The 72089-nt window shown below is 34.9% G+C and overlaps 4 protein-coding genes and 1 long non-coding RNA gene across 11 annotated transcripts in view; 2 read left to right on the top strand and 3 right to left on the bottom strand.

Moving 5' to 3' along the window:
• Nucleotides 1-201: 201 nt before the first annotated feature.
• LOC113283187 (nucleotide pyrophosphatase/phosphodiesterase-like) lies at nucleotides 202-3937 on the bottom strand. The gene is made up of 11 exons (XM_026532362.1): nucleotides 3558-3937; nucleotides 2973-3064; nucleotides 2776-2848; nucleotides 2525-2647; nucleotides 2327-2419; nucleotides 2111-2240; nucleotides 1930-2011; nucleotides 1487-1825; nucleotides 1266-1391; nucleotides 876-1185; nucleotides 202-784 (listed from the first exon to the last, which is right to left on the bottom strand). The coding sequence occupies exons 1-11, from the start codon at nucleotides 3771-3773 to the stop codon at nucleotides 479-481; spliced, it is 1890 nt and encodes a 629-aa protein (XP_026388147.1). The 5' UTR covers nucleotides 3774-3937; the 3' UTR covers nucleotides 202-478.
• A 16052-nt stretch (nucleotides 3938-19989) lies between these two features.
• Nucleotides 19990-23032, bottom strand: LOC113277969. Of its 6 annotated transcripts, none has more exons than XR_003325249.1 (9): nucleotides 22814-23032; nucleotides 22618-22705; nucleotides 22070-22182; nucleotides 21746-21892; nucleotides 21544-21633; nucleotides 21111-21460; nucleotides 20612-20919; nucleotides 20402-20486; nucleotides 19990-20314 (listed from the first exon to the last, which is right to left on the bottom strand). It is a non-coding gene; the product is annotated as an uncharacterized LOC113277969 (long non-coding RNA). The 6 variants fall into 6 exon arrangements; XR_003325250.1 differs by having other exon boundaries at nucleotides 21343-21460; XR_003325248.1 differs by having other exon boundaries at nucleotides 20612-21460; nucleotides 21988-22182.
• Nucleotides 23033-33809: 10777 nt separating this feature from the next.
• LOC113279857 lies at nucleotides 33810-34801 on the top strand. Its single transcript, XM_026528509.1, has 2 exons — nucleotides 33810-33969; nucleotides 34095-34801. The coding sequence occupies exons 1-2, from the start codon at nucleotides 33810-33812 to the stop codon at nucleotides 34799-34801; spliced, it is 867 nt and encodes a 288-aa protein (XP_026384294.1).
• Nucleotides 34802-37022: 2221 nt separating this feature from the next.
• LOC113277968 (factor of DNA methylation 3-like) lies at nucleotides 37023-38937 on the bottom strand. The gene is made up of 6 exons (XM_026526923.1): nucleotides 38648-38937; nucleotides 38453-38554; nucleotides 38269-38367; nucleotides 37945-38178; nucleotides 37579-37803; nucleotides 37023-37421 (listed from the first exon to the last, which is right to left on the bottom strand). Exons 1-6 carry the CDS (start codon nucleotides 38678-38680, stop codon nucleotides 37149-37151), a joined length of 966 nt encoding a protein of 321 aa, XP_026382708.1. The 5' UTR covers nucleotides 38681-38937; the 3' UTR covers nucleotides 37023-37148.
• A 27928-nt stretch (nucleotides 38938-66865) lies between these two features.
• The window catches only part of LOC113283184, a 6866-nt gene continuing 1642 nt past the window's right edge, over nucleotides 66866-72089 (top strand). The window contains exons 1-4 of one of the 2 annotated variants that reach the window (XM_026532360.1): nucleotides 66866-67009; nucleotides 67243-67329; nucleotides 69968-70039; nucleotides 71276-72089. The exon at nucleotides 71276-72089 is cut by the window's right edge and continues 1642 nt beyond it. In XM_026532360.1, the coding sequence (XP_026388145.1) occupies nucleotides 67320-67329; nucleotides 69968-70039; nucleotides 71276-72089 (896 nt within the window). In that variant the 5' untranslated portion in view covers nucleotides 66866-67009; nucleotides 67243-67319. Of the gene's footprint in view, nucleotides 67010-67050; nucleotides 67330-69967; nucleotides 70040-71275 lie in introns of those variants that run through there. The other variant, XM_026532359.1, reaches the window with a different exon arrangement.

The raw sequence follows: 72089 nt of genomic DNA, 5'->3' as shown, positions 1-72089 counted from the left end.
TTATTTATATACAACTTGATATCTACTGCAACTACTGGCTCTTGTTGAGTATTGGCTCTTGTTGAGTGTTAGCTCTTGTAGCTTTTATTTCTTCTTTACTAAAGACTGTTGGCTCTTGTTGAGCATTTGTTGTTTCTTTCAACTGTTACTTGTCTGCCTGTGACACTTGAGAGGGGTGTATTAGGATATTATGGTCAAGTCTTATGATCAAGTCTTGTTGACTTTGACTATTGTCTGTCATTACATCTTTGTATAAATGCCTCTCACCTGTGTTTGTACAAGTTATCGAAAAATACTCAATTATAATAATACATCCTGTAATATCATTATCACATTTTCACTTGTACCTGTATCATTGGGAAGGAAAATAGCTTCAATGACTTGCTTTGAGTTGTGTGTTTGTAATTTAGGGTCATCTCCAGTTAATCAACTTTTTAATCTTTGACCCCTTTCATAGTCACTCCTCTTTGGTTGGCAATTACGTAGCTAAAGTAATAGGTGCACAACTGCCAATGGTACAACCAAGAACGTCCATATATTCTCTTGTAATTGTGAATGAGTCGTAGACGTTCCCATCGCTGCTCTTCTTGTATTCAAAAAGGAGAGATGTGTGGTTGAATGCAGTCATTTTAACGAACCCAAAATCCAAATCTTTGAATAAACTCCATGTCGTCTTGAGGCTTGTGAATTTTGATAGATGGCTTCCACCTCCTCCTACAACTACGTGAATGGTTCCATTCCACAGCCCTGAGAAGTGCGATGTAGCTGAGCTCATACAAATATTCTGCATTACCACACAATGGAAAAGATTCTTATCAGTTCAAACAAGATGTCTATGCCTATGATGAGGTTATAGATGAAAATTGGAGGCCTACCTCGTACATTAGGCAAGTCCTCTCATAACTGTGAACATGGCCATAGTAAGCAATATCGACTCTATATTTCTGCCATAGTTTCTGTAGACTACTTCTTCCCATGGGTTCTTCGAATGAACCTTGTTGAGCATACCATTCATTAGATGAATAGCCAAGAACTCGATGAGTAGCAAAAATAAGCCATGGTTGTTTTTGCCTGTCTGTTGTTGCAAAACATTTCTCGATGAATTGGTACTGCTCAGTCCCCTCTCTCCAGTCATGCTCAGAGTCACCAATGCAAAAGCGGAACATACCATAGTCGACAGAGTACCTAAGATATATATATATATATAAGCATTTTCAGCAAGCACCGTCTAAAATATAAACTTTATTAAGAGAAGGAAAAATTACCAGTAATTTGCACGATTTTCTGCTGGTACATAGAACATTGTTTCAGCAGGTACACCACATTCCCCACCAGAATCTGGTGTGTTATAAAAAGATCCCGAGTTTGGCCAATCTCGCTCGTGGTTTCCACTAAAACATAAATTTTTAGAAACAAAAAGAACAAATTAAGCCCCAGTAATCAAAAGACAGGCCATACGTAGTTGTGCATTTGGACAATTAGATACCTAGCAACCATGTAAGGTACAGCAGAGGCAATGGGCTCAACCATTTCAGTGAATTGATCCCATTGAGAGAGGAAACCGTTTGCGTAAGGCAAGTCACCTATGTGAAAGACTACATCATAGTTTCCCAAATCCTTGATAAGTGTATCTGTTGTATTAAGAGATCCTGGCTGGTAATTTTGATACTCATTTGAACCATCTCGTTCTGCCTTTCCAGTGTCCCCAAAGATAATAACACGTTGTAGAGAATTCTGTCCAGGATATGGTTGTGCAGTGAATGAGTAGCGTTTACTCCAAACATAAGTACCATCCGTCAATTTATGCCCCAACTTGTATGTATATCTGTGACACGGGCATTAGTTTGAATTACATATCTGAAACATTATCGATCCCTTAGCATTGGCAGCAAACAATATGAGCTCTCAATGATTGATGAACCAACTTACTTCTGATTTGGCCACAAGTTCTTTAAGAAACTTGTGTGGAAGAAGCCAGGTTCTCTCCAGCCAACAGTTCTTGCAGGTGGACCTGATCCAAAACGACAAACAATGTTACACAAAGCATATTCCAATAGGCCGACATTTGTGTAAGCAAACGATGCAGGAAAAGGAAACGCAATGTTCATACCACACATGCTGGTTTGAGTGAACGTTAATGTCCCAGCCGGAGAACGGGTCTGCGTTTCACCAGCGAGGCCCCATTTTACGAAAGGAATTGCCTCGTTTATGTCATAATCACTTGTCCAAGTTACAGTCATCTATATCAAACATTACCAACATATACATTACCATGCAAGTCATATGTTCTTCAGAACAAAAATTGAAAATGAAAATGTAAACTTACTTCATCCCATGATTTTCCTAGTGCAAGACGAGGATAAAGAGGTGCCTTTGGGTTTGCAAAAGAGATTTTGTTTGAAGTAGCTATCAGCTTCGGCTACAATAGTAAAACAAACTGAGAACAAGCAACTATAATACGATTTAAAGTATTAAACAGATTCAAAATTCTATTCAACCGTACTGTCTGGATTCAGAATTTTACCTTGGCAAGTCCACCGGAAAATAATCCAAATGCAAAATCATATCTCTGATTGATTAGGCGAAATTTCAACGATCCCAGTCCCGTTTTAACGTAATCAGAGTTCGACTCATTTGCAAATTTGTACTGAGTAAATCATTTAAGTAAAATAGATTAGTTAAAAACTAATTCACATACAAAATATACAACTCCACCAACAATATATTGGCTCATCGGCTCATCAAAGTAAAGTGATCAAGGTGGAAAATAGGAACCTTAATCGGGGCCGAAATCAATAATGGTGTCAGGTACTTCGGGTTGCCAATCGTAGGCTCGTATGTTGAAGCACTGCACATATCAACTTAGCATTAGATAATTTTCAAGAAAATATGTAGACAATGGCATGCACTATCAACAAAAGCATTAGATGAAAGTATGGCAATGCAACACTATTAGCACATAAAAATCTTACTTGAATGTCGCAGGAGAGAAAACTGCGACCCAATCATTTGCAGTGGGATTGGGGTGTTTAACCGTCACAGTTATCCATTCGCTACTTTGTTTCTGTCAATTAAACAAGTTATTCGGAGGCATTAAGCGGCATTCTTTTTTCCATGCCAATTATCTACGGGACTGAAAAATTGAAAAGAAAAAAAATCCTAGCTAGTTTAAAGTCCATGAACGCACCACGTTTATTACATAGACCGGGAAACGATCCAGAAAAAATATCATAGTGTGCTCATCAGATGATTTTACATGTTTAAATTTTTGAAAATGATTTAGACTAGTTGGACCACAAGAACCACTCAAATTAATGGTGCCAGAATAATTCAAGTCGTACACGAAAATGACACATCAACAAACAAGCAGCAAATGTGTGGTCAGCTAGAAATCAAACCTTGGAGAAGAGAAGAGGTTCTCAGTCTAGATTCTAGAGAGGGAGAGAAGAAGAAGATGCAGAACATAGGTAGGAGAAAAAAAAATGATGAACCAGCCAACTAATCTGGCTGGGTTCAAGCTGAACTAATTAGTTTCCGGCGGTTTTCCGTTTACGTACCTTTAGGCCGAGAAGATTAGGATTAGCTGTTATGGAGGCTTCTGGATGGATTCCTAGTTCAAGTTCATGCATAAAAATCTTCGATAAAGGTTGCACCCCCATCATTTCTTGATGATTAGTGTAGAAATCGCCATGAACATTGTTGCTCTCAACAACTATAGACAACATACAACATATTAAGGCAGAAACTATCACTAGCTTAAGTTTCATCTCCATGCGGATGAATTGTTGAATTGAAAACTCTAGCAGTGGTATTGTAGTGGTTTGATCTGAAATCTTGACTCAAATATAAAGTTCTATAAATAGTGTTTGATCGAAATTTGGGCATTACTTGTATGGGATTGACATAACCAAGGACTAGGGTAGTCGTGGACTACTTTACCAAAATAATGTGCAATTATTTTTAAGTACTCACCCAGTCGTACGTGGCATGTCACATGCCGGTAAAGTTCATACAAGCTGGTTTTCATGGAAACTAGGTAGTTGGGTTTATGGTTATAAAGCAATTGAATTGTGATATAGGCAGGGTACACACATTTTCGTGGTAGGATGTTTCACTTTATAAAAAGTTAACTTTTTGACTTCCATAAATTGTTCTGATTTTAAAGTTAACTTCTGATTTTAAAGTTATTTCTGGTGTGCTATCTAAATAGGTTATTAATGTACTATAGCGTAAGGGTACACTATAGAATAGTAGAACCGAAAGAAATTCAAACAATACGGAAAGAAGTAGAACCACACAAATGCCATGGAATTGGATCCAGTCATGGATTAGGAAAGGGCTAAAATATCTACCCTAACCAAACACTCCAAGGAACTAATAAAGTCCCATGTTGACGTATACAGTAAAACTTCAATAAATAAATTGATAATGTTGGGACTGATAAATTCTATCAATTTAACGAAGTATTAATTTATCGATAAATTAATAAGTTATTAAATTATCGAAACATTCTAAATTTAAGTTTCAAAAGTAAAATAAGAGAAAATATTTAAGTTGTCAATATCGTGCTAACAAAAAAGTATGGATGACTGGGGCTTTGTTTGAGGAATATGTTCGGTGGTTTGATGGTAAATTGCAAGGTTGTAAGGTTCTTTTGATTGTAGGTAACTTCCCTGCTCATCCTAAGACACTGGAGGGGTTGCAAAATACTGGGGAAAAAAATTGCCGCCAAAAACAACATCAAAAATTCAACTATGTGATGCAGGGATCATAAGAACATTTAAAATGCATTATCGTCGTCGTTTTTATAATCTTGTTTTAGAAGGTTATGAAACGGGAAAATTAAGTCCAGAAAAAATCAATGTCCTTGAGGCAATTAATATTGTAGTTTCATCATGGACAGCGAATGTTCAACAAAAGTCAATTGCAAATTGTTTCCAACAATGTAAACTTCGGTCATAAGAAAATGAAGATGTACAAGTCGTCGAAGATGAAGGTATTAATGAACTTGGAATGATAATCAATGATTTGAATTACCGTAATCAAATAAACGTCGAAATTTTCCTAGACTATCCAGGTGAAAGTGATGACCGTACGGAAATTTGGACTGACGAAGAAATTATTGGGAGTGTTATATCAAATCCCCGAGAAGAGGAACTAGAGGATGATAGTTGGGTTGTGGAGCTAGTTTCTCGTAAAGAAGCGATATTATTAATAGTAAAGCTAAATGATTTCCTTTTACAATTTGAAAAGGCACTCCTGAACTCCTCAAGGAACTACAAAAAATCAGAGATGAAGTCCAGTGTTGCATAAATGTGAACAAGAAACAAACAACTTTAGAATCTTATTTTAGTAAGGCACCACAAATGTAATGTTATTATAATGACTAGGATATGACATGTGCCATTCTATGTGTTGTTTTTGTATTAGTTGTATATTTTGTTTCTTGCGAGACTACCATGAGCTGAGCATGGGAAACTCGGGGAATGTTAATCTTTCTTAAACTGAATTCGAAGCGTTGATCGATATTGTTAACGTCAATGTGATCGTTTTCTAGTTAGATGGTGATTAGGATGTCCATATATGCATGTACACAAACATATATACACCAGAGAGTAATTTTTTTGGTGGTAAAGATATCCAATGTAAGTGTGTATACTGGAATTTGCACCTAGTTTCGTTTATGCTTATTGAGATAACTATCCGGTCACAGTTGTTGCAAACAATACCAACAAACTTGAAAACTTAAAATTCTTAAACGGGAACTCGTAGAAATTACTTGTTTGAATATTAACTTTGTGCGAGTATCAATGTATAATTGGCATGGTTACACATTAGTAATACTCGAACTCATGGTAAAAAAAATTAATTGGCTAGATTAATATAATGTACGGCTATTAAACATGTCATTTGTATATATATACATCCATCATTCCCTACAGTGTTATAGGTTTGAGAGACATTACACTGTACTGTGAAGCCTCTTGAAAAAGAATGATAACTAAACATTTATGTTTAAACTAACACATGAAAAACGCCCAGCTTACAACGTCACAAAAACAAATAAAAGTAAAACATTAACTCCTACAGCTTCCCTTGGATATTGGTGATATGAAGCGTCCTTGAATCTTTCTTTGCAGTGAAAAATGATGCGCCTGATGAAATTGCATACATCATATGCCAAGTATGCTTTTCTTTGCAATTGATAATACAATCTTGTTGTCTTACTAAATAGTGAAATACTCGCATTAAATAAATTACAGATCCAAATAAAAGAAATTTCCCCCACTAATACATGAATCGATAAATTATACGTGTATAAGAGAGTTTTTCTTTGTTTGCATATGCGTTTGAGGCCTAGAAGAAAATAAGAGACCCAGTCTAAATACCAATGGTATGAAAACTTGCAGATTGAACTGATATTATACCTTGACCTGATTGTACATAAGAGATTTAAAAAAACCAAAATCTTACAATTTGCTAGCACAAAATGAATATGACATTACAACTGAATATCAAAATATTTCTTAAATCAACTTCTACAAAGTGTAATATATTTATACATAGTTTGGTTTGTTGGTATCTTAAATGAAATAAAAGAAGCTTAGGTTTTAGATGATATCCATGGAGTAAAAGACAGGTGATGGATCAAGTATTAGTCATGGTATCTTTACATGCAAGATCTAATGTGTTCCTATGCACTAAGCTCTCTTGATCCAAGATAATCTTTAGAAAACTCGACATTTTAGTCATGGAAATCACATATGTGCAAATGAACCACATATTCTAGCAAAAATTAAACTTGTACCTTTCTGGAATACTAAAACTTCTTCATCTTCGTCAATGATAAAATGTATGGAATGGAAATTTGTTTAGTCCCGACATATATAGGTATAGTGACGCAACACAAAAAAAATGCATCATTATATTGTTCCCTAAACTTATTCATTGCTTAAAATGAATCTCCTGATATCAGAAAATGAAAGATTATAGGTGAGCTTCAATAATCCAGTTCCGTGTTGCTTATTTTAAGCCTTCCTAAATTTCAGTATTAGCAAGATGGTATCTTTACATGCAAGATCTAGATGTGTTCCTATGCACTAAGCTCTCTTGATCCAAGATAATCTTTAGAAAACTGGACATTTTAGTCATGGAAATCACATATGTGCAAATGAACCACATATTCTAGCAAAAATTATACTTGTACCTTTCTGGAATACCAAAACTTCTTCATCTTGGTCAATGATAAAATGTATTGAATGGAAATTTGTTTAGTCTCGACATATATAAGTATAGTGACACACCACATAAAAAAATGCATCACTATATTGTTCCCTAAACCTATTCATTGCTTAAAAAGAATCTACCGATATCAGAAAATGAAAGATTATAGGTGAGCTTCAATAATCCAGTTCCGTGTTGCTTATTTTGAGGCTTCCTAAATTTCAGTATTAGCAAGATGGTTGACTATGTATAGATAATTTAGTAATCCAGTTACTCAACAAAATCGAGATAACAAAATTCAATATTAATGAAAAGAATCAAAGAGAAATTAAACTGTATAAATGTCACAAAAATTAGGTTGATATTGTATTATTATGTCAATATTAAACAGTACTAAGAAAATGATTCACATCCATTAATAACAATTATCTAAATCAACTAAAACAACAGTGAATCGTATCTTGGGAATAGAGTTGCGCAAAAAATGAACCTTGGGAAAGAAATTTGATTATAAAAGGATTAAGTTAAGAGTAAAGTTAATGGGCGTTTAATTTAGAATAAAAAAAAGAAACGGTTTAACCTTAAATGAGAGGAATAACTCCCAAATAAATGATATTAAATTAATGGGCAATCAATTTAAATTCATTATCTTAAGTAAAATTAATATGTGAATTAATCTGGACCCTTCTTTATATGCCTAAATTATAGATTGAAAATCTTAAATATGTAGCTCAATCTGGACCATTCTTTATATGCCGGAAATGTAACTGAATAAGTTAAATAGGTGCCTTAATCTGGGCCGTTCTTTATGTGTCTAAACTGTAGATCTCCGTCCAAATAGAAAAACACCATTGTCCCTTATAATATAGATTATTAATTTATATTTCAGTTGGGTCCTATTGGATACTTAAAATTTTTATTATCTTATAAATTTAGCGAGGTTATTAATTTAATACACTGGCCCAAATGTGGACTGACAAAAAATATTAATTTAGCGAAGTTATTAATTTATCGCGTATTAATTAACCGAAGTTCTACCGTAAATTTAGTCGGAGGAGCATCATTTACGGAGGCTTCTTGAATTTCCAGTTCAATTACATGCATAGAGGTTTCAATCAAAACCTAAAGGAAGTTGTGCCCAACACGATATGGATTCCATTTTTGTAACTACCCTCATATTAACTTTATGAATCGCCAGCTTTTCCTCGTTCTTGAAAACAAAAAGGTGAAAATGAAAGTGTAACACAAACACACTAACACCCATGGGAGAATTAAATGAAGGCTTGGGTCCATCGGGTAATTCTTTGAAAAGGAAAGGTCACAAGCAAGTGATATAAATAATTTTGCGAGACAAATGCACCACCTGCCAAAACCAATTAGCTAGGAAGATTAAAAGCATGGGCAACAGAAGACAATGTGAAGCTAGTGGTCAACAAATGTAGTTTTTTTGTTGCGCAAATCATATAATCAGAACATTAATGCATTCAATCTCATCCATACGCTGCCAGGACTTTAAAGGAACGCGCAACTGGCGGATAGTAAAAGTAATTGGGGATATAAATTACTATCTACATTTAATAGTGTTTGTTAAGGAGTGTTTTTTTTGGGAAATATTAATACCCTTTGGGTTAATTAAAAACGTTATGAAAAGACTATAATATCCTTTCCTCAAAATGAAAACTTCAAACTAAAAATCAAAATACCAAAATCAGTATCCCTCATTCAGTTTTGGCACTCTTGAAAAAAAAAATCCTTCATCGTTCTTCATCGTCGATTCAAAAATATCTCCGCTGATTATCCGAATCAATAACCATGCCTCCACGAAAGAAACCCAATCTCAATCTGTAATCAAAATCAAAATTTGTAGCTCAACAAAAACAAGAAGAAAGGATCAATCAGATATCTCTCTTGAAGAAGAAGAGGATTCAAACCATCAAACTCTCGAAGAAATGACTTCTATGAGAAGGTAAGTGACTCTGAAACGTTTTATAAGTCTTTCAATCGATTTAAAGCAGTGGGTTTAGGTTAGAATCGCGAACCCTAACTCAAACAGTTGAGTTACAGCCGATACCGGAATTGATTTTTGTATGAACACCATGCCGGTACAGGTTTCTGGTATTGGATTTAGTATGAATACAATGTCGGTACAGTGTTCCGGCATTGATTTTAGTATGAACATCATGCCGGCTAATATCTCAATATTCACCTGAAACTACATGTTAGGTTCCAGTATTAATTTTAGGTTGAATATCATGCTGGTAGTTGTTATTTAGTTTACATGAAGAACTGAGAAATTTTAATACTGCCGGTATTGTCTCCATTTAAATATCTACGCCGGAACTAGTTTTCGGCATAGTCGAGCTTTTGAAATACCATACCAGATTATGTGTAAAAGATTACAGAAAACTCCTTAGTTTTTATTTTGTAAACTAGCATAGTTTCTTAATATATTTCAATGTCGTTTCCAGTTTTCGGTATAGTTGGTATTTCGTGAATCAATACCGGCACTTATGATTCAATGTCAGTATTCAGCATATTTATGCCTGCATCAGATATGATTGTTAGTTGTCGTATATTTATTTTGTGTGTCTTTTGATATAGGGCTAAAGTCAAGGAAGCTAAGAAAGGAAAAACTAAAGATGCTGGCAGTAAAAAAAGAAAGAAAAACGCTCTTGGTACTCCCGAGTCTCTGCCTCCTCGAGGGGTAGGCTCTGTAAGAGGGAAATATTGGGAGAGTGGTGGGGACCATAGAAAAATCGTGATCTTTGAATGTACTGGAATAGTTGATGATGAGCACGATAAATAGGAAGACGGAAATGAAGACAATGAGGTTGATCCAAGTCAATTAGCAATCCAAAGCGAAATTTTAGAAGAAGACGGTGGGCCAAGTCAACAATCGACACAAGATGAAGGTGAATGGTACAACCGGTAAAAGGAGATCAAGAGAACAACAAAGTAGTCAAAGTAAAAGGTTCGCACCTTCCTCATTTTGATGACATGTTACATGACCTTGGTGGTAGTAAATTTTGTGGTCAAGCTTCCGATCCGATACCACTATTTGGATACAAGGACACTGGGCTCCTACTATCTATCAAACCTATGTAAGAATTTTTATCTTATGCATATGTATTGTGTAGTATTTATGTAAAATCTCCTAATTATATTGTCTCCTAATTGTAGGATCATAAGTGAAAAGGCGGGGGTCTAATAACCACACCCAATATTTCGCTTAGCAATCTGTATGGACTAACTCCAATATAATTTCAAGAGAATCAACTAAACAGTCAGACTCAATCTTAAGAAAAGTATATCAAAGAGTTATATCTCAATTTCTCAATTTAATTCGCAATCAAACAAATAGGAATTTGCGAGCCCGATTGACTATAAGAAATAACTTGGACGGTATCAAAAACCAAAATTCAAGTGTCAATCAATTTAATCAACAACCAAAGGTTGGATTCACAATTTATTGAACTTACGCACAACCTGTGATATCTCTATTATATAACAAAAAAAAATGCGGAAAAGAAATAACACAGACACCAGAAATTTTGTTAACGAGGAAACCGCAAATGCAGAAAAACCCCGGGACCTAGTCCAAATTTGAACACCATACTGTATTAAGACGCTACAGACACTAGCCTACTCCAAGTTAACTTCAGACTGGAATGTGGTTTAGCCCTAACCAATCTCACATTGATCAAGGTACAGTTGTGCTCTTACGTCTCTGGATCCCAGCAGGATTCTACGCACTTAATTCCCTTAGCTGATCTCGCTCACAACTAAGAGTTGCTACGACCCAAAGTCGAAGACTTGATAAACAAATCTGTCTCACACAGAAAAGTCTATTGAATAGATAAATCTGTCTCCCACAGAAATACCTATAAGTTTTGTTCCGTCTCTTGATAAATCAAGGTGAACAGGAACCAATTGATATACAGACTTATATTTCCGAAGAACAACCTAGAAATATCAATCACCTCACAATAATATTAATCATATGGTAGTGAAACAAGATATTGTGGAATCACAAACGATGAGACAGAGATGTTTGTGACTACTTTTTATCTTGCCTATCGGAGATTAAATCTTGAGCCAATCTTAGAGAAATCACGATAGAAACAACAAGATCAGATCACGCAACTACAGAGAAAATAGTTGGGTCTGGCTTCACAATCCGAATGAAGTCTTCAAGTCGTTAACCTAAAGGGTTTCGTAAAAACATAAGGTTAAAGGAGAATCGACTCTAGTCGCAACTAGTATCACACAGGAGGTATGGGGATTAGGTTTCTCAGTTGCTAGAGTTCTCCTTTATATAGTCTTCAAATCAGGGTTTGCAATCAATGTTACCTTGGTAACAAAGCATTCAATATTCACCGTTAGATGAAACCTGATTAGACTCAAGCTAATATCTTTCAACCGTTAGATCGAACTTAGCTTGTTATACACAAATGAAATGTACCTTCATTTAGATATGAGTAATCGTACCTAAACGTGTACACCTTGTTGGCTCAACAATAGTTAACCGAAGTTAGTCATATGAACACTTACATATCAACCATATTCATCTTAACCATAACTACTTAAAATGACTCAAATGAAACTAGTTCTAGAGTTGTTCAATTGTTTATATTCTCATAGAAGTATACAAGACACAATTGAAGCAAAATCGATTTTGATTCACTCGAATCAAGTAATGAACATTATAGCCACGGTTTGCAAAAAATTGCATTCCTTATTATATAAATGTATTAGTTCATGAACAAACCGATTTTAGAACTTAACTTACTCAAGTATGCATACCTAAGTACCTGGACTAAGTTTGGGTTCGCCACTATGCGAACGGGTATGCATACTTCCAAACTCAGCAGAAATTCCCGGACCCGAACCTTACGCCAATACGCGTACCGGTATGTGTACAAGGTTCTCGGACTTTCTCAAACCAACCAGTATGCATACGGGTGTGCATACTATGGTTCCTGGACATGGATTACATATATGCAAGTACACATATTATGCTTAAATCCAATTGTTCTAAACTATTATTTCAACCATTAAAACATTCTCGGAAGACAAGAATAGCTGTCTCACACAAACTATTAGCTTCAAAGAAATTTTCAAGTAATCGAATGATCAATACGAAACATTCTGAGTCTACATCAGATGACTGTCTCACACAAATCATGTAAGATGTTACCAGGAAATTTTCACATGATCATCTTTTGACTTTCGTCAAGAATATAAGATGAACTTGGTTAAAGCGAAAGCTTACCAACACATATTTCGAGAAATATGTAAGCGAGTTAAACTCAGGCTGAAATATCAAATGTGCATAATTGATTTTTATATAGTTATACGACGTTTGTCTCAAATAAGAGAGAGAGTAGATAGACTTTTGAGTGATATATGAGTTCAAGTTTCCACATACCTTTTGTTTATGAAGTTCCGCAAGCTCCCCTTAGTAGTTCTTCTTCTTCAATAAATGAACGCCGTGAAGTCTAAGCTTAACTATACTTTCTATCCTAATCTGAGACTTAGTTATAAGTAAAGTAGAAATCAAGACTTATAGTTTTCTCAACTAAACTTGACAAACAATCTTGAGATAGTAACACTTGCGAGTTCGACCGAGCAGTGCTCTAACAATCTCCCCTTTTGTCAATTTTAGTGAAAAAGCTATCAATACATATGGATTACAAAATAAATAAACTTTGTAGCTTCTCATCCAAATGATTGATATCCTTGGTTCTTCAACATTACTCGAAATCTTCGTCACTTCCAAGTACTGCAGTGATTCTGAACGTGTTCAACTCAACATCAATGTTGTTGAAGATCCGTAGCAATAACAATGAGAAAACAGTTGCTCTCAATCATTGTTATACAGTGTCATAGTATTATTACACATCATCAAAGTCCAATTCTATCACAACTTTGACAACAATACTATGGTGATATGTATCACTCCCCCTTAGTCAATACTTCATCTCACATAAAAACCACTCCCCCTTACATAATGATCTGTAAACCATATGTAGTTGTAGTGTGAACTACACATTAATTATCCCCCTTTTTATCAATAAAAATTGGCAAAGGTACGAAAACTAGTAGGATCTAATGAAATTCACATGGAGATTCTTCATGACCAAAAGAAAACAACATATCAACTTTTTTAGATCCAATCATATAGTCGAAACTAAATGCATTCATCAAGGAGTTAATAGAGATACAAGAAAACCCCTACAAAATTCCACAGCCATACTCTCCACAAAGATTTGGCAATTAAGCACAAGTTCAAATAAGAACTCTCCCCATATAATGTCATTCCCGAAAGAACAACAAGAGCGACCTTACTTTCACAAGAAAATAAGGATTTCTTTGGACATTAACAAATCACATGATTAATTTAATCGGAAATGTTCACATAAGAGAACTTATGGAGCCTGCACAGTATTTACACAAAGATGTGGATCAGGGAAAGACTAATACTTAGGAATATTCAAAGATTCATTTTATTTTTCATCCATATTTGCATAGAGACGTAATAGACTTAATCTTTGTAGACAAAAGTTCATCTTATCTTCCATAAATATTTGCATAATGACATAATAGGCTTAACTTTTGTTTGTCAAAAGTTCATTCAATCTTTTATCAATATTTGTATAATGACATATGAAAGACTTAGCTTTTGACAAATATGGGACAATTATAGTTCACGGATGCAAACACACATATCCCATAAAAAGTTGCAATATATGAAACCATAAAGATTAATACTGCAAAATCATCTTCCAAATAAACTTTAGAATTTAAATAAATAAATCTAAAAACATTGCAAGATGAAAACCGTTAGAAATAGCTATGTATACTCAAAATAATGGCTATTCCAAACCCTGGTTATCCTTCTTAAAACACAAGAATAAATTCTCATAAGAAGTTTCCTAGATAAAATAAAAGAGAAATCAAAACAACTCTAAGGTAAACAAAACCAAACACACGTTCAAATCAGTGTTCATGTTCAGAATCTTCACGGGTTTCAAGACCTTTAGGCTTGGGACTGACAACATCAATAGCTTGGAGGAGAGATTCTCATTAAGACGATCCTTAACATGTGTCTTCATGAGAGCACGGTCAGGGTTAACCTTTTTCAACTCAGTTCTTAACACATCAAGATCTTTCATAGTATTAACAAGCAATAGTTTTGCATTGTTAAACTGAAAGATGAAATCTTGTGCAACTTCAGCAGAAATCTCTTTATTGTCCTCAGTATCTGAATACTCATCAGCCAATTGAGAAGAGTTGTAATCAACTTCTACAAGTGTCTTTTTCTCCCCTCTTTGAGCTCTAAACCAAGACCCTTATCAAGAAAACCTTTTGCAAAATTACAAGATCCATAAGAAGATCCCATTCTTGACAAGAAAAATAACACGGAGTATGCGTACTCTCCTAGAACAGACTGGCTATTTAAAGGATTTCACAGGGAAACATATTTTAGGGTTTTCAAAGTTGGTCTGTGACATGGAACATGGGTACCTGTACATACACAACCTTGACCCATAGTCGGAAAATACCCGAGTAGCGAAAAATATGAAACAAGAAAGTTGTTTATACAACAATGTTTTGCTACGTGAATAATTTCACAAATCTTAGCTTAATAAATTTTACATTCTCACCGGAGAAAAATTTAGAGCATAAGAATAGCAAATTAGTCATACCAAAAATTCAAAATGAAACAACAAAAATTTGGCAAGACCAAGCACAAATACTAATGCAAAAATGATAGTGAATGATAATCCAGCTAAGAATGATAAGAAGATAGTTAGAAAATGAAAAATAATTTTGCCATCAAGTATACCTGACCATATCTCACTCAACCAGGGTTTTTGTGAGTAAGAGTTCAACCTTGTGATCAATTAGCACAAGTATTAGCCCTAAGATCATTAAATGAATGGTGTTCACTATTGAATATTTTCTTTCTTCCGTTTCCAGGAGAAATCCTTTTTGATGTGAAAAATTACCATAAAACTTGTTGTCATCAAAATATGAGACATAGTTAGAATCCTTATCATAAGGGATTTATGTGGAGGATTTTGACAGCCTGTTGATAAGATCTTTGTATTCTTCAATTATCATATTAAGGTTGTCCTGCATATCTCCACTTTTGCTTATATCTAAAGGAACTTTTTTCACATCTCGAACATCATTCTTTTCATTAGGTTGAGGGGAATCTTTCTGAAATCTCCTTGACCAAAATAAATTTGTCCGAACATTCGATGAGCAAGTAGAACTGACTTTCCTGGCAGAGTTCACAGGGTGAGTACTAAAACCAATAGGTTTATACATCTGAATGTCAGTTACACCTTGGAGTATTAAATCTAAGATGTGTTGAAGACGAACAATAGAATTGTCATTCCACCTAGACTTGCTTTTCCGTTTAACATGTTCTTTTGAATCACAAAAGAGATACATTTTATGATAACCAGACTGATTAGAATGAACAGACATAACATCTTTGTTAGAATATTTCTTCCTTCCGAGTGATGCGAAGTTTCCTTGATTAGAGGAAGATACATGCACATCTTTTCCATCAGGAAGGCATTTTAACTTAGCTTCTGGGATTGAATTTATTGCAGTTGAAACATAAGCGATTGGTATAGTGCGCTCTTTAGAACATCCTTGAATAGAGAGTTTACTCAAAAGATGTTCAATTTCCAAAGCATCCTTTTTGAGGTTCGCCTCGAGTATGATTCGTGATTAGCGAACTTCAGCATTTTCCTTGCTAAGAGCCTTAACTTTAGAGTTGGGATCTTTTACTATATCGAGAAGATCATTGACATGCAACCGATTTATTTTATCATCCTGGATTCTAACAAGATTTAGAATCAATTCACTCTATTTGGATGCATCCCTTTCATCGCCAGAGTCAGACTCATTTGAAAGGTAATCGGGGTAACACTTTCGTTCAAACACTAGGTTCATCTATATTTGAGATTGAAAAATCTTTCTCTTTAATAGATTCTATGGGAACAAAACTTTTTTTCTTCTGGTGATGCGATATTCAGTGATAACATTGTTGTCCATAGAGTCATATAGTTAAAAACACAGAATTGTGAGGTCTTAAACATGTTTGCCTGCTCTGATACCAATTGAAAAAGAGGGGGTCTAACAACCACACCCAATATTTCGCTTAGTAACCTATATGGACTAACTCCAATATACTTTCAAGAGAATCAACTAGACAGTCAAACTCAATCTTAAGAAAAGTATATCAAAGAGTTATATCTCAATCTCTCAATTCAATCTGCAATCAAACAAATAGGAATTTGTGAGCCCGATTAAATAAGAGAATTAACTTGGATAGTATCACAAACCAATATCCAAGTGTCAATCAATTCAATCAACGACCCAAAGGTCAGATTTAAGAACTAATTGAACTTAACGCACAACCAATGATATTTCTATTATATAACAAAATATAATGCGAAAAAGAAATAACACACACACCAGAATTTTGTTAATGAGGATAACCGCAAATGCATAAAAACCATGGGACCTAGTCCAGATTTGAACACCACGCTGTATTAAGCCACTACAGACACTTGCCTACTCCAAGTTAACTTCAGACTGGAATGTAGTTGAGCCCTAACCAATCACACACTGATCAAGGTACAATTGCGCTCCTTACGTCTCTGAATCCCAGCAGGATTCTACGCACTTGATTCCCTTAGATGATCTCACCCACAACTAGGAGTTGCTACGACCCAAAGTCGAAAACTTTATAAACAAATCTATCTCACACGGAAAAGTCTATTGAATAGATAAATCTGTCTCCCACAGAAATACCTATAAGTTTTGTTCCGTCTTTTGATAAATCAAGGTGAACAGGAACCAATTGATATACCGGACTTAAATTTTCGAAGAACAGCCTAGAAATATCAATCACCTCACAATAATCTTAATCGTATGGTATAGAAACGGGACATTGTGGAATCACAAACGATGAGATGAAGATGTTTGAGACTACTTTTTATCTTGCCTATCGGATATTAAATCTCGAAACAGTCTTAGAAAAGATAGTACTCAATCACAATAGAAAACAACAAGATCAGATCACGCAACTGCATAGAAAATAGTTGGGTCTGGCTTCACAATCCCAATGAAGTCTTCAAGTCGTTAACCTACATGGTTTCGTGCAAAACCTAAGGTTAAAGGAGAATCGACTCTAGTCGCAACTTATATTACACAGGAGATGTGGGGATTAGGTTTCCCAGTTGCTAGAATTCTCCTTTATATAGTCTTTAAATCAGGGGTTGCAATCAATGTTACCTTGGTAACAAAGCATTCAATATTCACTGTTAGATGAAAACTTGATTAGACTCAAGATAATATCTTTCAACCGTTAGATCGAACTTAGCTTGTTATACACAAATAAAATGTACCTTCATTTAGATTTGAGTAACCGTAACTAAACGTGTACACCTTGTTGGCTCAACAATAGTTGACCGAAGTTAGCCATATGAACACTTTCATATCAACCATATTCATCTTAACCATAAATAGTTCAAATGAGTTAAATGAAACTAGTTATAGAGTTGTTCAATTGCTTATATTCTCATAGAAGTATACAAGACACAATTGAAGAAAAATCGATTTTGATTCACTTGAATCAAGTCATGAACATTATAGCCACGGCTTGCAAAAGATTGTATTCCTTATTATATAATTGTATTAGCTCATAACAAACCGATTTTAGAACTTAACTTACTCAGGTATGCATACGTGTACGCATACCTAAGTACCTGGACTAAGTTTGGGTTCCCGGTATGCGAACGGGTACGCATACCTCCAAAGTCAGCATAAATTTTCGGACCTGAACCTTACGCCAGTACGCGTACCGGTATGTATACAAGGTTCTCGGACTTTCTCAAACCAACCAGTACGCATACAGGTGTGCATACTATGGTTAGCGGACATGGATTACATACATGCAAAGTACGCATACTATCCTTAAATCCAGTTATTCCAAAAATCTCATTTCAACCATTGAAACATTCTCGGAAGACCGGAATAGCTGTCTCACACAAACTATTAGCTTCAAAGCAATTTTCAAGTGATCGAATGATCAATACAAAACATTCGGGGTCTACATAAAATGATTGTCTCACACAAATCATGTAAGATGTTACCATGCGATTTTCACATGATCATCTTTTGAATTTCGTCAAGAATTTAAGATGAACTTGGTTAAAGTGAAAGCTTACCAACACATATTTCGAGAAATATATAAGCGAGTTAAACTCAGCTCGAAATATCAAATGTGAATAACTGAAGTCTATATATAGCTATACGACTTTTGTCTCAAATATGATAGATTAGATAGAATTTTGAGTGATAGATGAGTTCAAGACTCCACATACCTTTTGTTGATGAAGTTCCACAAGCTCCCCTTAGTAGTTCTTCGTCTTCAATAGATGAATATCGTGAAGTCTAAGCTCAACTACACTTTCTATCCTAATCCGAGACTTAGGTATAATTAGACTAGAAATCAAGACCTATAGTTTTGGACACTAAAACTTGACAAACAAGCTTGAGATAGCAACGCTTGCGAGTTCGACCGAGCAGTGCTCTAACAATAAGAAAGTTGTGCGTGTTTTCCGACACCCAGCCGCGAGTCATTAAGATTTTGCTACGGAATATAAAGAGGTCCAACAATTAGTAAAGGACTCTGGGCTATATCCTTTGGCTGAAAATTTCGTGAAGTATGATTTTGTGACAGTCAATTGATTTTGGATAATCATTGACTGACAGATATGAGATTGGCTCTGGACACGATGACTACCAAAGAGGTTGTGTTCGACCTTTACAAGGAGGCCAGAGAAAATCGCCACATTTTGACGTATATGATTTGTATATAGGAAATTTTGTGCATCCGGGAAGACGTCGGATATTGCATTCATTAATGAGTCATGGTTATGAGTTATGATGACCCTCGGAAGATGATTTTCCCAGAAGAGTAATTTCAATTGTCATAATGCCCAATTATAATTATAATCCATCTCGTTTTGCATTGAATACCAAGTCAATGTGGATGACACCTTGTCCGATGTTTTCCCCACGATGTTGAACAACGGCATATTATATTTATTTGTCTTGTAGGTGCAATCCATCATAAGAACACCAAAGCATGTATGAACAAATTGTGAAAGAAAATGATGTGGAATGAATACGCGTGTAGTCATGATCAAAGACTATCTTCTCAAATTCATGCATAACTGTCCTACCTTCCCATTCCACCCTTCTAATAGTTGCATGTGCACTATAAATTGTACTTAGAGAAGAAATGTTCGTCGAATCCTTTTCCTTGAAGCCTCTGAGAATTTATCTTGGTTTAATACAATCTTTGGTCAATCTCTTTACATTCTCCATTTCATGAGGGTTTAGCTTCGCAGCTAACACTACACCAAATTTAGCGATTAGCAACGGTGACTGACAGTTCCAAAACGGGGTCGCAACAGTTTTACTCTATTACGAAAGTCGACGTTGCAGTTTTTTGCAACAGATGGGTTGTCGTTACAAAGTTTCATTCACAACAGTTCGGACCTGTTGCAACGTCCAAAGTTCGCAACTGTTTAGAACTGTTGCGAACTGGAAGGACGCAACTGTTTTGCGAACTGAAAGATCGCAACAGATGAAGACAGTTGCGAATATTTTGCAACCTCAAAAAGATTTTTGACGGTTAGAGTTTCCAGTAACAAAATCAAGTCACTCCTGTTTATTACAAATCAAATTAATCCAAAAAGAATAATTCTTTCGTAAAATTAATTCACCATAACATACCATGATGAACTCCATACACACAAAAAGTAAGAAACACATCACTAAGTATAGCCATATCTAGAAACATTTCTCAAGTCCCAATGACATACAAATTCCGTGTGTAGTATCAAAAGAATGACATCCAATAAAATGATGAACATAGAGAAGAACCTTGAATTTTTCCAAAGAGATTCATTAAACTTCCTTCCTAGTCTCTAACATCAAGCATGCGAGACCACCAATTAGTTTCTCATCCCCACTAGCATTCTTTACTTACTGCCTGTAGAAAATAATTAAAGGAAAAACACGTCATTTACATTTCAGTTAGAATAATTGAAGGAAAAACAACAAGTTAACAATAAATTACCACATGTTTGTCCTTCTCTGCCTCCCCTTTAGCTTTTCTTTCGCTCACCTCTTTAGCAAGTTGCATAGAAGAAGCTCATTGTGCCCTGCAAGACAAATTACGCATTATGATGAGGAAACAACACAAGCACGAAAAAAAAAACTACAAGGAAAAACAAACACGACAGAAAAAGAGGAAAAGCTCAAGTTGGAGGACAAGAGGAAGACTTACAGAACCAAATGTATCTAGAGGAAGACTTTAGGTGTCACCGAATGACCGCATTTCCAAACATAGGAACAAGACTCATTAATGTCATCTTCGCTGCCCTCGTAGAATGAACCCAATTGCCCTGCCAACAAGCAAATTCAGCAAGCAGGAAGTCAATACTGATGTAATTATGAATGAAATTCGAAAAAAATGTTAAACTAATCCAGTTGCTTAATTGGTAGCACATAGACCCAGTTCCATAATCTTTGAATCCCATTGTAACCAAGTGCCAAAACGCCACCACCAGAATTTGCATAAAGAAATCGTGCAACCTGGAAAAGAAATTTGAAATATTTTAAACCTGAAACTAAATGAGATGTATTTTCTGCCATAAAAGACAATTAAACTAACATATGTAACTGGTCATGTGATGCTGAAGACGAGAAATTTGGTGGTGAAGATACTGGAGAATGAAATGAAGGTGGAGTTCTAACAAAAAGAACAACGAAAGTCAGTTCTACACCTTTGAACATAATTATTATTTCTTCCCAACAACAATCAAATCTGTAGATCTTGAGATTATTATGACCGAGATAGAGATAAAGATAAAGAATCCGAGATAGAGATTATCCTCGTTAATTAATCGGGCAATCACATCATAAGACAACCCGGAGACATCTATGAGGTGCCCAACCTCTTATTGTATGCGCTGTCTCCATTCAGTTCCATCATTCAGTTTCAGCTGGAGAACTTACCCAACTCTTAGGCGCAAACTTCTAATGTCACTCTTTACAGGAATTTGAGGGGGGGTGACTGAATGGTGGAAGAGAAAAGCGGGAAGCAATCAAAGAGCAGTGTGTTGCATATTTACCACTACAAGAACAAAAAGTGATATATGAGTAAATAACTGATTGCTATAAAAGTTTTCAGACAAAATTTAGGCAGTACACCCTTACTTAATCAGCAAAGGATATAAATGCTAAGATCATCTCACATTGGACCTTACTCCATGTACTTTGATTAAATTTATTCATTCCAGAAAAACCCTACACGAAAACTATATTCAGTAAAAGTGTAAAGAGTTTGAATAATATATTGTTATTTAGGCTAAACAAGTTGGCCAAATCATATTGTTGGCATGTAAGAGTTCTCACAAACCTGGCAACGAGGACCATCAATGATAAAATCCACCTGACTAGGTAATGGTAAATTGTTGATTTTCTCCTTACTGAGTTTTGCATCAAAATCAGCAGCCTTGGGAGTGGAGATACAATCATTTAGGTCCCCACATTTTTCATTATATCCCTGCAGCAAGAATCCCTTACCAAGTGAGAAGGATGCAAACTAAATATATCAAATGGAAAGTAGATCAGAATAAAATAGAAAAGTCAAGCAATTACCTCAGGATCACATTACAACGAGAATCGAAAATATAATTAAACGACAGATCTGGAAAAACACATAAGTAGCTTAAAAGCATACCAATAGTTCTCTTCAGACATGCTCAACAAGTCGATTACGACAAACACAAATGATCCCAAGGTGAAACCATAATCCTGAGTTCAAAATCGCTTTAACCCAAGCTATAAGAAACGCTGCCATAACAATCTGAAAGTCATTTGTATATCTATTTAATAAGAAAAGAAACTCAAACTAACTAAAACATGGTCACAATGAGATTTTCATATATCCAGCACAAGAATGACACAAGATACTAATTTTTACGTTGCAATCAAAATTTATAGTTGAGGCCATCCAGGGAACATACAAAAATGATAATTCATCATTGAAATACATGAGTTTATGATCAAAATGGAACTATTAAAACAAGTTGAAATGACCACAGAAATATGGGGAATCATTAAGATTTGAAATAGAATTAGTATTATGAGATTATACCAAAAGATCTTACATCCTACGGATGATGCTGAGATCATGTTGAAATTTTTTTCAAAAGAGATTAGTTTCTACCTTGAAATCAAAAGGAGAAACATGAAAAAATTAGATTTGAAAACCCTAACTATACTTACTGATGTTGATTCGTGGAATCCATAACGAAGAAACAAATTCAAATTCAAGGTTGTGTTCTTTACAGAAGACCTAGAACCCCATCTTTTCCTGTAATAAAATCAAATTGAATTTTAATTTCAAAACCTTAATCTTATCTTGACCTATTTATTGAAATTTCATTTATACAATTCATATATATCAAATAATGAAACAAACCCTATGGTATTAACCCTAGTTCCAACATGTTTTTCTATCTTCTTCTTCATCGACGATGACCATTAGGTTTTGGGTTTGGGGGCTCTTCAGACAGATAGAGATCTCTAGGGTTTCGAAAAAAAAGAGAGAAAAGTATTTGGGGGTTTATGATGTTGATAACGATGTTGCTGGTAGTAGAAATGGGGAAGAGAACGAGAGAGGAGCAGAGATTTACAAATGAGAACGAGAGAAGAAGATAAGAGAAAAGAGGTTTCTCGATTATAATAAAGACCGAGTCAGTTTTTAAGCTGACTCCGAGTATCTCAATGGGCCGAAATCAAGTCAGCTTGAAAGTGTGGGCAGCACACACACGAGACGCACGCGTACAACTGAATTCTGTTGCGAATCTCAACAAAGGAAAACAGTTGCGATTCGTAACTGTTTCAAACTGTTGCGAAATTTTTGCAACTGAAATTTCGTAACAGCTAGTAAGCTGTTGTGAATCTGAGTTTCACCAAATTTGGTGTAGTGTAATGGGTGGCCAACAAAACTTTTCGGATCCTCGTGGTTATGGTGGCCAAACCACACCACACATTCCCATTCCTTTTCTCTTAAATTGAATACAAGATTAGCCATTATCCTTCCTTGTTTGAGTATTTTATACCCTATTAGTCTTCTTTGGATATACATAACCCTTTCTCGTGTGGCTATTCTTCTCCTTGTACGACCCATTTCTCTCGCAAACCATCTCGAACCGAAAATATGAACCTTGAGTATTCCTCACTAGCTGACACATGTTCTTATTAGCCGTCTTTTTAGCCCAATCAATTGCTTCCTGTTTAGATGTTATTCCCTATATAAGGACAACCACGGGCGATTATAAGGTTCATTATAAGCAATCCCTAAGTAAAGTTCATTATACTGGGTGAAAAGTATTCTTTGGTAACATAACGGAGGAACTTTACAGTATTACGACGTATCCCGACCAAGCGGTCTTGCATTTGTTGGATCAATATGTCACAATATAAGGAACAAATGAAAATAAAATTAAATTAGTTCCAAAAAAAAACAAAAAATATTATGTCGGACCATAGTTCCGGCATGCTCGACCACATTTCTGGCATGTTTGAACTGAACCAAAACTGAAGACCAAATTTGAAACGCTTCCAGCATACTAATTTCATGGGAAATCAACGCCGGAAACTTTTGTGCTGGCATGCTCATTACCTAAGATTAAACGTTGATACTCAGTACCGGCGTAATCGATAATTAATCAACCATGCCAGTATTTAACATTCGAAGTCACTAATTCCTGTATGTTTTTTTTTTTTGAGGTACCGGCATAGTAACGTTAGAACTGAACCATGCCGTGACATATTCCGTAGAATATTTTGTGGTAGGTAAAAAGTAACTTTTGTACCGGCATGGTGTTTTTGGTTGAATACAATGCCGGAAAGCATTTCAAAATAGGGGATATTATTGGCTGGCATGGCTGTAATATGAATACAGTGTCATTGTGCATACCGGCACAGAGTTTTTCAACTATAAAAATGGCGAAACCAAAGAGAAATGAGTTAAATTTCAACACATTGGCACATTTACCTGAGTATTGGGAGTGATTGTATGTGAAAAAGGGGGAGGAAACTTGCTCTGAGGATCGGTCGAAATTCGAGTCAACTCGCTTTTTAAAAATCGGTGAAAATTTTCTGATCTTTTCTTGATTATTTTAAATCTAATGTCCTAAAAATTGTTCTATTTTTTCACAACTGGTCATGATTATAACATAGTAGCTGCTATCTGGTTTTTCTTTTTTTCTTATAGTTATTACGTGTTTTTTTGATTCAAGTTTATGTACTTTTCACTTTTCTCCAATTTTATCAATCAACAGACATGAACAACTAATCTGTTTGTTTTATAGTACTTTTGTTGATCTCAGTAGTGTACCAGTTGTGGTCTTCAAGGGAGCAGTGGTGCGTTTTTCGTCTTGATTCACGATTACTCATTAAGAACATTAGAGTTTTTCATATCAAAGATATGAACATGTTCAACTCCATTAAGGGCCAAAAATCACTTCTTAAAGTGGTATTCTCAACTATGATTCTTCATTAGATGATCCATGAAACAGTATGTTTCACTATCATCGGTTTTAGTAATCAATCTTCTGGGTTAATCAAGATTCAATCTCAAGACATTATGTTGTTCAACGTCCAAGGATCCAAGGGTATTTCTGGAAAAGGGTATTTCTAAAAGGCGCAATTCTGGGAAGTTCAAAAATTTGAATATCACTATCCTAAAATAAAGCCTATTCTACATGCAGATTTCTGTTTACAGCTGTACAAAAGAAATATAACAAATTATGGTTATCTTGGAAAAATCTTTTCTAATTCGGGAAATAGTCAACTAAACCCTAATTGTAAACTCTCTTATAAATACTATCAAGAGAATAAGCTTATACATATTCAAAGGAAGCCTCATCAGAAAAGAAACACAGTTTATCTTTTTGAAATCAAAAATGTCGCAAAGTTCAAGGATTCAAATGGAAGCTCTAACAAAGAGTTTCTAAGATTTGGGAAGGGCTCAAGCAAGTTGAGCTAGTGGTGGTTTAATCAATGATGCAGAAATAGAGGATGCAGCTAATAACTGGCGTCACAGCTTAATTGGGAAGATAATCTCTAAAGATGATATCGACTATAAATAGGTGCAACGAGATGTAAACATCATTTGGAGAAGACAAATAAAGGTTAATATCCACATTATGGGTAGAAACCTATATGTTTTTAAATTCAAAGCTTCTGAGGATCAGGCCGATGTACTAGCAAAAGTACCATGGATAATCCATGAACACCTGGTGGTGCTAAAATCTTATGATAATGCCATTCCGTTAGAAAATTATGAATTTAATCACCAAGTTTTTCAGTTATATTTAAAGGTCTTTCCTTGGAGCATGTTTACGATGGAATTTTGGACAAGCTATGTGCAGACATCGGGAGGAAAGTTGTTGAAAAAGGGACAAGAGGATTTAAAGTAAGAGGAAGGGTTGTGACTGCAAAAGTACAAGTGGACATCAGACAACCATTGAAGAGATGAAATTGGCTCCTTAATGCAGCTAAGCAGAAATTTTGGGTTAGATATCATTTTGAAAAGCAACCAAGGAAGATATGCATTGAATGTTTCGTGATTGAACATGACGATGATATGTGTGAAGAACGAGCATGAAATATTTTCATTTTTGGTATGACTGATTCAGCCTTTGCGGAATATTATGCAAAGCATGCACACATGATGGAAGAGATGCAGAATAGTTTTGAAGGCACCGCAAAACATAATGGGCCGGATAATATGGAGCATAATGGACTTGAAGAACCTGAGAGGATGAGTCCGACCCAAGAAAAAATAAAAGGAGTATAGATTCTGGAATCGGGGATAACTATGTCCTCCTAGAATCGAACTCTCAGAACCCTAATGCTATTGAAATCTCTAAATTGCTTGTAACTGGTAGAGGTGGTCATCGAGGGAGTGGGAATAATGGTCATGGAGGTTATGATTTGAACATGGAAGATGTAGAGAATGGAGCCAGTGAATCAAGCATTAGGGCGCACCATGTTCCTGCTATTGAGTCAAGCACGAGTACCGCAAATCAGGTATTTCTTCCTACTAAATATCTTTTTCCAATTATTGCTGATTTTGGGGTTTTAAATTGGTTCAATTTATATCTAGCCAATAGATTTAATTTGGATAGGAATTTTTTTATGGAGTTGTTGTTTTGTCTTCGTGTGATTTGAGAAGTTCTGATTGTTCTTGTGGTGTTTATTTTGAATGCTCTATTGACTGTCTTTTTTTGCCTAAGATCCTTGGAGCTAACGACTTGATCATTTGTGAGAGTAATTGGTACTGTGTGATTAAAATGAAGATTTTGTCTTGGAATGTCCAAGGGTTTGGAAACAATCATACTAGGTATCATCTAAGAGACTTAGTAAGATCCAATGACCCTGACATTATATTTTTAGCTGAGACCAAAAATAAGGATAATAAGATGAAGAGATACACTAAACAACTAAACTATCCCTATTATTGTTATGTAAATCCTATTGGTCTTTCCGGATGGTTGTTTTTGTTATGGAAAGATGGTATTATTCTTGATATTGTTGAGTATAATCAAAACTTCATTGTATGCTCTATGAATTTTGATAATAGGAGTGGTAAGACATTGCTAGTATATATGTATGGTGCCATAGATGAGCAAGGAATTGCTAGGCAATGGGACTTTTTAACTAGACTATACGGTAGGTTTAAATGCACTTGGGTAGTCATAGGGGACATGAATTTTATAACTAGCAATAAGGAAAAATTAGGAGGTAATGTGGTCTCCCAAAACCAACTGAATGTGGTCAATTATCATCTTGATTTTCTAGATCTAGCTAGTATTAGGTGCATGGGAAATCCTTATACTTGATCAAATAGGAGATATAGTGCCAATTTGATTTTAGAAAGGCTTGATAGAGGGCTAGGAAATCAAGAGTGGTTTAATATTTTTCCCAATTGCATTATGTATTATTTACTTGCTATAGGGAGTGATCATTTCCCTATTTTGTTAGTTAGTACTAAGGATGATAATCCTACTAAGAAACCTCTTAGGTTTAACAGATGTTGGCTCATGCACAATACTTGTAGGGATATTATTAAAGATAACTGGAAGACCACAGAAAAAGGCTCTCATGCTTACTTGTATTCTAAGTCTTTGAGAAATGTTAAGTATGTTCTTAGAGAGTGGAACATTAATACTTTTGGGAACATCCAATCGAACATTTCTTATTTTCAGAACCAGTTGGAGTATTTGAATAGTAATGTTACTAATCAGGTTAACTTAAATGAGATTAGAGAAACTGAGGCTAGTCTAAATCATTGGTATGATGTTCAGCAGGATTACTTTATACAAAGAGCAAAGGAAAATGTTCTGAAGTTTGATGATAGAAACACCAGATATTTTTATGACAAGTTTAATTTTAGAAAGAAGAGGACTCAAATTTATACTCTTCAAAATAAAATGGGCATTTGGTTGACTGATAGGAACAGTATAGCTGATGAGTCGAGAAGTCATTTCTCTCATATTAGTAGTACTTCCAACCCTCCTAGGCCTGACTGTTTTCTTCAAAGAATTAGTCCTTGTATTTCGGATGAGGATAATGAGTTTTTAAGTAAATGTCCCACTCATGAGGAAATTAAGGAAGTAATTTTTCAGATGCAGCCTTGGACTTCCTCAGGTCCAGATGGGTATCCTACAGGTTGTTACCAACATATGTGGGATGTTGTTGGTGAAGATACTATTAACATGGTTCAGGCCTTTTTCCATTCTAAACACTTTTTGAAGCAGATGAATCATAATTTTATCTCTTTAATTCCTAAATCTAATTGCCCAAAACTTGCTTCTGATTTTAGGCCAATTAGTTTAAATAATGTGTCTTATAAGATTATCTCCAAACTTTTAGCTTCCAGGCTTAAAAAAGTTATGGATAAATTCATAAGCCCATATCAGGCTGCTTTTCTATCTTCTAGACAGATTACTGGTAATATTGTGCTTGCTCATGAATTGGTCAATTGATGCAGGGCATACTACAATTCCAGAAGATTCCGCTTAGAGGTTTGGCTTCCATGGTTTCCTAGTTTCAGTCTTTCTTATTTTTAGGATTCTTTTAGATTTCCTTTTAGTTTTCTGTTTCCTAGTTTAGTTATTCTTCAAGCCTATATAAAGGCTAGATTAAGTCTTGTAAGAGCTATCTATTACTCAATCAAATTATTAAACACAAAACTTATCTTTCTCTTCTTGCTTTAATTCTCTTCTCTTCTTGCTTATAGCAATCTAGTATTGCTTTCTTTTACCTTGTTCCACATTAGTTGGTATCACCCGCTTAGTTTTAGGTTTTTCATCCTATCACTTGATCCTTTACTTCGCTTCCGCAACACCTTTTCATTCCTTTCAAGTACACAAAAATATATATATATATATATATATATATATATATATATATATATATATATATATATATGACTGCTCAACCAGTTACTCTAGCAGCAATCGAAGCTCTCATCAAATCTCATATCGAGATTTTGGCAAAAAACATTACTGAAACTCTTGAGAAGTCCATGGAGGAAAAATTAGGGTTAAGAGATAACAAGCTTGAAGCAATGCAGAATCAGCTTTTCAAGGTTGCAAAACACATAAATATAGATTTGGATATGCCTGAGCTTGTAGAATTAGAAGACAAAACTAAAAACGATACACTTCAGTTTTTACAGAATGATGAAGTACCTAAAGATGTATTGCGTACTTTAAACATTAAGAAACCGTATGAAGGGTTCATAGGTCATTCAAAGAAGAAGCTAGTTTCTCCTACACTCGACAGTGATGATGAAGATGAACGTGAGAACGATCTAGAGAAGAATTGGATTGAAGAACGACGTTTAAAAACTGGTCACAACCTTTACAGTTCTTTACCCGAATATAAGCTAAAAGCTGATATTCCCAACTTCTCTGGAAATTTTCGTATTGAAGAACTAACTGATTGGTTCTTTGAGGTAGAAGCTTTTTTTGAATTTATGGAAGTCCTTGAAGATTCTAAGGTCAAACTTGTGACTTACAAGCTCAAAGGAGGAGCTGCAGCCTGGTGGGATAAGATCTGTGATGATCGTAGAAACGCTAACAAACCGAAAATACGTACTTGGACACGTATTAAAACTTTGATCAGGGATAAGTTCTTACCTAGAGACTTTATGCAGCAACTTTTCATCAAATTGCAGAACATTCAGCAGGGGGCACGCACTGTTGAAGAGTATGTGTCCGATTTTTATAATTTGGTGGCACGAAATCAACTCAAAGAATCTGAAGAACAGTTAGTTGTAAGATTCATTGAGGGGATGAATAGATTAATACAAAATGGTATGACTCATTCAGTTTTTACTATGGTCGAAGCGGTGCAGCAAGTTATTAAGATAGAAAATCGCCTTCTTCGTTCTTCTAGGACTTATCCATCCAGAAAAGGACATTATCAAAATAATTCCAGGGGTACCAATTCATCTCAAAACTTTTCTCCAGATACTGTTTTGACTATTCCCAGGCCTCCTTATGATGATGTTATCCATTCACATCGACAACCTATCCATATTGTGCCTTATACTCCACCTCTGGATACACCTATCTGAGCCAATCCAGTTGATCTTCATCCGGGTCAGCAGTCTCACTCTCTGCAACCAACTCCTCCTACTACAGGGAATCGGTTTCATAACAGGAAACAACAATTTCCACCGCAACAGAGAACTACTAATACTTATGCAAAATTTCGTGGAGATAAGTGCAATAAATGCCAGCAATCGGGGCACACGTCTAGTGATTTTCGGAAATTCAATGCTTTGATTGGTGAACCTCAGTTCATTAATGAAGTCACTGGTGCGCTTAATGAGTTCGAAGATGAAGCCTCACCTGGTGATGACGATGAGTTTGTTGGGATGATTCGTCCATTATTTCTTACTCAACAATGCAAGTCTCAGAGACACAGTATCTTTAACTCCAGATGTTATATTGGGGGTAAAATCTGCAAGATGATAATTGATAGTGGCAGTGTGGATAATTATATTGCTGATCACGTAGTTAAGAAGCTTGAACTACCAGTAACTTCTCATCCAGAACCTTACACTGTAGGATGGGTTAATGCCTCTAGCACACAGAAGATTACTCTTCAGTGTTATGTGTCATTCTCTTTTGAGGGTTATGAAGACACAGTTCTATGTGATGTCATTAATATGACGGCAACCCATCTTCTTCTTGGCAGACCTTGGCAATACGATCTTCACGCGGTTCACAATGGATTCGAGAATACTTACACTTTTGTTCATAATGGGAAAACCAAGGTTCTTAGTCCATCCAATTCCACTTCAAACTCTTGTGCGCAGACTGATGCTGTCGTAGCCACTGTTATTCGTTCTTTGCACCCACAACATTCTTTACATTCCCATGAAGATTCTAAGCCTATGATTGAGTTGCCTGCAAAGGTGAAGCCCTTATTATTTCAATATAATGTTTTATTTCCAGATGAACTACCAACTGCATTACCTCCTTTACGGAATATTCAACACTGCATCGATTTTATTCCTGGAGCCTCTTTACCAAACCAAGCACACTATCGCTTGAGTCCTGCTGAGCATGAGATATTACAGGGACAGGTAAATGATTTGCTTACAAAGGGTTTGATACGACCTAGCAACAGTCCTTGTGCCAGTCCTGCCTTCTTGGTTAGTAAAAAAACAATGGATGGAGGATGTGTATCGATTGCAGAGCATTAAATCGCATCACCATTCCTTATAGATTTCCGATCCCGCGTATTGATGATATGATTGATTTACTGTCGGGCTCTATTATTTTTACTAAGTTGGATTTACGCAGTGGTTACCACCAAATACGCATTCGAGGTGGAGATGAGTGGAAAACAGCATTCAAGACACGTGAAGGTTTATATGAATGGCTGGTCATGCCATTTGGGTTATCTAATGCACCTAGTACTTTTATGCGACTTATGAATCAGGTTCTCCAACCCTTTCTCAGTAAATTTGTTATTGTCTATTTTGATGACATACTAATTTTTAGTCGCAGTGAGCCAGAACACCTCCAACATCTTTCACAAGTGTTTCAAGTTCTTGCTGACAACTCTTTATATGTTAATTTGAAGAAGTGTACCTTCATGGCTTCTTCAGTAACATTTTTGGGATATGTGATTTCTACTGATGGTATTCATGTCGATCCTTCTAAAGTTCAAGCAATTGAAGATTGGCCAGTTCCTACTTCTATTCGTGATGTTCGTAGTTTTCATGGTTTGGCTTCTTTCTATCGAAGATTTGTGAAGAACTTTAGCTCTATTTCTGCACCTTTGACTGACTGTCTCAAGAAGGAGAAGTTTGAGTGGACGGAAGCAATGGATAAAAGCTTTATTCTTCTTAAAGAAAAGCTTTGTACGGCACCAATTCTTGCACTTCCGAATTTCAACAAGCCTTTTGAAATAGATTGTGATGCATCTGTTGTTGGTATTGGTGCAGTATTATCACAGGAGGGTCATCCAATTGCATATTACAGTGAGAAGAATTCAGATGCACAAAAGAAATGGTCTACATATGAATTAGAGTTATTGGCTCTTGTTCAATCTCTTAAGCAGTGGCATACTTATCTTATACATAGGGAATTTGTTGTCAACACTGACAACCATGCTTTGAAGTTTTTGAATACTTCTGCTAAAGTTAACAGAATGCATGATCGATGGCTTTCCACACTCAACAAATACACTTTCTCCGTGAGACATAAAAGTGGCAAATTGAATCAAGTTGTGATGCCTTAAGTAGAAGAAGTCATCTATTAACACAATTCGTAATGAGAGTTATGCATTTGACTATATCAAAGACATTTATCCAGAAGATGAAGATTTTGGCAAACTATGGGATCAATGCAGTTCTCAAACTCATGGGGTTGATGATTTTTTATACAAGAAGGTTTTCTTTTTAAAGGGAATCGATTATGTATTCCTCAAGGGTCTTTACGTTTACATCTTATGCGAGAATTACATGGCAGTGGTCTTGGTGGTCATTTTGGGAGAGATAAAACCATTGCCCTGATTGAAGAAAGATATTTCTGGCCATCTTTGAAACGTGATGTACAAAATTTCGTACAAAAATGCATGGTCTGTCAGAGAGCAAAGGGTACAATTCAAAATACCGGGTTGTATACTCCTTTACCAGTTCCTGATGCACCTTGGGTTGATATAAGTATGGATTTTATACTTGGTTTACCTCGTACTGCTAGAGGTAATGATTCTGTTATAGTCGTAGTTGATCGTTACTCTAAAATGGCTCACTTCGTAGCTTGTAAGAAATCAACTGACGCTTCTAATGTTGCTTCTTTGTTCTTTAAAGAAGTAGTAAGATTGCATAGGGTTCCAAAGTCTATCACTTCTGACAGAGATACAAATTTTTGAGTTATTTCTGGAAAAGTTTATGGATGCGCTTAGGCACAGTTTTACAATTCAGCACAACTTCACATCCGCAAACTGATGGACAGACTGAGGTTGTTAATAGATCACTTGGGAATTTGATTAGAGCTAAGTGCCTGGATAATAGTAAGCAGTGGAATGTGTTATTGCCACATATGGAATTCGCTTTCAACACTTCTGTGAATCGTTCTACTGGGAAAACTCCATTTGAGATTGTGTACTCTAAAGTACCTAATCATACTCTTGATTTGGTAGCCTTACCCACCACACAGAGTACAAGCACTACAGCCGACTCTTTTGTAGACAAAGCAACTGAATTACATAATGAAGTAAAATCTAAACTGGAGAAGTCCAATTATAAATATAAAGAGGATGCTGATAAACACAAGAAGTTTAAAACCTTCAAGGAAGGGGATCTCGTGATGATACATCTAAGAAAAGAGAGATTTCCAGTGGGTACTTATAAAGATGAAGAAATATGGTCCTTTCAAGGTTTTAAAGAAGATCAATGATAATGCTTATGTGATTGATCTACCAAATGATTGGAATATCTCCAACACATTTAATGTTCAAGAGATTTTTACGTTTCATGGTGACAATGAACTTCTGGTTTGTTTGGACAACTCGAGGACGAGCTTTACTCTAGAAGGGGGGACTGATGCAGGGCATACTACAATTCCAGAAGATTCCTCTTAGAGGTTTGGCTTCCATGGTTTCCTAGTTTCAGTCTTTCTTATTTTTAGAATTCTTTTAGATTTCCTTTTAGTTTTCTGTTTCCTAGTTTAGTTATTCTTCAAGCCTATATAAAGGCTAGATTAAGTCTTGTAAGAGCTATCTATTACTCAATCAAATTATTAAACACAAAACTTATCTTTCTCTTCTTGCTTGAATTCTCTTCTCTTCTTGCTTATAGCAATCTAGTATTGCTTTCTTTTACCTTGTTCCACATTATCAATAGTATGAGAAAGTGTAGGGCTACTAAAAAAGGTTTAATGGCTATAAAACTTGATATGTCAAAATCCTTTGACAGAATAGAGTGGAACTTTTTGGATGTTGTTCTTAAAAAGCTAGGTTTTCATAAGGATTGGTGTAGGATGATATATGAGTGTGTCTCCACAGTTTCTGCCTCGGTTTTGCTGAATAGTGCACCAGGTGAGTTGTTCTATCCCACAAGGGGTCTTGGATAGGGAGACCCCTTGTCTGCTTACTTGTTTATTATATGTATGGAAACCTTTTCTAGATTACTGATTGATGTTGAGAGCAATAATTTGTTACAGGGTATCAAAATGACAAGGGATGGTCCAGCAATAAGTCATCATTTTTTGCTGATGACTGTGTCATTTTCACTAAAGCTAATAATCCTAATGCTAGGCAATTAGAGAGTATTATCAAAGATTTTAGCATTTACTCAGGTCAGTCTATAAATTTTGATAAATCAGGTTTTGCTTTTAACCCTAAACTTGATAATTCAATTAAGGTTAGCATTTCTGATTTACTTAATATTAAAAAACTTGCTCTTAGTGACAAGTATTTAGGGGTTCCATTACTTATACAGAAAAACAAAACTGAAACTTTTAGCCACTTGGAGGATGAATTTCATAGAAGGTTAGCTGTTTGGAAAGGCAAGTATGTTAATCAGCCAGGGAGAACTGTTATGACACAGTCAGTCTTAGGCTCTCTAGCCTCTCACCATTTAGTTGTCTTCCCTATGCCTAAAAAATTAACAGATAGGCTAGATGGTATTCAGATGAATTTCTGGTGGAATAAAAGTAAGGAAAAAAGAGGGATATACTTAAAAAAGTTTGATGATGTAACAAAACCAAAAGTGTTAGGTGGTTTAGGTCTTAAGAAAACTGCTGATATAAATGTTGCTTTGCTTGTTAGACTTGCTTGGAGGATGCTTCATGAACCTGATGCTCATTGGGTTAAAATTTTAGAGAATAAGTATTTCATAATTCCAATCCTCTGCATTGTGTCCATGTAAGTGGCTCTTATATCTGGAAAGGAATCTTTATGGGCTTTCAGGTTATAAGAGATCATTGTTGTTGGGAAATAGGAGATGGAAAAAATGTGTCTATATGGGATGAAAAATGGTGCCTGACTTGAATCAAAAGGTCAGTAATAGGTCTGGATCAAACAACATGGAAACTGTGGACCAATTAATGTTGAAGGCTCAGAAAGCTTGGAACATAGATTTGCTTAATATTTTGTTTGATGCTGATACTGTAGAAAAAATCAAAAAGATTAGAATTCCAATGTCAGGGACAGACAAGCTAAGATGGATTCTAACTAAAAATGGTCTTTTCTCTGTAAAATCTGCTTACAGAGTGATTAATGATGCAGGTAATGATGTTGTGTATTGTGCTGAACAATTAAACTTTCCTTGGTTGAAATTTTGGAAAGCTAAATTGCCACCTAAAATCTTACATTTTCTGTGGAAATGTGTGCGTAACGGTTTGCATGTTAATGAAAGAATATCTAAGAATGCGTATAACATTGATGATCTTTTCCCTTTATGTAAATCTTTGCCTGAATCTGTTGATTACTTACTCTTAAATTGTCCTGTTTCAAGAGAAATATGGGTGGCAATAGAAAGTAATTTTGTAGGTTTGATTGGAGATAGCTAGCTGGTTTACTAGTAATACTGATATGAATCAGACAATTATTTTTACAGGTATAACCTTATGGAACATCTGGAAAGCCAGATGTACAACTGTTTTTGAAAACACTGACTTGCAGGTTGTGAGAATAGTGGGACAGATTCAAAAGGAAAAGATTGAATGGAATGATCACTTAAACAAACAATGGTTCAAAATGCTAATCTGACAGTTTCTAGAATAGAAACTAGATGGGAAATTCCAAAAACAGGATTCAAAAAGATCAATTTGATGCTTCTTTCCTAAAAGATGATAAATCTATGAGCATAGGACTAATTATGGTTGATGATGCAGGTAATTTTGCATGAGCATGGAGCAAGAAGGGAGTAGCTGCAGATGAGGAACAAGTTGAAGCATTGGCGGCATATGAAGCTATAAAATGTGCAAGAATCGCCAATGTCCAGCACTTGCACTTAGACGGTGATTCTATTAATGTAGTGAAGGCAATAAAAGGTGCTATAAGCACTGTAGGATGGACAAATAATGCCATCATTTTAGACTGTTCAAATTTGCTTAAAACTTTTTCAAGTTGGGAGTGCACTTATGTACTAAGAGATACTAATTCAGTGGCAGATACTCTTGCAAAAGATGGTAGAGTTAGTAGAAATGATATATCTTGGGGAAATGAGTTGCCTGTATGGTTAAGGGATCTCGTAAATGAGAAACTTTGTACTCAAATTCTAAGTTAAAGCAATAAATTTTTCTTTTCCTATTAAAAAAAATGAGTGATTATATATTGAACTTGTTTATTTTCTTGGGTTGGTTCTTCAAGAAACTCTCCATGCTCATAAAAATCATGATCCAAGAGTGTTGGTTCCACAAATAATTGTAATTGTGAAACATTATTTGCCGAAGATTCAAGATATACTCCTTGTTGTAGTTGAGCTAAAGATTCAGCACAATTCTCTCTTCATTATCATCCACCATTTTCACCCAAAACCTTTTTCTCAAAATTTTCCCTCCTTCTACTCTCACCTCACCCAAATTATAATACACTAATCATTTAACAAATACTCTTATGAATTTCCTAATTATAATTAACCACTAAAACTGATTAGCGAGGGTAAATTAGAAATTAGTTAAAATACATAGATAAAGGGTGATCCTTATTTGATATTTAAATCTCATTTTTGTCATTTTCCTCTATCCCCAATTAGTTTAACTATTCCCAATTGCGCACTAAAGGCCTAATAAATTGTGTTTTGCAATCAGGTAGCTACAATAGTAATGACACATTAGTGATATACTCCCTCCGTCCCTATTATATAGACGTTTTTAGCAAAATCTCTTAGATTAAGAAATTATCTTGATTTCTTAAATATGCATCTACTTTCCTGTTTTAACCTTTGTCTCGTTCCTAATACAATTATCAATGCACAATAAATAAGGGCATATATAAGAAAAACTCATCTTGGAATTGTTATTCCGCTTATCTAGTTGGACTATAAAAATTGAAAACTCCACCTATATCTTGGGGACGGAGGGAGTATATCAAATGTGATTGAAATCAGTCGAATCAGCTATAACAATCTAGAGAGAAAAAACCCATAATATCAAACCCCAATACCTCAATACGAAACAAAAACTAGCAAACTGAGAGACTCAATGTACCCGAAAAAAGAAGGAGAACAGAGAGGCAAAAGAGTGTTATTGTAATCGGGAGACTTTATGCGCCTAGGCTTTTCTTTCCGCATTTCTCAAATTTCCTTCAGTAGTAGTACTGTTATTAGGATGATTCTTTCTCAAGTGATAAGCAAGTGCCGCAACTCCTTCCTTTGCAGTAGCTCTCCTGTTCTCGTTAAAGTTCCAAAGTTCTTGAACTGGATACCGACCACTTGGGTTGTACGCATTGAGCTCCATAAGTGCATTAGCAACTGCCAAATATGCTTCCCCCCCACGTTCATTCTTCAAACCCTTCAAAAGTTTATCCTCCTCGTCGATCGACTCCTGCAGCCAACAAATATAAGTGTAAATGATTCTCAAGCTATAATCGCGGCGCACTAACACTGATCCTAAGAGTCAACTTGGAAGTTGGTGGCATATCAGAAACGAAAAACAAAAAGAGAAAAATTGAGAAGCTAGTGGCAAGAGAGAATGAGTTTACCTGATGTTTGCCATCAACAAGGGTAACTTTAAATGGATGCCAAAGGGGGTCTCTGAGCTTTTCCTCCCAAAAGCTGCAACGTAGGACAGACCCATCGGAAACTTGATCCATTGAAGATGAGCCACAAATAATGTCTTTTAATGCATCACGAAACGATTTAGAATCTAACTCTCCCATTCTCTTAATCCCAATGAAACTCCGAGAATTTAAACTTTCTCCAATTTCCTGCAATTCAGAGGGCATATATACAATCAAAAACTTAGTGTGCTATATTTCGACACCAATGAGTAGTACCCTGAACAATCAAGATCACTATAATCTGGATCTTTAGACTCTCGGTATCGCAAAAACAAAAAAAAAAGGTACCTGAATTAGTTCTTTACGAGCTTCTTGTAACTCATCATTGAGCTGACGTTCTTTGACAATTAAAATTTGGTTAAGATCTTCCAAACTCTCAATACATCCTGTTTTCTCATCCAACGAGTTCTTTAATTCATCTATTTTTTCTTTCAATATCTCTAGTTCAATTTCTAATTCAGCTTTATTTTCAACCTGTTTCTCCAATTCACTAACCCTTCTTTGAAGCTTATCTACCTCACCCTGAGAGGGAGAGCGTAAAAAAAAGACTAGAGTGAGCAGGATTATGTCTTGTAAAGGGTTTATCAATTTTAAATATGGGTTCTTAAATACCTTTTGTTCTTCAACCAGCTCTGGAGGAGCGGCATTTTGGAACTTCCCATCATCTGATAAAGTTGAAGCTTGTCCTCCGGTGCCATTTGCCTTAGCAAGCTTCAATTCAAGGATGAAGAATCAATATAAATATGACAAGACATTGATACAAACAATCTAAGAGCACTAATGGTAATAAGATTACCTGAATCCATTTTAGAAGACCAAGCTCATCGAAGGCTAAGCCACATAGCTCATTCCCTTCTGTCAAAACGTTATCCGGCACTACCACCCTAGATCTATAATTCTGTAAAAAGCGAGTATAATGAAATGAAAATCTTAAAAACAAAATGAAACATTTTGAGTTGAACATGCATGATGCTGGTGGTTTAAGTCATACCTCTATCCTTGGGCGCTTGTTTGAATCCATCATCGTTTCTTGTTGTTCATCGACATCATAAACCTTTTGTATCCCCTGTTTTTGCGAAACAGAGAGGTAATTTCAACAGTAAATTAGGTAGACCTTACTTAACAATAGTTTCACGTTCACCTTTGTTTGAATCTGTTTTTCCTTTTCTTCAAACACTTAAAACTGAAATGAAATTTTTGAAAATTGGAGAAGTTTGAACAAATTTCTATAGAGAAAAAAAGCGAAAGCAATTCCTTTTTTCGAAACAATGAATGCAACAATTTCCAGAGTGACAGTGTGGTGCAACAAAGTCAAAGGGTAACCATTACTACGAGGGAACTGAACCATTTTTACAGTGGCTAATAGCTATGAGCCACATGTCAATCACTAATACGCAACCAATGCCAGACGGTTTTGAACCCTCCAACCCGGGAGCGTTTAAAGCGTTTGCGCTCGTACAATTCGCATTATACAACAACAAACACCCTTATACAACGAAGGTACATTAATTATATACCCCCTGTTTCGAGAGCTATAGACTTGTAATTTATTAATAAATAATAGACTAACATGACGATAATGCGCGAAGAAATCTAAATAGCGTAAATAAAGACATAGAATGTATGTGGGGAAAGTAAATGAATCGCTGATTTACATGGTTCAGCTCTTAGTCCTACAACCACGGGGTGTCGAGTTTTTACTATGAACTGATCGAGGTTATAATAGTTCAGTCAAATGATTTTGAGTAAGGGAGAAAGATAAAATTACATGTTGAGGGTGTTTAGTCGAAGCTTACTCTTTCTTTCTTCTAATATTTTTCTCTCTTAAATTGGTCGACCTCCTCTCCTTTGGCAAAGCTGAGTATTTATAGACGTTTTGTGTGGGTCCTTTTATCGATACAGTTGTTACTCACTGTCTTGGTTTGTGTACCGATCCCGAACATGATCGTCGTGCTGACCCGAAGATGTTTCAACGGTAATATGTTGTCACGATGATCCATCTCTATATGAGCCACACAAAGCGTGACACGCATCAGCATTTAATGTGGGTAGATGGATAATTCCCACGCCTGAGACAGTTGTTGTTGCAGTTGTCACTTCGGTGTCAGTTGGACTTTATCTATACCATCCAGTTTGAATTCACCTCGAGATAGGGTAAAGTGAAATATCTGAGTTGTTATCATACTTCGCAGCCAACTTCTCATCAGGTACTCCCTGGTTCTTCGATCGTTAGATCTGCACGCTGATAGTCACGTGGCATATAACGATTCAGGATCTTAGGTGTTGCCGGGTGTTGGGACGTGTCATCCTTTTCTGATGCCCGGTATTGTGCGACTCCACGTGTAATCGCCAAGACACGTGGCTGGTGCTGATTATGTACACATAGATGCTGCAACTTTATTTGGTATTTCCACTGATACGATTTTATCATCGATTCAAGACGATTTTTGTTTATCTTTGTGACGTCGAAGTATGAAACACAAAATATGCTCATGAGATAGCCCTTGCTTCTAAAATTTAGTACAGTGTTAATCGTAGAAACAATTAACAATTGGCATGAAAAGTTTATCTAATTTAATTTTTAGAACCCTTGATAGTTTTAGTTATGGCTACATCGGGTCATATCTGAAAATTATGAACAAATCCAGGGGTCCCATAAATTTGAATATGGTTATTACATCATCATAGTATTGTAACATGTATATTGTCCCTTCATTAAGTGAAGATGGTACATCATTCTTTTTTTTCAACAGACACAGGTGATGTGTTGTAACATGAGGAAACGTATCTGCACGAGCCATTTAGGGTATATCCATCTTCATCTTCAGCATAAGGAAACATTAACAGGTATTGCATTATCGTAAAACTTAAATGAAATTCAGTGGTTCTATTTAAGTCGTATCTCTTTTCGCCGACTATTGTATTTCAACATGTATTCTTGCTACTACACACATGGAATTAGAGCAGACACCTCTTATACAGTCGGCGATTCATATTGGCACCCATCTTTTTTTTTAGGATGAGATGATTATCAATCTAGCTGAAATCCTTCCAGATTTTTGATGGCGATCTTTCGCATTCTGAACCCTTTTGCAAGAAAATTAATTTCATGAAGCATTTTGATAAGACCGTTGACGACATCTTTGTCCAATTGTTGTTCATTATTTCAAGCCCCGATAACACTCGAACTTAGAGTTAATACCCTTTGAGTATCATGTATGGTTGTTTAAATATCACACGTATGCCATTGTCTGGCAGCAGTGTGCTAATTCTATGATTTTCTAAGCATGGATCTGAAAGTAGAAGCTTCTTTTCTGTCATATATTTTCTTATTTGTTGTTGCACTCATCGGTGTGAAAGCAAACATCGAGTTGTAGGTTATAATGTTTTTCCGGAATCTTTTCTTCTTCTTTTTTTTACCTTGGTCCTCTCTTAATCCAAATTTTCCTACAAAAATTGAGGAGGTTCTTTCACTAGATGTAACTAAACCTTTTCTTCTCGGAAACATATCAAAAATTCGGGATTTGATGTTTTCTTATTTTTATCGTTTCTTTCTTCATACCGTAAAATGAATCCACAATACGAACAAATTTTGTTTTTCCAATTAAAGAATCTACTTATGACACAACTGTCCAGTTGTATTAGCAGTCATCTTTTTATCTTTTGCCAATGATTCCCAATTTGACCTGCGCCCTTTTATATTTTTATGACCATTATTTCTTGGCATTATGAACCCATGTGTAAGAGGATTAGTCACCTCACCAATAATTTATCTCAATCAGCTATATGTCAGCTGTCCGACTAGGTTGGGATATGGGAGAAACTTTTAGTTGCATTATGAAACTTTTGAGTCTGAAAATTTGTGCCAATTCAGGATAATACTAACCAATCTAAGTGAATGAAAACATCGTGGTCGTAAGAGTTGAGGGACCCAAACTAAAAGTTTTTTTTTTTTTGTAAAGGACAAAGATCAGGTATTATAAATAACATGGTAGCTTCACCGTATCTTGGAATCATATCACTTTCTGTTTATATTTTGTTTCTCAAAGTTGGTGTTAAAAATTTTGTTTCTCTAAGTGATTTGGTGGGGTACTAGTATCGCCTTGATTTCAAATGGGATAAAGTAGACTGACTGGGTTACTAAAAACAAAAAATTATTATTATTATTGTTCAATAAATCGACCGATGAGACCCCTGTATATACCAGCTGAGTTGATCTAGAATTAGGATTATCGACCGCAGGGACCTATATATATACCTGTTGTGTTAATATTAGAGTCCAGAGAAGTATCTCAATCCATTAGGAATTCATAGGATTCATCTTGGCGTCGACGATCACACATATTCTGGAAAACATCGTTCATCTTAATCAACATCGCAAACCATCTATCTTTATATTCATCTTATTAATCTATTCATGTAATTTGTTTGATTCCGGCTATTGATGTCCATTGTGTGACTATCAGAGTAGAACTTGGTCACTTATATATATATGAATTTTAGCACATTTTAGTGCAAACTCGTGTACCCTAATTGGATTTGCATCAGGGTAATTCCTCCAATAGTCAATGAGAGTATGCCAACTAAGGAGATCGTTTAATATCGCTCCTAGATTCTTCACAGCTAGTTAGGGTTTGGAGTAAATTTTTTGTGGATAAACCTCTTGTAAACCCTCTCGAGACTATGACTTGGTCGTCTAGGATTCAAAGGCTTGTTGCGCATACTAAGTGCAATCGCGATGCCTACGACGATGAGTTGGGGTTTTATTTTCTAGATTAGATTTTCTCGAGGACTAGCAAATAATAAGTTTGAGGGTATTTGATAGATACATTTTTGTACTCTAGACAAGTTGATAAAGACACTCAGAAAATTAACTATTTATACCCCAAAATTATTATTTGCACCCCAGGGATAGGTGCTAAATGGACTCTTGACAGAGATAGAGGAGACCATCTTTTTCAAAAATTTGGATTTTGAAATTGGCAGAAAAAATTGGCGTAAACTAGAAGAATTAGGGTTGGAGATTTGGACGAGTTTAAGGAGATTCAATTGTTGATTTTCATGGGATGACTTGTTATGAATATATAATGTTGGTATGGATGTTTGACTAGGATGAAATTGGCTAGATAATCGGGGTTTTGGAAACAGAGGTGTAGACTTTCACGGGTCCCTATTTGGTTTGGTTTTGGAAATTTTGTGAGATTTAATGGAAGATAAGCTTTCCTAAGATTCATATATATCTGATAGAGTGTTTGGAAACAATTTGACAACCCAGAAATGCGTAAATCGATTGATACAGAGATCATTGTCGTGACTTGCACATAAAAGAAAAAAGAAAATAATTTAGTGGGGTTTCTAGGGTTGTTGAGATGTATAAATAGGTTGTCGGAGACCAGGAAGAGAGGTATGCAAGTTTAGAAGAAGTATGGAGAATTTTTGAAGACCGTAGAGAGAGAGAATTGTAGGAAATCGGGTTCTTTTGTTGCTGTTGAAGAACACGAAGAACATATAACTCATAAGGAAAATCGTTTATACAACTGTTATATATTCTTTCAAATACCTGTTAGCCTATTATTACAACTTAGAAAATTAAGTTCACCACGGTTCGTCAACTGGGTTTGTGAACTGTTCTCAACTAAACTTATGGTTTACGATCTGGTTCTCCAACCTTCCTGTATTTCTGAAACTCAGATATCCATGGTTTGCAAACTGGTTTGCCAACCTACCCTGAGTAGAAATATAAGCCAGTTCAATATTTTTCTCTTGTGATATTTGAAACATTCTCAAGTGATAAAATCATTTGCATGGGCAATTTCCAATTGATATATAAATTCATTCATAGAACTAATATTCTGAATGGCCGTTAAACATCTTTGCTTATAATCATATTTCGATATTTTTCACAAGATAAGTTTGACTCGAAATTTAATCTTTGTAAATCTACAAGAAGTCATACGGCATAGTCTCAATAGATAGAATGGTGAGATAGTGAGTAAAATAGAATGACTCAGTCTTCACATGCCTGATAAATAAGTTCTCAAAATGTCTTTATCGATCTTTAGTGTTCAAGGGTGATCTCTGATACTCAACTACAAACAGTAACCTAGTCCGAGACTTGACTTAGTACACTGGAAATCAAGATATAGTTTTGATCATCTAACATCGACAATAAGCTTGAGATAACAAAACTTGTGGGTTCAACCGAGTGTAACAGTTTTCTTCTGTAACAGTTAATTTGTAACACTCGTATTCGTTGCATATCTCTGTGTTTGCCCTTTTACCTCTTTTTAAACACGTTTTAGCTATAAACCATTAATTTGAGCAAATGATTAATATGAGGATCTAAACCCCTAAGGTGGGGCGACAGAGGAAGCCATTGTTCCTAAAAAAAAGTGTTATATTTTTATTTTAATTGTTTTTTTAAATAAATAAATAAAGTTTTCTCTCAACAAGCTGAGCTCCCACACCCTTTTGAAATTTCTTTGTAATTTTTTTTAATAAAAATTGATTTTGTAATTTCTTTTATGATTATTTGATTTGAATAAAAAATTGATTTAAGGATTATTATTGAGCAGTTGTGATTTCTTTTGATAGAGCATGCTTAGCCTAGGGTTTTTGATGTTCTATGCTTTCGATTTACAATTGTTACTTTGAAAATCTACTTTTGCAACATACTAGAATCCCTTTAAACGTAAATTATTGCATAAAAATTGATTATATTGAATCACTCAATTGGTTAATGGTGGAATCCTGAGTCCCAGTGCTTTTTGTAATCTTGATACCAACTTTGTTTTAAATATCTAATTTAATTATTAGAATTTGAGTCTAAAATCATCCTTCACAAGTCCGAGAAACGAACATCTTATTTGCCACTTTCAAAACTATATCAGAGCGTCAAATGGTGTTGTAATTTTGCAGACCATCGGATGTTTTCAAAGCGTTGCGTCTGTTTGAATGCTTAAGGGTAGAAGTATTTTTTGTCGTATAGGTACTACAACTTATTTTAATCCTTCTAAAATGGATGGTAGTCGTGCTAGAGGTGCTTCTTCTGACCTCGTGGTTCGATCACGTGAGTCTTCTGTACTTTTCATGTTTTTCTATAATTTCTTGCTTTATGGTTACGGTTGTACCACTTTTATATTTTCTTTTTCAGGTGATCCTAGGAAGTCTGTTAGTGTTGTTAGTGACGCCTCTCATCAGTAGGTTTCTGACTGAGTTCACATTATATTGTCTTTGGTGCATAATGAGGTTGTTGATGATGATATTGTTTCTCGATCTCTTCGTGATAACTTTGCTACAGATTTTTGGTTAACCGTATTCTTCAGACAAGATTTTTTATTAGTTGATTTGTTTGTTCTACGGTTATGTATCATATGTTGGTTTTTCATAGGTATTCAGTTTTTAGTTTTTTTCCGCATGTTTGTCTTTGGATCTTTATCATCTTCTAGTCTTTGAATGAGCTCGTGGATTGCTCTTTTTTTTTTTTATGTTCAGAAGACACTCTGATTCCAGATGAGGAGGGATGCTTTCTTCAAGGAGATGCACAGGCGTGCATTGAGGCTTGATCTTAATGATGGGAAAAAAATTCTATTCTGCTTCAGAGAATTTTGTGGGTTGGAGGTGGTAATCCGCTTCCTGTGTTTGATGATAATCCTGAGTCTTCCGACATTAAGGAAATCAAAATTAATGGTTATCAAGATTTTACTGATGTTGTTTGTGAGTCCAGTATTGCTCATTCTCTCTGGTTAGTGATACTTCGCCGATGCTCCTCTCTTAAAAAAATCGTTTGACTGCTGCTTTTTGTTGCGTTGTTCGTGTTTTTCTTTTGTTATTTGTCCGTTTTGCCATTTTTCCCTATCTTGTACTTGGAATGTTACTATTGAATATAAGTACCATCTCGCGGATATACTTTTTTCTCTTTATTTATTTTTCTAGATTGGATAGAACTAGCGTCGCTTGCGTTCCCGTTTCATTATTTTGCCACACGATTATACTATCTAACTTTTACGCAGTCAGACCTATTCGTACGTTTTTGTTTTATCTTGATTTGTTCAGTAGGTAAAGACCGACCTTGCGTCTAAATGATACTCGTAAGAAAATCTTGGTCATTTTTGTTTGTTTTTGCAACTCTATGTGGGCTTTGATATCATGTCCCCCCTTAGGGGGGCAATCGATTAAGCAACCATCTACCGAGCTTTCATCGTTGCTTTATCATTTAAGGGGTGCATAATTTACATATTCTTAGGGTCAAATCCATTTTATATTAACTATTATTTTGCATATTAATTACTATGTTTTTTTGTATCTTGTGTGTCATGTTAGGTGAATCAACCAAAAGAAGTGAAAAATGGCTATAAAATGTGAAGAAAGTGAAGTCTACTGATAGAGAAGTGAAGTACGAGATTTCTTCCCATCATTTTGAAGATGATTAAGATATGTATCCAAACTAAAAGAATGGAATCAATCTGAGGCCGTAGAAAGATGTTGTGAGCAAAACACTGAAATGTGATTTGTTTTTTGTTGGTTATTGGGCCTTGTTGAGCATATGCGAGTAGGGGGAAAAAGTTGCGTTTTGGACTATTAAATCAAGGAAACTTGATCCCGATAAGTTTTTAAAACCTAAAAAGAGGGGGTACCCTAGGGCCAAATATTGAAAGCTACATAAAAAGACATTTAAGGCTCAAACAAGAGATTAACTACCATTAGAGAGAAGAGATACACTCCATATTCAGTATTCTAGGGTTTACACCTTTGGGGGGGAACCATTTTTCTTATTCTTATTGTTTTGTATATTTTTCATTAGTTTAAGTAAACTGTTTCTTGGTACACGTTCAAGTTCTCTTTTATCGCTCATGTTCTACCTTTGATGCATCCATGTATTATTGAAGATTTGATATATACTGAGTGAAAACATATTCATATCTAAAGGTAAACTAGTTTGGAGATGCGGAATAGTATATAGACCCGGTTATAAAGCGGGATATATAGTGTGATTATTGATCGCATCCAAAACCTTCATGTAGTTTCATGTAGAAGCTTGACCAATGTTAAATATAACCCAATGTTAAATATAATATTCGTAATACTTCTGTTGCATTTGATTAGACTAATTCAAAGAACCTAACGCTCTTTGGGGATTAAACTTAATAGCACGTTGTTTTAGGTTGTTCGCTGAGCAGTACATGTTCATCATTATGGTATGTGATGACAAAAAAAAAATACCGATATATTCTCTCTATCGGGTGCTCTAGCAATATTGATATAAAGATAAAATTGATGATGATTTTAGTCGATTAAGGTGCATGATTGGTGATGAAAGATGAAACCCCTGACCAATAATTTCTCATATTGATCTTAATATTTATTATTTATTTATTCATTTTTATTTTATAATTAGTTTAGTTTAATTACTCAACATTACCTCTTTGGTTACAAAAGGAGTTGAAAACAAATAACAATTCACTTTTAGTTGCATTATGAAACTTTTGAGTCTGAAAATTTGTGCCAATTCAGGATAATACTAACCAATCTAAGTGAATGAAAACATCGTGGTTGTAAGAGTTGAGGGACCCGAACTAAAAGTTTTTTTTTTGTAAAGGACAAAGATCAGGTATTATAAATAACATGGTAGCTTCACCGTATCTTGGAATCATATCACTTTCTGTTTATATTTTGTTTCTCAAAGTTGGTGTTAAAAATTTTGTTTCTCTAAGTGATTTGGTGGGGTACTAGTATCGCCTTGAATTCAAATGGGATAAAGTAGACTGACTGGGTCACTAAAAACAATTTTTTTTATTTTATATTGTTCAATAAATCGACCGATGAGACCCATGTATATACCAGCTGAGTTGATATAGAATTAGGATTATTGACCGTTGTGACCTTTGTATATACCTGTTGTGTTAATATTAGAGTCCAGAGCAGTATCTCAATCCATTAGGAATTCATAGGATTCATCTTGGCGTCGACGATCACACATATTCTGGAAAATATCGTTCATCTTAATCAACATCGCAAACCATCTATCTTTATATTCATCTTATTAATCCATTCATGTAATTTATTTGATTCCGGATATTGATGTCCATTGTGTGACTATCAGAGTAGAACTTGGTCACTTATATATATATGAATTTTATCACATTTTAGTGCAAACTCGTGTACCCTAATTGGATTCGCATCAGGGAAATTCCTCCTATAGTCAATGAGAGTATGCCAACTAAGGAGATCGTTTAATATCGTTCCTAGATTCTTCACAGCTAGTTAGGGTTTGGAGTAAATTTTTTGTGGATAAACCTCTTGTAAACCCTCTCGAGACTATAACTCGGTCGTCTAGGGATTCAAAGGCTTGTTGCGCATACTAAGTGCAATCGCGATGCCTACGACGATGAGTTGGGGTTTTATTTCCTAGATTAGATTTGCTCGAGGACTAGAAAATAATAAGTTTGAGGGTCTTTGACAGATACATTTTTGTACTCTAGACAAGTTGATAAAGGTACTCAGAAAATTAACTATTTATACCCCAAAATTATTATTTGCACCCCGGGGATAGGTGCTAAATGGACTCTTGACAGAGATAGGGGAGACCATCTTTTTCCAAAATTTGGATTTTGAAATTGGCAGGAAAAATTGGCGTAAACTAGCAGAATTAGGGTTGGAGATTTGGACGAGTTTAAGGAGATTCAGTTGTTGATTTTCATGGGATGACTTGTTATGAGTATATAATGCTGGTATGGGTGTTTGACTAGGCTGAAATTGGCTAGATAATCGGGGTTTTGGAAACAGAGGTGTAGACTTTCACGGGTCCCTATTTGGTTTGGTTTTGGAAATTCTGTGAGATTTAATGGATGATAAACTTTCCTAAGATTCATATATATCTGATAGAGTGTTTGGAAACAATTTGACAACACAGAAATGCGTAAATCGATTGATACAGAGATTATTGTCGTGACTTGCACATAAAAGAAAAAAGAAAATAATTTAGTGGGGTTTCTAGGGTTGTTGAGATGTATACATAGGTTGTCGGAGACCAGGAAGAGAGGTATGCAAGTTTAGAAGAAGTATGGAGAATTTTTGAAGACTGTAGAGGGAGAGAATTGTAGGAAATCGGGTTCTTCTGCTGCTGTTGAAGAACACGAAGAACATATAACTCATAAGGAAAATCGTTTATACAGCCGTTATATATTCTTTCAAATACCTGTTAGCCTATTATTACAACTTAGAAAATTAAGTTCACCACGGTTCGTCAACTGGGTTTGTGAATTGTTCCCAACTAAACTTATGGTTTACGATCTGGTTCGCCAACCTTCCTGTATTTCTGAAACTCAGATATCCATGGTTTGCAAACTGGTTTGCCAACCTACCCTGAGTAGAAATATAAGTCAGTTCAATATTTTTCTCTTGTGATATTTGAAACATTCTCAAGTGATAAAATCATTTGCATGGGAAATTTCCAATTGATATACAAATTCATTCATAGAACTAATATTCTGAATGGCCGTTAAACATCTTTGCTTATAATCATATTTCGATATTTTTCACAAGATAAGTTTGACTCGAAATTTAATATTTGTAAATCTACAAGAAGTCATACGGCATAGTCTCAATAGATAGAATGGTGAGATAGTGAGTAAAATAGAATAACTCAGTCTTCACATGCCTGATAAATAAGTTCTCAAAATGTCTTTATCGAACTTTAGTGTTCAAGGGTGATCTCTGATACTCAACTACAAACAGTAACCTAGTCCGAGACTTGACTTAGTACACTGGAAATCAAGATATAGTTTTGATCATCTAACATCGACAATAAGCTTGAGATAACAAAACTTGTGGGTTCAACCGAGTGTAACAGTTTTCTTCTGTAACAGTTAGTTTGTAACACTCATATTCGTTGCATATCTCTGTGTTTGCCCTTTTACCTCTTTTTAAACACGTTTTAGCTATAAACCATTAATTTGAGAAAATGATTAATATGAGGATCTAAACCCTTAAGGTGGGGCGACGGAGGAAGCCATTGTTCCTAAAAAAAGTGTTATATTTTTATTTTAATTGTTTTTTTTAAATAAATAAATAAAGTTTTCTCTCAACAAGCTGAGCTCCCACACCCTTTTGAAATTTATTTGTACTTTTTTTTAATAAAAATTGATTTTGTAATTTCTTTTATGATTATTTGATTTGAATAAAAAATTGATTTAAGGATTATTATTGAGCAGTTGTGATTTCTTTTGATAGAGCATGCTTAGCCTAGGGTTTTTGATGTTCTATGCTTTCGATTTACAATTGTTACTTTGAAAATCTACTTTTACAACATACTAGAATCCCTTTAAACGTAAATTATTGCATAAAAATTGATTATATTGAATCACTCAATTGGTTAATGGTGGAATCCTGAGTCCCAGTGCTTTTTGTAATCTTGATACCAACTTTGTTTTAAATATCTAATTTAATTATTAGAATTTGAGTCTAAAATCATCCTTCACAAGTCCGAGAAACGAACATCTTATTTGCCACTTTCAAAACTATATCAGAGCGTCAAATGGTGTTGTAATTTTGCAGACCATCGGATGTTTTCAAAGCGTTGCGTATGTTTGAATGCTTAAGGGTAGAAGTATTTTTTGTCGTATAGGTACTACAACTTATTTTAATCCTTCTAAAATGGATGGTAGTCGTGCTAGAGGTGCTTCTTCTGACCTCGTGGTTCGATCACGTGAGTCTTCTGTACTTTTCATGTTTTTCTATAATTTCTTGATTTATGGTTACGTTGTACCACTTTTATATTTTCTTTTTCAGGTGATCCTAGGAAGCCTGTTAGTGTTGTTAGTGACGCCTCTCATCAGTAGGTTTCTGACCGAGTTCACATTATATTGTCTTTGGTTCATAATGAGGTTGTTGATGATGATATTGTTTCTCGATCTCTTCGTGATAACTTTGCTACAGATTTTTGGTTAACCATATTCTTCAGAGAAGATTTTTTATTAGTTGATTTGTTTGTTCTACGGTTATGTATCATATGTTGGTTTTTCATAGGTATTCAGTTTTTAGTTTTTTTCCGCATGTTTGTCTTTTGTTCTTTATCATCTTCTAGTCTTTGTATGAGCTCGTGGATTGCTCTTTTTCTTTTTATGTTCAGAAGACACTCTGATTCCAGATGAGGAGGGATGCTTTCTTCAAGGATATGCACAGGCGTGCATTGAGGCGTGATCTTAATGATGGGAAAAAAAATCTATTCTGCTTCAGAGAATTTTGTGGGTTGGAGGTGGTAATCCGCTTACTGTGTTTGATGATAATCCCGAGTCTTCCGACATTAAGGAAATCAAAATTAATGGTTATCAAGATTTTACTGATGTTGTTTGTGAGTCCAGTATTGCTCATTCTCTCTGGTTAGTGATACTTCACCGATGCTCCTCTCTTAAAAAAATCGTTTGACTGCTGCTTTTTGTTGCGTTGTTCATGTTTTTCTTTTGTTATTTGTCCGTTTTGCCATTTTTCCCTATCTTGTACATGGAATGTTACTACTGAATATAAGTACCATCTCGCAGATATACTTTTTTCTCTTTATTTATTTTTCTAGATTGGATAGAACTAGCGTCGCTTGCGTTCCCGTTTCATTATTTTGCCACACGTTTATACTAGATAACTTTTACGCAGTCAGACCTATTCTTACATTTTTGTTTTATCTTGATTTGTTAAGTAGGTAAAGACCGACCTTTCCTCTAAATGATACTCTTAAGAAAATCTTGGTCATTTTTGTTTGTTTTTGCAACTCTATGTGGGCTTTGATATCATGTCCCCCCCTTAGGGGGGCAATAAATTAAGCAACCGTCTACCGAGCTTTCATCGTTGCTTTATCATTTAAGAGGTGCATAATTTACATATTCTTAGGGTCAAATCCATTTTATATTAACTATTATCTTGCATATTAATTACTATGTTTTTTTTGTATCTTGTGTGTCATGTTAGGTGAATCAACCAAAAGAAGTGAAAAATGGCTATAAAATGTGAAGGAAGTGAAGTCTACTGATAGAAAAGTGAAGTACGGGATTTCTTCCCATCATTTTGAAGATGATTAAGATATGTATCCAAACTAAAAGAATGGAATCAATCTGAGGCCGTAGAAAGATGTTGTGAGCAAAACACTGAAATGTGATTTGTTTTTTGTTGGTTATTGGGCCTTGTTGAGCATATGCGAGTAGGGGGAAAAAGTTGCGGTTTGGACTACTAAATCAAGGAAACTTGATCCCGATAAGTTTTTAAACCCTAAAAAGAGGGGGTACCCTAGGGCCAAATATTGAAAGCTACATAAAAAGACATTTAAGGATCAAACAAGAGATTAATTACCATTAGAGAGAAGAGATACACTCCATATTCAGTATTCTAGGGTTTACCCCTTTGGGGGGGGGGGACCATTTTTCTTATTCTTATTGTTTTCTATATTTTTCATTGGTTTAAGTAAACTGTTTCTTGGTACACGTTCAAGTTCTCTTTTATCGCTCATGTTCTACCTTTGATGCATCCATTTATTATTGAAGATTTGATATATACTGAGTGAACACATATTCATATCAAAGGTAAACTAGTTTGGAGATGCGGAATAGTATATAGCACGGTTATAAAGCAGGATATATAGTGTGATTATTGATCGCATCCAAAACCTTCATGTAGTTTCATGTAGAAGCTTGACCAATGTTAAATATAAACCAATGTTAAATATAATATTCGTAATACTTCTGTTGCATTTGATTAGACTAATTCAAAGAACCTAACGCTCTTTGAGGATTAAACTTAATAACACGTTGTTTTAGGTTGTTCACTGAGCAGTACATGTTCATCAGTATGGTATGTGATGACAAAAAAAAAATTACCGATATATGCTCTCTATCGGGTGCTCTAGCAATATTGATATAAAGATAAAATTGATGATGATTTTAGTCGATTAAGGTGCATGATTGGTGATGAAAGATGAAACACCTGACCAATAATTTCTCATATTGATCTCAATATTTATTATTTATTTATTCATTTTTATTTTATAATTAGTTTAGTTTAATTACTCAACATTCCCTCTTTGGTTACAAAAGGAGTTGAAAACAAATAACAATTACACAGCTCCTCGTGAGAACGATCCTTACCACTGCTATAATACTTGCTAATGTTAGTGGGAAATATCATGAGTAATTTTTTGCACTTACGAGATGTATCATCATCCTGCTCCCAAAATTAGTGCTCTAGTTCCTGAAAAATTAGGTTAAAGAATTCTCTGCGATAAACCTGTATCTTAACATATGTTAAATAAACTACCATATTCGAGGTACACATATGTGAAATAGGTGGTTAACTATTTGTTTAGTCGATAATGACAAAGCTAGTTGTTTTAATGGGATCCTAAGGTAACCTACCCACCAGTAGTGATTTGTTTCAAATCGTTATCTAAGGTATGCTGGAAAAATAAATATTTCACTGTTAATTACAAATACCCAGTGGTTCTTCTATTTTTTGTTTAACAAATTTCACGACCCTACATTGGTTCTTCTGTTACTGTTTGTACGGTTTTTTCATTTCTCGTGTGTAACTTAGGTTTAGCTAGTTTTACGAGTTTCCCTTTTGTTTTCGGTTCATCCATCATAGCTTCTATCGACGTTTTGATACAAACTGTATGTTCTATGTTAATAATATATTTAGTTATGATTTTCATCATGGGATTATTTATATTTCCCTTGATATTGATCCATGGATTCAAAATAGATTCACTACCCTTTGTGACCTTGGAAATATACTCTGGGAAGTAAAACCTAACTTTTATGATCTATTTCTAACTTATTCATTTGGTTTCATGTTTAATCTTTGTGTTTGTATTTTTAGCGATTATCTGATATCTTAGTTTGTTCATATGCTTAATAATTTCAGGTTATTGTCAAGGTCTGTATAATATGTTGATTTCTGAGGATATTCAAAATAATTTTACACGATGCACACTTACGTGCAACTAGAGTATGGTACATGATCAAATAATTAACTAAATAACATGTCCAATGTTGAATATTTTGGTGTTATGCAACGTTAGGTGTTGTAATACGATCTTTCATGCGCACTGATTTTATTTTATTTTTGGTGAAGTGTTATTTTTTTTGTGGAGTGTTTCGTTTTTACAACAATCTCTTGAAATCTTGGATCCACCCCTGACCACAATATTAAAGCCTAGAGGCTGCAATTACGAGAAACTTTTAGTTGCATTATGAAACTTTTGAGTCTGAAAATTTGTGCCAATTCAGGATAATACTAACCAATCTAAGTGAATGAAAACATCGTGGTTTTAAGAGTTGAGGGACCCGAACTAAAAGTTTTTTTTTGTAAAGGACAAAGATCAGGTATTATAAATAACATGGTAGCTTCACCGTATCTTGGAATCATATCACTTTCTGTTTATATTTTGTTTCTCAAAGTTGGTGTTAAAAATTTTGTTTCTCTAAGTGATTTGGTGGGGTACTAGTATCGCCTTGATTTCAAATGGGATAAAGTAGACTGACTGGGTTACTAAAAACAAAAAATTATTATTATTATTGTTCAATAAATCGACCGATGAGACACCTGTATATACCAGCTGAGTTGATCTAGAATTAGGATTATCGACCGTTGGGATCTTTATATATTCCTGTTGTGTTAATATTAGAGTCCATAGCAGTATCTCAATCCATTAGGAATTCATAGGATTCATCTTGGCGTCGACGATCACACATATTCTGGAAACCATCGTTCACCTTAAACAACATCGCAAACCATCTATCTTTATATTCATATTATTAATCCATTCATGTAATTTGTTTGATTCCGGATGTTGATGTCCATTATTTGACTATCAGAGTAGAACTTGGTCACTTATATATATATGAATTTTAGCACATTTTAGTGCAAATTCGTGTACCCTAATTGGATTCGCATCAGGGTAATTCCTCATATAGTCAATGAGAGTATGCCAACTAAGGAGATCGTTTAATATCGTTCCTAGATTCTTCACAGCTAGTTAGGGTTTGGAGTAAATTTTTTGTGGATAAACCTCTTGTAAACCCTCTCGAGACTATAACTCGGTCGTCTAGGGATTCAAAGGCTTGTTGCGCATACTAAGTGCAATCGCGATGCCTACGACGATGAGTTGGGGTTTTATTTTATAGATTAGATTTGCTCGAGGACTAGCAAATAATAAGTTTGAGGGTCTTTGATAGATACATTTTTGTACTCTAGACAAGTTGATAAAGGCACTCAGAAAATTAACTATTTATACCCCAAAATTATTATTTGCACCCCAGGGATAGGTGCTAAATGGACTCTAGACAGAGATAGGGGAGACCATCTTTTTCCAAAATTTGGATTTTGAAATTGGCAGGAAAAATTGGCGTAAACTAGAAGAATTAGGGTTGGAGATTTGGACGAGTTTAAGGAGATTCAATTGTTGATTTTCATGGGATGACTTGTTATGAATATATAATGCTGGTATGGGTGTTTTACTAGGATGAAATTGGCTAGATAATCGGGCCTTGTTGGTTATTGGGCCTTGTTGAGCATATGCGAGTAGGGGGGAAAAGTTGCGGTTTGGACTACTAAATCAAGGAAACTTGATCCCGATAAGTTTTTAAACCCTAAAAAGAGGGGATACCCTAGGGCCAAATATTGAAAGCTACATAAAAAGACATTTAAGGCTCAAACAAGAGATTAACTACCATTAGAGAGAAGAGATACACTCCATATTCAGTATTCTAGGGTTTACCCCTTTGGGGGGGGAACCATTTTTCTTATTCTTATTGTTTTGTATATTTTTCATTAGTTTAAGTAAACTGTTTCTTGGTACACGTTCAAGTTCTCTTTTATCACTCATGTTCTACCTTTGATGCATCCATGTATTATTGAAGATTTGATATATACTGAGTGAACACATATTCATATCTAAAGGTAAACTAGTTTGGAGATGCGGAATAGTATATAGACCCGGTTATAAAGCAGGATATATAGTGTGATTATTGATCACATCCAAAACCTTCATGTAGTTTCATGTAGAAGCTTGACCAATGTTAAATATAAACCGATGTTAAATATAATATTCGTAATACTTCTGTTGCATTTGATTAGACTAATTCAAAGAACCTAACGCTCTTTGAGGATTAAACTTAATAGCACGTTGTTTTAGGTTGTTCACTGAGCAGTACATGTTCATCAGTATGGTATGTGATGACAAAAAAAAATTACCGATATATGCTCTCTATCGGGTGCTCTAGCAATATTGATATAAAGATAAAATTGATGATGCTTTTAGTCGATTAAGGTGCATGATTGGTGATGAAAGATGAAACACCTGACCAATAATTTCTCATATTGATCTCAATATTTATTATTTATTTATTCATTTTTATTTTATAATTAGTTTAGTTTAATTACTCAACATTCCCTCTTTGGTTACAAAAGGAGTTGAAAACAAATAACAATTACACAGCTCCTCGTGAGAACGATCCTTACCACTGCTATAATACTTGCTAATGTTAGTGGGAAATATCATGAGTAATTTTTTGCACTTACGAGATGTATCATCATCCTGCTCCCAAAATTAGTGCTCTAGTTCCTGAAAAATTAGGTTAAAGAATTCTCTGCGATAAACATGTATCTTAACATATGTTAAGTAAACTACCATATTCGAGGTACACATATGTGAAATAGGTGGTTAACTATTTGTTTAGTCGATAATGACAAAGCTAGTTGTTTTAATGGGCTCCTAAAGTAACCTACCCACCAGTAGTGATCTGTTTCAAATCGTTCTCTAAGGTATGCTGGAAAAATAAGTATTTCACTGTTAATTACAAATACCCAGTGGTTCTTCTGTTTTTTGTTTAACAAATTTCACGACCCTACATTGGTTCTTCTGTTACTGTTTGTACGGTTTTTTCATTTCTCGTGTGTAACTTAGCTTTAGCTAGTTTTACGAGTTTTCCTTTTGTTTTCGGTTCATCCATCATAGCTTCTATCGACGTTTTGATACAAACTGTATGCTCTATGTTAATAATATATTTAGTTATGATTTTCATCATGGGATTATTTATATTTCCCTTGATATTGATCCATGAATTCAAAATAGATTCACTACCCTTTGTGACCTTGGAAATATACTCTATGCTCTATGTTAATAATATATTTAGTTATGATTTTCATCATGGGATTATTTATATTTCCCTTGATATTGATCCATGAATTCAAAATAGATTCACTACCCTTTGTGACCTTGGAAATATACTCTGGGAAGTAAAACCTAACTTTTATGATCTATTTCTAACTTATTCATTTGGTTTCATGTTTAATCTTTGTGTTTGTATTGTTTAGCGATTATCTGATATCTTAGTTTGTTCATATGCTTAATAATTTCAGGTTATTGTCAAGGTCTGTGTAATACGTTGATTTCTGAGGATATTCAAAATAATTTTACACGATGCACACTTACGTACAACTAGAGTATGGTACATGATCAAAGAATTAACTAAATAACATGTCCAATGTTGAATATTTTGTTGTTATGCAACGTTAGGTGTTGTAATACGATCTTTCATGCACACTGATTTTATTTTATTTTTGGTGAAGTGTTATTTCTTTTGTGGAGTGTTTCGTTTTTACAACAATCTCTTGAAATCTTGGATCCACCCCTGACCACAATATTAAAGCCTAGAGGCTGCAATTACTTTTTGTTCAGGACTATGTTTTCAAATTCGTCGTGCATCATACTGATAATTAAATTTAGGTTGCATCTGACAAAGCTCTGTGGTAAAGCAAGTCTCATCACATTCAGAATCGAAGATGGAAACCTTGATTAAAGTACGCACATATGTGAATAAAATAATCTTGCATCAGCTTCTGGTGGTAAAATGCTTGCCTTCGAAACATATATCTTATTGTCAATACTAATTTTGGCTCTGGAAGGGTAGAATATTTTTCCTAAATGAAATTTCAACATCAGTTGTCTATCCTTGTCTGACGCATCATCCAATTAGTGCAACATCGACTATACTTTAGCTATTGTTCATGATACCAATCGATATTCATTTTCATCTCTCCTTATCATAAGAATTAAAATTAGAAAAAAAAATTGAATTAGAAATCGAATTGAGAGAATTCAAAATTTTATTTTTGGAAAACACAACAATGTAAAGATTGATTTTTGCAAAGAAATCTGAATCAACTAAGGGAGTAACTTGGGATCACTAAAAAATAACTGGGGATATAGTCGTCAGCGGCAATGATTCTTCTGCTGGGCATTTGTTTTTTATTTTTCTTTTTTCCTTTTTCCTTTGTCGCTTTTATCATAATAGCCTCTCAAAAACTAAACTTTGAGGCAGTTCAAGTGTGATGGGAAAATGAGCAGATTTGCCCATTTCCACCCATAATAGGACTGCCAAACCAAGGAAATTGACGGTAAAGGCTCAAATATAAGAGTTTGCCAATCCCATCTCAAACTAAACCGAGAGTCTCAACAAGAGATGGTCATTTTAATAAAGGACGATCGTCCAATACATTGTCGTGCCTCATCTAATGTGGAGACGAGTCACGTCTCATCCCAAAGTGAGGCGTTTGATTATTTAAGATGATAACGTCTATTTTCATCCAACGGGCACAATCTCATTCCCTATAAAATTCAATCAATTCCAACTCCAAAATCACACCTTATTCACCCAGACTCTCTTATAATTTCTCTTCCATTTCTAGATAATCTCACTCTCATTAATACCAACGCCTCCCAGAGTTCGTGGTCGTAAATATACTCAAGAAAGGGATTTAGCTCTTCTTATAGATTATGTTTTTAAAACAAGATATGGTCACCAAAATATGTTGGTTATTAGTGTTTGACATAATATTTATGCAACGTTTGTAGAAGAAACGGGAAACCTGATGGGGTGTGATGCTCAAGGGTTATCACATCGCTTTGGAATAATAAATCCTGATGTCAATCAATTACTAGGATCAGTAGTTCAACTTAACCTCAATATAATGAATAGTAAAACTGAAGCTGAATTGATACAAAGAAATCTAGCGACATGGCAGTCAACTAATGGAAAATATTTCGCTTACAAAGCTTGTTTTAGCATCCTTAGACAACTTCACAGGTACAACCTAAGGTTGTCAATGGGTTCGGGTACTCCCGGGTACCACTGGACCCGATCTTGTTTATAAAAGTTGGTCTGGTTCCTAAATTTGTGGACCCATAACCGAACTTATTAAAAATCCTGGGTACAAGTCGGTTCCGGGTACTTCTGGGTATTAAGAAAACCATTAAAAAAATTTCAAAAACTAAATATCTTTTTCTTTTTGGATTGTATCTAAATTATTTTTATAAAAACCAATTATTATTTCTTTATTAATGTATTGAATAAAGATTAAATGTAAAAAATAATGGAAAAAAAAACAAAGCTCAAAATAACAAAATACTTATAATTTTACTAACAAGATGAACAAAAGAATGAACAACCATGTACCTGATGGGAATTGCCCGTTAGGATCCTTAAGATTCGGGTCAAATCGAGTAATTATCCGCTGGGTCCTATGTTATTAATGAGTCCAACTTTGTGAGTCGGAATCGGACTCGAATCTATCGGATTTGGTTCCGGGTAATGGGTACCAATTGACAGCCCTACTACCGCCTGGATTCTCCACCAAGAGACCGATAAATGATGACGTTAACGAACGAGTTTTACGATTCAATTTTTATTGAATGATAAATTAGTTCTAAAGTTTGCTTTAATCAAAATAGTTTGCTTTAAAAAAAGAAAGTTCTAATTAATTACGATCACAATGATGCAAATAAATTTTTTTATTAATTAAAATAACAAAACATAACACCAAACTAAGACATAAAACACATAGGATACAAAACTAAAACATAAAACTAAAACGAGTTTCGGTGACTTTCGACTCACACTGAGACGATCGGTCTAGTCTGAGGCAGCAACAGATAGTCCCATCTTATGACTCTAATTCCACTCCCTATAAATTCAATCAATTTCAACTCAAAAATCACGCCTTCTACACTTACAAATGCTTATAATTTTACCTAAATACTAATCTTTCATTCTCAAAAAAATGTCTGTCAAAGTTCGTCGTCATAAATATACCCAAGAAGACGACTTAGCTATTTTAAAACCTATGTTTTTCATGCTCAAGGAAATGTTATAGGTGGTCAAGCCATGTAGCGCATGTCATTTTTCAAAATCTTTTTCACAATGTTCATTTCTGCAACCGGGAACCCCGGAAGCCGAGATGCTCATGGATTGTATGTTCGTTTACAAGCAGTTAATCATGTAGTCACGCAATTTCTTGCTCAGGTAAGGAAACTAATCGAAAGGCTTCTAACGGTGTAACTGAAAATGAAGTGATCCAAATAACTCTAGATGTATGTGAGGAAACTAACTGCAAACCTTTTCTTTATGAAGCTTGTTTCAACATCTGTAAAGATCATTCAGTTTAGTTGTTTTAATCCAGTGTAGTTTGATGTTATTGTTATAATTATGAAATCAAGTTACTTTATATAGAAAATGTAATACGTTTCGGTTAAAATGGAAGTGCAGATGTAAATGTAATAAGTTTCGCTTAAAATGGAAGTATAATTTAAGGTCTAAATATTTTCATTAATTAATAATGATGTCACTTCTTTTACAAGATATAAACTTAGACAATAGTAATCTAGTACAAGAACTTAAATAATGATTTCAGTAAAAATTTAGTACAATCTTTGGCCTCCTGGTTATCTTCATTTGACTATCTTCCATTCGATGCACTCGTGAACTGTTATGTTTTTCCTTTGTTTTTGTACTTTTGGTTTTTAACTTTTAAAACTTGAGCTCTTCTTTGATTTTTAGCAGGACAATTTCCTTAATTATCTTCTAATTGCACCACTGTTTCCCTTTCACTATTTTCATTTTTTTTTAAATAACACATATCTTATTTATAACAGCTTCAAGTTTCGTTTCACAAAAAAATTTAATAGGTTTGTGAGACTTTTTAATTAAGAAATCTAAAATACTAGAATGAAAATTTGAAGGATTTTTAAGGGAGAAAATTCAAGAAAAGACTGAATTTTGGTGTAAGCTTTAGTGTTTGTATGAATGTGTTATTTATAAAAGGATAAATTATAACTGTTGGAAATAACCGTTCATGTTGCATTAAAGGACGACTGACTCAATGTAAACCATCCCCCACTCAAGTCGAGACGAGTAGCGTCACAGTTTGAAAGGACTGTCCTTATCTGATATGGTCGGTTTATTTTGGCACTGTGAACCTTTTCCCATTATCGTAAGCTGAATTTGCTTACCCAGGTGGATGCGCAAATCTATTCAGCTTCCCACTTCCATTGGGTTTGCCATGACAGACTAGGAACTGCCTCAGGCTTTCTGAGACATTTCAATTAAGAAAATCTAAAATGCGAGTATAAAATTTTGAAGAATTTTTAGTGGATAAAATTCAAGAAAAAAATTGAATTTTTCGGTGTAAGTTCTAGTATTTGAATGAGTGTGTTATTTATAGAGGGAAAATTCTACCTGTTGGAAATAACCCTAATCATTCAATTCAGTGACGCCTAGCTCTTGTCTTCACCAAATCAAGATGAAAACATCATTCCTCTGGGATCGGGCGACGGAGATCTAGAAGATTCAATTGAAAAAAATTTACCCCCGAAGAGGCGAACCAAGATCACAGTCAATACCCAAAGCCGGCTTTTTGCATCACCTCTCTGACTCCTCCGCATCTGCTAATCCGAGTAACTCAAGCGGTGAAAGGATGATAACTCCAAATGGCAATGCATACTTTTCAATGTCGTTCTCGGATTCTGACATTTCTCCTTTTAGTTCAATGGGTTCTAATGATTTCTTAAACGCCAGTAAAAATGAATTTCAAAATGAAAATGTTTTTAACCAATATGGGAACTTTTCAATGATTCTAAACCAAGAGACTGCAATTCCCATTAATGAAAGGATTGAACAACTTCAGATCCAGGCTGCCGAAAAAGGGAAACAGAAAGCCCAGATATATAATCAACCTCTTGCTTCTTCTTTATTACATTTAATCTTAAAGCTCTTAACCTCTAAAAAAATTTACATCCTTCCTAGAATACATCTTGTGTGAATTTACTAGATTTTTTCCTTATTTTTCTTAATTTTGTCCTGTGATTGGTTGGATAGTTAGACTAGTTCTCCTTAAATTTGGGATACAAATCTTAATCAAAGTCTGCTTTGTGAAGCAGCACTAAGAACATCGGTACTAGGGCGTGGAGCTTAGAATTATCAGGAAAGATTAAGTTCTCTCAGATTCTTGGCTTCTTTTCACACCAAAGCCTGCTTAGTAAAGTAACATCTTTTCATCCAGAATTTGGGTTTTGACCCTGTGAGAGTCTGGCTTCCTTATAAATTGTTACTTTATTTGTCTCTTTCTAGCTTTCTAAGTCTGCTTGGTGCAGCATTGTCAAGAACACAATCTCTAGGGTGTTATTTCTTCCTATTCCTGTCTTCTGCCTTGTTTCATTATAAAGACCATGAAGATTTTGGCATGGAACACACAGGGATGTGGTCAGAAAAAAAACTTCTCAACACTTAAGAACTTTACTAGAATTAGAGAAACCTGACATTCTAATTCTTTCTGAAACTAAGTCTAAGAGATGCTTAATGAGAAATGTTCGAAATACCCACATTGTTGATCCAGTAGGAATTGTTGGAGGGCTAGCAATTGCTTGGGTAGATGGGTTTCACTTTGAGGTGGTTCAGTGGAACCAACATATTATTAATATCATAATTAAAAACAACCTCAATACTAGAGAATGGCTATTAACCTGCTTTTATGGTGCACCTAAGCATGAGCATAAACTAGAAATTATGGGATATGTAAAAGAGATAGCACATAAAGTTAACGTTAACAAAATGCCATGGCTAGTAATAGGAGACATCAACATTATTTTTAATAGTGATGAAAAGGAAGGAGGATTTCCTTTTGACAGGAAAAAAGTAGAACCTATACTAAATCTCATCAATAGAACATGATTAGAAGACCTAGGATTCAAAGGTAACATATTTACTTGGAGCAATAAAAGAAAAGGGGCAGGAAACATCAAACAGAGACTAGATAGAGCTTTAGGCAATGCTGAATGGAACCTAGAATTTCAGGAAGCTAGTTTAGAAAATTTAGTTGCAATAGGTTCTGACCATGGACCTATCTGTCTAACTATTAATACTAGTAATGAAGGTCATTGTCATACCTTCAAGTTTTACGATACTTGGCTTAAGGAACCAACTTGCGTAGAAGTAATTAGGAAATATTGGAATAACAATAATTCATCCCTAGCTGAAGCTTTACTTCAGAATAATTCAACTCTGGAAGGAAATTTGAGTGAATGGAAAAAAATGTTTTTGGGAAACCTAATAAAAAAATAAATTTTTTCTTAAAACAGATAGACAATATTTCAGCTAAGCCTATAGATAATACTAACACAAAACTCTTAGATATAATATTACTAGAATTAGAGGCCTTATATGATACTCAAGAAGAGATTGCAAGACAACAATCTAGGAATAATACAATTGCTCTAGGGGAAAGAAACACAATTTTTTTTCATGTTACTACTTTGAAAAGACAAAAAAGAAATAATATTGATTGCATACAAGATAAAAATGACAAGGTAGTTTCTGATAGACAAGGCATAGAAGAAGTATTAACTTCTTATTTCTCTGATATCTTCACCGAAACATCAACTAACTTAGATAATGAATTTTTTAAACATGTGGAACCCTGCATTTCAGTAGAAGAAAACACTGCTTTAATTGTTTTTCCAAGTCCTGAGAAATTTGGGATGTAGTCAAAAAACTGAAATCTAATAAAGCGTCAGGGCCTGATGGGTTCCCTGTGAGCTTCTTTAAACACAACTGGGAAATAGTTGGACCTTAGATAATTGCAGTAGTTCATGACTTCTTTAGGACTGGAAAATTACATCAGGATCTAAATCAAACCTTTCTCTTATTGATACCTAAAAATCAAGAACCCTAAAACTCCTGAAGGCTTCAGACCTATTGGTCTCTGCAACACTCCTTATAAGGTCATAGCCAAATTACTAGCTAATATATTCAAAAAAACTCTAGAAAAAATAATATCACTTCTTCAGTCTGCTTTCCTTTCTTCAAGACAAATATCAAACAACATCATTGTTGCTCATGAGATTGTCCACTCAATGAAAAAAAGTAGGAAAAAAAACAGGAAACATAAGAGCTAAAATAGATATGTCTAAGGCTTTCGACGGAGTGAACTAGAATTTTTTGGTTAAAACTCTTTAATCTTTTGGATTCTCAGAACATTGGTGTAATTTAATTTTTCAATGCATTTCAACCACATCTATCTCTGTTCTCCTGAATGGTAGCCCTTGTAAAGAATTTAAACCCTCTGGGGGAACTAGGCAGGGAGATCCTTTATCTCCCTACTTATTCATCATTTGCATGGAAGTCTTCTCTAGGTTACTTTGTCACTTAGAAACAACAAAAAAAGTCCCACATATCAAACTAACTCCTAAATCCCCACCTATCTCACACTTATTTTTTGCAGATGATCTTCTGTTATTCACAAAGGCGGATTTAGGTAGTTGTAAGAAACTTTTAGAAGCCATTAATTTATTTAGTATTTCTTCTGGTCAAGTTATAAATTTTAACAAATCAGGTTTGTTTTTTAGTAAAAAGGTTCACAGTAAACATCAAGGTATCATTTGCAGAATGATGAAAATTAAAAGAATCAATATTAAAGATACTTATCTAGGAGTCCCTCTTTTTGTAGATAGATCTAAACTGAAGTCATTTGACATCATTATAGAAAAAAATGGAACATAGAGTCAAAAATTGGCTAGCAAAAGTCCTTTCTCAGTCTAGCAAAATTTTCCTAAATAAGTCTATTCTGTCCAGTATGCCCATCTTCAGTATGGGTTGTTTTGTTCAGCCTAAGAAAATTACTAAGAGAATCAACGACATACAAATGGATTTCTGGTGGGGGAAAAACACAAATTCAAAAGGAATTTATATTAAGGCTTTTGATTTTCTATGTAAACCTATAAATCAGGGTGGTCTAGGCTTCAAAGAGGCAAATAAGGTTAACCAAGCAATGATAAGCAGGATTGCTTGGAGGTTAATTAGTAGCCCAGATGAACTTTGGGCTAAAATTCTGAAAGGAATATACTTTAAGAAAAATGGCGCTCTTCATTCTAAGAAGAGATCTTCAGCTTCTTGGATTTGGAAATGCATTCTACAAGGCATAGAACACATAAAAAAGTACTCTATTTGGGAAGTAGGGAATGGTTTCTCTATAAACATTTGGAATGACAAATGGTTACCCAATAGAGGACAAACACTAGCAAACTGCATTACATATATTCCCAATATAACACTCGTGTCTGATTTGATAAATCAAGACACTAAGAAGTGGAATGAACCTCTACTACTTTCTCTTTTTGATAGAAGCTTAGTATCTGAAATCATGAATATAAGATTATATTGTTCAGCTGATGGCAGGTTGAAAAAGGACAGATTAAGATGACTTCTAACCAGGAATGGTGACTTTTCTGTAAAATCTTTGTATGCTAAGTTGTTAAATCCATTGGGATCAATCTCACATGAGACTAAAAGCTTTTGGAGAGGTGTATGGAACATGGACACTTCTCAAAGGATTAAGTTGTTTACTTGGAAGTGCCTTCAAGACAGTTTACCAACAAGACAAAAATTAGGGACACATCTGGATGTAGAAACTCAATGCATATTCTGTAAACAGGCTATAGAATCAACTTATCATCTGTTCTTCGAATGTGAGTATGCAACAGCAGTCTGGAACCTAGCCCCAATGGCTATGCAGGGAGTAATTTCTAACTCTACTAATGCATCATTTTTGGAGCAATACAATGTTGGCTGCATGGAGATACCAATTCCATTTCAATGGCATTAGCTGCAACCAAATGTTGGTTCATTTGGAAAGAGAGATGCCTAAGAGTGTTTGAGAAAAAGAACGAACACCTGAACAACTTGCAGTAAACATTTCTCGTCACTTCACTTACTGGCACCCTCACAGTAGCAGCATTAACTTACATAAACACAGAAAAAATACTGCAAAAAATATACACTGGATCTTCCCTAGTAGAGACATCATTAAACTGAATTGCGATGCTTCTTGGGTGTCCAAAAATATAATGCAGGATTTGGCTTTGTGTTGCGTAATTGGCTAGGTACAAGAAAGGGAGCAGGAATGGGCATCTTCAGAACATCAACAGCAGAAGAAGCAGAAGCTTTAGCTCTTCTGTACAGAACAAGATGGGCCATAGAAAACAACCTGCAAAATCTGGTCATTGAAGGTGATAATCAAGCAACTATAAATTATCTACAAGGAAAAGAAGTTTCAGTACAATGATAATGTCTAGCAATCTTGGAAGAAGTCAAAGTTTCAGCTGCAAAACTAGTTTATTTTCTGGGTTTCCATCATGTAGACAGGCGCACAAACAAAGTAGCTGATTTATTGGCTAAAAGGGGAAGAAAAGAAGATCTATCTGAATGTTGGTTAAATTCTGTACCTAGTTTTTTAATTTCTTCAATAGCTTTCGACTCTGTCAAAGCTCAGAACGTCTGTAACTTAAACTCTATTGTAAACTTTTCAGACGATGTTAATTCTGCAGATTCAGTCATCGGAGGAGCAAATCAAACTGATTTGATCTCCAATGAGTCTGAATCAATGGATTAACCCTCTGCCTTTGGTAATCTACTCTATTTCCAAAAAAAAAAAGTGACGCTTAGCTCAATATGAACCATACCGCGGCTCAAGTTAAGACGAGTAGCGTCACAGTTTGAGACGACGGTTGTACAGGAAGCATTTTCCTCACCATCTAAAACTGAATTTACCACCCAGGTGATGCTCAAATCTGTTCACTTGCCCACTTCCACTGGATTTGGCCTGACAGAATAGGGACTGCCCAAGGCTTTGAAATTATAACTTGGAAACTCGCAACAAAAAGACTCATCACGAGGTTGCAAAAACAAAATAACACTCCTAGACTGAATCATCATTCGTTCGGTTAAAAAAAAAACAACAACATCATACTAGTAAACTACTTTATAGTTGTCTTTGAGTATTTAAAAGCAATACATTGTTGTCTTTTACTATGTTGTATTCTGTACACACACTATTCTTTTTAGGAATTTTCTACAGAGGGCGAAGAAGAAAGAAAGAAACAATGGTGGAATGACTGTAGACAGAGAGAATAATATTCTATGTATTTTTTTAGGGGGTAAAATGGGTCCGACAAAATTGCTGTCAACAGAAAAAACTTTATCTAGTAAAGCTCTTTCACTTAAAATTTCAGAAATCAAATTCTTTATTTTTATTTCATTTTCACTAAAAATAAGGGTTTTGAAAGAAAGAAATGCATAAGAAAAAGAACCACAAAAACCAGCGAAGCATTTTTTTCATTTCTAATAATTTCTTCTTCTTCTTCTTTTCTCTACTCAATCAAAGTGTTCTTACCATGATGATGATGATAAGCTAATAATGTTACTTGGATTTGTGAAGTTTGAGAAGAAGAAGATCTCTTCAGTTGGGTGATTTTGGAGAGTTTGAGTGAATTTTTTCGGGTCTTCTTCTTCACTATGGAAATGGGTAAGTTCTGAACTCTTTCGTTTTTGTTTATCTTCAGAAATTTTAAGTATGTTGTTTTAGTTTTGATGTGGGTTTTAGCTAAAAGGAACAAAATTTAAGGGTATATGGTAGGTCTAGATCTTTAAATTTGTGAATTTATTTCATGTAATTTATAGAATTGATGCAAAACGTTCTCGATTTCTACTGAAATTTTATAATAAATGTGGGAGCTTTCTCTGTCTGTGTCTTTCTGCCTGAAGAAGTTTTGAGTTAAGTACTAACATTAGGCCATAAAAGATAACCTATACCCATTTATTGTGTTTGATGTACTCCATTGATGGCAAATTACTTGAGCTGATTTCTGGAATTAAATTTTTATGTGCCATTCCCACCCAACATTCTGTATGTGCTTTTTGCCATCATTATATCCTCTTATTAAATAAGTCCTTTATACTCTACTGTTTAGACTAATGCCAGACAACCCAATATACAGAATGAACACAGTGTAACAAAGCATTGCGGTTCCTACTCCATTTTGATTGCCAGGTCAATTTGAATGACCGTTCGAGTTAGGTTCAAACACTTCAAATTTATTGCAGAGTAACCTCCATTTCCTTGCTACAAGTTTAACCCTTTGGTGTTGCTGCAAACTTGCAATTGATACTTTCTATACTATAAAAGAATCATTTTACGGATCAAAAAATAAAATAAAATTGATACTTTCTATGCTGAGACCCTATTTATGAACAACACCATATCCGCTTTCTGTTGATCTATAGAATTGTTATTGTTAGTTGAGATCCCATTATTGTGTTTACATAGAAGTGAATTGTCACCTACAAACTAGTTTTGAGGCACTGCTCATTGTTAGTTGATGACAACTCTCTTGCCTTCTTTGTAACATCACATCAGAAGTCATAAAATTTAAATTCCCTGGTTAGTTCCATGTTTTTTCCTTGTAACACTTGCAGTTGCAGGTGTTCTTTCATTGTACATGAAATTCTATTTTCCTTGATAAATCATTAGTTGTCAACCTGGATGTCATTCGTTTGTGACTATACCCTGACTGCTGATTTTTTTATTTTGATGCATGGTCTTTTGGTCCATTTGCGGCCGGTTATGTCAAGTTTGGTTTCCATGTTAAGTCTATGACGTTTTTCTAGTTGAATTTCAGAGTGCTAAGTACTAGTTTTCAAGTGGAAATAATAGTGTCCTGCAGGTAAGTATCAATTTTACGGGGCTTACTAGTGCTCTTAACTGAGTCACAAAAATCATTTCCTCTTCCAAGCTGAAGAATTAGTCAGTCTTGAATGAGTAAGAAACCTTAGAATGTCTTGGATGTCCAACATCGTATCAGTTTCAAGTTAAAATCATCTTCGATAGTCCTTTTTTTTTCCTCATAGAGAGTAGCAGCAAGTATCATCAGTGCGGGTCTTTCATTGTTTCATTACTAGACGCGTGATATGGCTTTTTCTTTTTATTTACTTGAAAAAAAAGAAAAGGGAAATGCAAAAACTTATTAGTCCCAAAAAGGTAGTGCAATGAAAGAAGCCAAGATGGTATTAATAAATTAAGAAAGAAAATGAAAAGGGTCTCTTAGTTTGATGGGTGTATAGCTCGCTAGAAGGAAATGCTAATTCTGCATGTGACATAAGCATCTTAAACCTTTTGCATGAAGGGAATTACAGTCTTAGAGACAATTGAATAATGTAAGATACATCAGTCTCAGATTATATTATGATACAGTTCTCTTAGGTGAACGACACCAATTTGATTCTAGAAATACTAGCAAAAACACATAGACGAACCCAATTCAGACGCTTGAACTTGCTAATTTGGCCCAATTTCTGACAACTCCCAATTGTTACAATATTAACACCACTTGCCAATCAAGAAAAGAAAACTAAGATGCTTAAACATAAGTGATGTGTAGTTAGAGGAAAGTCTGCCTTGGTTGATGGTTTTCAATGCTTATTATATTTGTTCAGATGCGATAGTTTATTCCAGGTAAGGCTGAGGCTTGAGGGAAGAACCATAGAATATTATGCTAGAAATACTAGCAAAAAACATATAGAGAGACTCATTTTACCCTCTTGCACTTGCTAAGTTCGCCCAAATTGCTGACAACTCCCAATTGGGACAATATTAGCACAACTTGCCAATCAAGAAAAGAAATATACGATGCTTGAACCTAAGTGGTGTTTAGGTAGAGGAAAGTCTGCTTTGGTTGATGGTCATATGATGTTGCCTTTCCCTTTTCTGATATCAAGCTTCTGACAAGCAGCAGTCAGTTTCAATACTTTTACAGTTTACTGTATCCGTTCAGATGCTGATAGTTTATTTCAGGTGAGGCCGAGGCCTGAGGGAAGTACCATAGAATATTCGATTCTGTCAGTGAATTGCGAGTAATATTTATTTCTCTAAGATGCAAATTTTTTAGGTGTTTTTTATTTTTTCTCCAACAAACAAGCTTTCTCCTCCCAATTATGTTTTATTTGTTCTGAGTCTTAGATATTTTATTAGTCCACTTATTTGTCAAGTATTCTTGCACCATTAGTTATTGAAAAATGTGTACACTCCCAAAGTATTAACTATCAAGTCTTGATTACTTTAAACTCTCAAAATGATGGGTATTGATTTCTGACCAGTCGTGTTTCAGGTTTCCATCAAAGGGATTTGGACTCAATTGAAGGACAAAGTCTGGATGGCAGCTTTAGGAGGTCTAGATCTGGTTTGTATTTCAACCTGGATAGTCATTAAACTTGTTAACATCCTCTTTGGAATTATTATTGGAGTTTTTTATTATTATGACCTGGACTTTGATATATATTTTCCTCTTGCATATGCTGTACACAGTTTAATTGATGACTGCTTTTATTGGGATCTAAGCCATTTATAGTAAATAAAAAATCATTGCTGCATTAATGGGCTTCTCAACTGCTAACATAAATGAATTAACCTTAAGGTTTTAGTGCATCAGCATAAGTTAGTAACACTTGCCTTACTTCTTCTACGATGACTCAATGGTCTCAGACAAGACACGGTAATTATTTTAAAAAAGAAGAAGCAGGAAATGGGACTTTGGTAGTTTATTTTCCTTGAATAATTATTCTTCATGATTCATTGTTTTATCAAGAAAAGAAAGTAAGAACTTGTGACCAAAAGTAAAAAGACATGCTTCGGAAGAAAAAAAATAAAAAGTAAAAAATAAAAAGGTAAGAAGACAAGTCGAAAGGAGAAAGAGGGCTAGGTGATATGATGATAAAAGACACAACTATAGCTAGAAAGGAAGATAAGACCAATTAGGGAAGGAAAACAATTCTGTAACTGTTGAATGTAAATCTCTGTAGGAGAGGGAAATACATTAAGTCAATCGTCTGTACGTGTTAGGGCAAGCAAAGACATGCAGATGACCCCATCTTAGCAAGTTAGCTTTTGATTGCACGGCACCACTGTGCATTATTTTCCCACTGATTTTTGGTGCCGTTTTCTATAAGATAACTCCAGGCCCAGTCTACTTCCAATATCAACTTTGAACAGAAGCCCTTGAAGTTAAAGTACTCAAGTGCATTGGTTTTAATTATCTCTATTTTGTTGAATAAGTTGCCTTATGTTCTACATGAGTCAGTGTGGAAGGTGAATGAGAAGTATTATCTGTCCCACCTATAGGCCCTGGCACAATAATACAATACGTTAAATTAATCATCAGAAATGCAATTTTAGTTCTGTACGCCAATTTTTTATTAGGGTAAATATTGGTAAGGTGCTAGAACCAGATTTTGACTTCGAACTAATTTTATGTAGTTCTGTCATTGATATTCTCTTACTAACTATGCATTTTTTTCTTCTTGATATTCCTCAAATTATCTGTGTAACTCTCTTGTTTGATTTTTGTTCATTTAAGACATAGAAAATAATTAAATAAGCATGATGGTCTCATTCCTTTAATGAACACTATTTGATGTAGGTATATCTCCTGATAGATTGTCCGGGGTTTCAACTTCGAGCAATTACATTCATACATCAAGAAGAGTGTTCAAGGGACTTAAAGAATACTCAAAGAAACTTATTGATATTGAGCCATTTTCGCATGGTATAGAAGACTGGATTTTGGAGAAAACCAGTACAAGTTCTGCTGAGAGAATGCTGCCTTTCAAATCTCCTTTTCTGATTGATGAAGTGCGAAAACTCGATTATGCTCTAGAAGGGGTCTTATTCCAGCAGCTTTTTCGTATGCCTTATTCCCTATATGCTAGTAATGATCTGAAAGAGGATGAGTATCTTGCTCTAGAAGATTTCCTTAGAGCAACTGTAGATGGCCTTTGGCATACATTTTGGCAACAAGATGGACCTGTCCCATTTTTTGTATCCTGTCCCAGACATCCTGGCTCCAAATTCTACACAGTGGAGAGGGCAATAATGAGGGGAAGACTAGGACAGCTCTCCGGAGCAGCATTGGTTTGTAAAACTGGAAGCGAATCACATGCTCGGTGGGATCAAGTTGTGGAATTTGCGTTATTTAAACATGATATTGCAGGGGGAAACGAGATAGGGTTTTCTGCAGCTACACTTTCCGAAGCTCTCTTTTACGGCTTCCATCTACTTCTCGCCAGGAGTTTAAGTAAATATAACACTGCCGGTGGTGATTCAGTCAATCTTTTAGTTCTCGATTCAAAATTTGGAGGAGTAATCAAATTTGGGGGTGATTTAAGCAAACTTGAATATAATTCAAACGACCCATACCATTCTGTTGTTGAATGGGTCAAACTCCATGCAGACAT

Source organism: Papaver somniferum, chromosome 5 (assembly GCF_003573695.1).
Source record: "Papaver somniferum cultivar HN1 chromosome 5, ASM357369v1, whole genome shotgun sequence".
NCBI classification, from domain to species: domain Eukaryota; kingdom Viridiplantae; phylum Streptophyta; class Magnoliopsida; order Ranunculales; family Papaveraceae; genus Papaver; species Papaver somniferum.
Note: the sequence above shows the minus strand (reverse complement) of the source record. Positions and strands in the feature narration are given on the sequence as shown.

What these genes read in the sequence shown, in the direction of transcription:
- LOC113279857 (XM_026528509.1), top strand. Translation starts at nt 33,810, where the DNA reads ATGGCTATAAAACTTGATATGTCAAAATCCTTTGACAGAATAGAGTGG. An exon ending in TTTGCTGAATAGTGCACCAG is followed by an intron (nt 33,970 to 34,094) that starts GTGAGTTGTTCT and finishes AATTTGTTACAG; the next exon opens with GGTATCAAAATGACAAGGGA.
- LOC113283187 (XM_026532362.1), bottom strand. Translation starts at nt 3,773, where the DNA reads ATGGAGATGAAACTTAAGCTAGTGATAGTTTCTGCCTTAATATGTTGT. An exon ending in TTCTCTCCTGCGACATTCAA is followed by an intron (nt 2,849 to 2,972) that starts GTAAGATTTTTA and finishes TGATATGTGCAG; the next exon opens with TGCTTCAACATACGAGCCTA. An exon ending in GGACTTGCCTAATGTACGAG is followed by an intron (nt 785 to 875) that starts GTAGGCCTCCAA and finishes GTGGTAATGCAG; the next exon opens with AATATTTGTATGAGCTCAGC.
- LOC113277968 (XM_026526923.1), bottom strand. Translation starts at nt 38,680, where the DNA reads ATGATGGATTCAAACAAGCGCCCAAGGATAGAG. An exon ending in CTCGTAAAGAACTAATTCAG is followed by an intron (nt 37,804 to 37,944) that starts GTACCTTTTTTT and finishes TCTGAATTGCAG; the next exon opens with GAAATTGGAGAAAGTTTAAA. An exon ending in TTGTTGATGGCAAACATCAG is followed by an intron (nt 37,422 to 37,578) that starts GTAAACTCATTC and finishes TGTTGGCTGCAG; the next exon opens with GAGTCGATCGACGAGGAGGA.